Raw genomic sequence first — 72,089 nt, 5'->3', positions numbered from 1 at the left:
CTCGTTTTACCGCCTGTTCAGATCTCAGCCAATCCCCCCATTTTTCTGCTTCCACCTCTCCTCTTAGTGAATCATCTAAATGTCTGCTGCAATTTCATATCTCATGTCCCAAGAACTTGCAATAATTGCAAAAGATTTCAATCCGTTCATAGCGAATTAAGACCTCCATAGTCCTCCTATTTGAGCCTTCAATTTTGATGATTCTTCGGAGTGTCTTAGTAACATCCAGGTTGATAACCACGTTAACAATCCTACATTCTTTGCCTCTCACTTGAAAGATGTCAACGTCTAGGACGTCTCCTATTACTCTTTCGATTTTTTCACCTAACTCATTTGTTTTGTAATGTTTTAGTAATCCCCAAAGTTGAATCCACACTGAAACTTGAGAGAATTCTGCATCATTAAGTGTCTCCTCTCCCATCCACCACTTTATATTTAGGAAATTTTTGAAAAGTCATATCCTGGTTCGATTCGTATAAGCTCTTTTTCATCAGAGAAGAAGTACTGGAAGGGGTTTCATTCACGATCCACCACCCTAAATCCCTTTGGTTGCCTCTAAATAGCCTGCATTGCTACCTCTATCGTCCCTCCTGAGAAAGCCCGATCATCCAGCAACCTACCTACCAAATTCCTTGAGCATCTCTCTATCCCTGCACGAATTACTTCCTCGCCAAACGCAACGGCTTCCTCCTCTTCCTCCCAACTCTTTCTTCCTCTGCCTTGATTATGAGCAGCCGATGCTATCATTAGGATCTCAGTGACGCTTTTAAAATTTAGATGAATTCAAGTTGTAAATTAGAATTTCTCTCGCTTAAACCCTAGCAGAACACTATAATTAGGATTTCTCCCCTCCCTTAATATAAATTGACTTCTTTTTTTTACCGAAGATAGTCAAATTATATTATAGTTAACAATTAGCAAATTTCTCTTTTATATATTCTTATCATTAACTATATTACCATATTGTCTCCTAATTCTAATTTTAACTATCACTTATAATCGCAAATCAATTCTTATCCCAAAATCTTTAGGGTGTATGTGATTCAAAAATTAATTTTTATTACTAAGAATATCATTTCTAAGAATATAATACTTAGGAATAAGATTACTCGGTATATATATAAAATTCTTATGTTTGGTTATAAAATTTAATATTTTAAAATATTATGTAATAATACTAGGGATGAATAAATTTTTGTTTGGTTGAGTTTAAATTTCTTAGTCATATTATGTAATATGTCAAAATTATCCTTACTCATTTAAATTAAAAGATTAATGACTAAATTTAATAAATATATACAAAAATTTACATATAAATATATTTCAAGATAAATTTAATATAATCAATCAGTTTTAGATAAAAATATTTATTTTTATTTCCAAAAATACTTCTAATATTAAATTTTTTTAAAAAAGGTTAAACATCAAACTAATCGAATATATTTTATTTTATTTAATTTTTTTAATTATTTACAAAAAATACCTCTAATAATAAATTTACTAGAACATTATCATAATTAAAATACTTCTAATAATAAATATTTTTAATTAAAATTAACATTATCACAATTAAAATTAACTAGAACCGTAAATATACTAACCTTGGCAGTTGGCAATCACATCAAATCCAGAGCATGAGTTATGAAGAAGCCGATATATCCTCTATTTACCTAAACAATAATCATATATGGCAACTATAATCAATACATAATACATATTCTCTCTTAACAAATCTTCATCTCTATTCATTATTTATAAATGTAGCCAAGTACAACATCTTTTTTGATAGAACTGAAACTGAAAAAACATTCTAATTCTAAACAAATTAAAAAAAATGTAAGATAACAATTTTAATTCTAAACAAATTAAAAACTGAAATCACATTTTAATTCTAAATACATACATAAGATTAACAACTCTGTTTTATAACCTTATCATTTAACTTTTGATTAACAGTAATTTAGACTTACATTTAATATAACCACATATTCTATTCAGTATCACAAACTAATTAACAATAAGATTAACAGTGCTAACAGTCTAAAATCCTTACCTGAAGAAGATTCTGTGTTTGAAAAAGATGAACAAAATTACAGAAGATAAATTAAACTCTTTTTAATAGTTATTGCTGAGACGAAAAGGGAGAGAGACGAGAGAGACAACACGAACAGAAAGCACAACTCGAACAGACGCGAAGACGAGAGACGCGCGAACAACCAAGCTCAGACGGAAGAGAGTGGCTAGACGCGACCACATAACGCAAATGATCCGAACAGAGTCGTGACGATGGCGACGAAAATGCAGTGGCAGTGAACCGAGGTGAACTATACGAGTGTATGATGAACACGAACGCAAACGATTTCCTTCTACAATAAGGAGCGTGGTGGTCGTGCAAATCCAAATCGGCGGTGAGACAGCGTCGACACTGGTGAAACCTCCATGAATTTGAGGAAAAAACTTGCTAGGATTTGGTTTTTTGAAAGAGGGCTCTGCTAAGGTTTCTTTTTTGTTAAATGAGTTGGGAAAAAAAACTGAAAAAAGGGTTAAGAGTTAAATTAGCAAAAGTATTTTTAGTCTTTTTATTTTGTTATACACATTCTATTTTCATTAAAATTAAAGATGATGACCAGATACTCCTATCTAAATATCCCTGAAAATACTCTAATATTTTCTCAACTACACATACCTTAAAGATCAGAGTTGTGCTTTTGATGCAGAGGGACTTACGCGGTTATTTTAACAGGTTAAAAGATAAACTGATAAATTTAAATACCAAAACAAAGGGCTTGTTTGGATGAGCTTTTAAGAAAGGTCTTTTTTCAAGTTATCTTTTTTTAAAAGATCTTATAGAAAAGTAAAAGTAATTTTATATTTGGATATCTCATGTAAAAAAGTCTTTTTATCTATCAATTATGTTTGGGTATAACAATATAAAAGTTCTTTTTTGTTTATTTATTACATGACAAACATCTTTTTTTAAGAAAAAAAGATCTTTTAAAAAAAGATATAAATTACAACTTCTCAAAAAAGATCTTTTTTTTTATTTTACTAGTACTTTTATTTTTACTATTAGAAATTTGCCAAACACATTAAAAAATAAAAAAAAAATCTTTTTTTATTGAAAAAAGATCTTTTTTTAACAAAATAATAGCGCCCATACACAAAGAATATCTTAGTAAACAAAAGAAGTTCAAAGAAAATAATAATAATAATAATAATAATAATAATAGTAGTAGCTTGACGGAGAAACAATTCTTAATAGATACTACTGACTCAAAATATACTACTAACAAATTCGTTAATCACGACCGGGCGAAACTTAGATTCCACCATAAGTATTTGTGACAGATATTCTTTGTGGTGATGGTGTCAAAGTATTTGCATATATTATATTTTCTCGCCGTCTAACAAATTAGGTGTATTTTTTCTCTCTGAAGAAAGCCATGACAAGTCTTGAGTTACTTGTCAAAACATTTATTATATAACCAAGCTAAAAACCTAAAGCAGACTTGAGGATCCAGAAATGAACAACTAGATTCATACATGGAATATTAGTGTCTGCTTCCCACGTACCTATATTAACTAGTAATTATATTGGTACAACAATAGATCTATATTAACAATAACACAACCATAACATGCGCCAGGGTGCAGAGGGTAGGCCCTATTTGCCCAAACACAAACCACCCTAACATCATGTCACGCCTTGTCTTCAACCTATACTTATTATTGTTTTATGTCTTTCCAAACTAAATAAATCGAACAATGGCTTAAACCTTAAGGTGCTTCAGCTGCAGACCTTGCTGCTCTTCATCATCACCTTAACATTGGAACCACCAAAGTCAACAACACTATTACTATTAGCTGTAGTAGTAGTCTTCTTCATCTCCTTTGCAGGAGGCCCACCAAAGCCCATTGGGCCTTCTCGCTCTCTCTTGTGGTTGTTGTTAGGCTTCTCCTCTTTCAACCAAACACCAAACAATTTCAAAGTGCTGGGTCCAGCGGCCTCACCAACTTGTTTTTCGTCATCATCAACTAGAGTGTCATCAGATTGCACCGGATCACGGGTGGACCCGCATTTTCCTTGCCTCATGATGCGGTTGATCTGATCAGGACACACCTTAAGGCAGTCCCTCAAGAAAGCCACCAACTCATCGCACTGCTTCTTCGCACGTGCCAGCTCGCAATTTAGCGTCTCGTTGTCCTTCTTCAATTTCTCGTTCTCGCTCGATAAATTCGCGCACTGATGAGGAGGAGGAGTTGTTGTTGTTGTTATCGTTGTTGTTTCCACAGATCCTGGGTTCTTCGAATCAGGTGAAGAGGTGGAGGACGATCCCATGTCGTCGCCGCCTGAGTTCAACAGAGAGTTACCGTCGCCACCGGATTTTTCGGTCCCCGATGGCGGCGGCGCAGGGTGCGCCGACTTGCGGCGTTTGATCTCCGTGAGAAGTTCTTTTTGGCCTCGCTTAAAATGTTCGTTGGCAAATTCCCATTTGTCTGGCACAATCTTTCGAAAACCCTAAAAATTCCAACCACCCCCAAAAATATTTGTTAGCTGAGCACTGCATTCATGATTTGATCGACTTAGTTTATGTCATTTTGCCGAAATAATTGAATTGATATTTGAAGACTATTTAGGCAATAGGATTGAAATGGTGCTAAAAGACAAATTAGAGACCTACAGACGTGGAAAAAAATGTTCCCGTAAAAACACAAAGCATATACAAATGTACGTAGTCCTTTTTATATCTATTTTCTTACTACGGAGACGGAATTTGTACCGTACTAGTTTATTTTTTCTTGCTTTCAGACGAAAACCCATATTGTTTGATTTTATTGAAAATGAGGGGATGAAAATAAAAGAAAAATAGATAAAAGTCGATAAAATTACAAATTTATTGTTTGATTAATTAAAAAAATATATTTAAAAATATTAATATACTTTTATATTATTCTAATTTTTTATCTTACTTTTTTTTCTATCTAAATAATTTTTTTGTTTAATTTTTCTTCAACCAAACAACACACAAATACCTCCATCTTTTTTCTATTTTCTTCATTTTCATTTTCTTTTGAATATCCAAGCAAAGTCTAAATCGTGGATTATTATTGCCTTTGCTAGTTGGTGTGGTAGGAGAGTGGGGTCCATATCCAATTACAATTTCTAGAAGACATCACAACCAATTTTGGCTCCAGCACCTTCTAGATTATAATCGAAAACATATTATCTTGATTCTGCTAAATAAGAGATTGGAAGGCAAGGAATTTAATCTACATGACTGTTAAGAATGCATGCAAAGAGATGAATATGATGAGAATTTAGAGAACATACATAGGTGTTGAGCTGGCGAACAAAGCTGGAGAAGTTGTTGTGCTTGAAATAATTGGGAAGCAAATCCTTAGCGAAATCGGCATGCTTCCACACCACAAAAGTGTTGCCACTCTCACTCCACGAAATCACGTCGTCCGTTGCACGATCATCCACCAACTCATACGTCTTCGTCAAGAACGGCGCCGGCACCGATCTCTGTGACATCTCTCCGCCTACCTCACAAATAATCTACTCTTAATTATTCCTAATCTCTCTCTCTCTCTCTAGTAATAGCTAATAGCTAAGAAATCAACAAAAAGAATAATATATTATTGAGAAGAAGAACAACTAAAAAGGAGGAGAGCGGTCAAGAATTCCCAATCCCAGCAATAGAATCCAGAGAGGAAGAAGCGGGAGTGAACTAAGTTTCTATGACGATCAGAATCCATGGATCTTAACCACAACAGCGGCTTCTTCAAATGGCACAATAAATACCATAACTCCGTTTCCCAACGCCAAAGGGAAAGAAAGAAAAATGAAAATTAAAAGTGTGATATGATATTCTTCCCTTAAATAATGATTCTTCGGCCTTGTACTCTTTTATAACTGCACGGAACCAAACAAAACAATTTCAATTCTAAGTTCCAACCCAACCTGACGTGGGTTCTAGAAATTTTAAGAAGCACTGTATACAATTTAACTTTATAAACAAATATAATATATTCCCTAACCAATACTACTTTTTAGAATTTATCTGATATTTAAATTAATATTTTATTTGACATATATTGTTTTTTTTTTTAATATTTGTTTGAGAGAAAGAAAGAATTTGAGGGTGGACCAAACTCGAAACTGAAAAAGCCTGAAACCGAATTCATACGTGCACATTTACATAGGCACCATTATTACTAGTTACGACTTACGACTACTTTACTTTAGTCATTTCTAGGAAGGTCAGAAATAAACATTGGGACAAGGGGAGGTTAGATAATTACAACACGCTTTTCTCGCAAAGAAAGGGCTCTCTTTTTGTGCCTTCTTTCTTCTTCTTCTTTTTATTTATTTTTTTCGCTCTTTCCATGACGAAGCTTCTATTATATTTCACATTGGAAAAACTTTCCTTTGCTTTTCTTCTTCTTGTTTTATATTTTAACGATTTGAGAGCAGTGTGTTTTATTTTTTAATCATCAATGGAAGCGTGGGCTTAGTATTCTTTGCGGTTTACTTTTCTAATAAAATAGTGGGATTAAAGAGTAGAAAATCAACTCATTGCTTCAGTCATTAATTTATTAGTCTAGTCTACTTAAATAATTATCAAATACAATTTATAACAAATTAGACCTTATTATATCAAATTAAAAGATACCATAACAAAGAAATAAATAAATAGAGAATATAACTATTGAATATAAAAAAATTAAAGTATGTTTAGTTTAGGTGTTATTTTTTATTTTATTTTTATTTCTATTTTCGCAAAACATTTAAATAAAAAGTAAAAATACAAATTCAAGGTACCCTTAATTAATTATTCATTTTCTATTATTATTGTAACAAAATTGGCACAGTATTAACTAAGCAATAAATAGGTTGTGAAAATTAGTAAAATAATATTTATATCCTGTGTATTAATTAATTGAAGATAACAATAAAAAAATCTATCGGCGCAAAATAAAAACTTTCCAAAATAGCATGAGATGTCGACACAAACTTCTCTTTTGAATAGGGGGAGAAGAACCAATGAGTTAGAAGCTTGGGCAAGTGGGTAAGGGGGCCTTTTCTTTGATCTCACCTAACACACTCCATTTCTCAATTGCTTCTAGTCATCGTTATCGCAGCTTACTTGATTATTATTATTATTATATTATATTTTTTATTTTATATATTTATATACATACATAGTATTATTAATTCATTATTGTTATGCGCCTTGTCATTTTTCTTCAATTGGTCGCCCTCTTTAGATGTCCCTTTAATTTTTTCATTTCTTTTCCATAGACCTTTCTGGCTCTTATGACCGCCCAACAATAATATTTAAGAATATGTGGACAATAGGAGCGAAATTAAAGAAAGAACAATGCAATGCAATTGCGAAAATGCCCATACATGACTTTTATATGTCTTGTCATTGAAAATTCTTGGATTCTTGTTGTAGATATCTCCTATCATACCCCAAAACCTTATATGTTTTGACAATTAGAGTAAGAAGGTTGAAAAGATATTCATATTCACGTAGGGTTCAGTTATTCAATTGTTTTCAGGTGTAACTAGCTAGCTAATAGAACCCACATATGGGTTGTTGCCGGTAGATCAAGCAACTTCACCTTAATTACAACACTCTACAAGAATATACATAATTAATCTTAATTAAATAAATAAATACCTTTGTAGCTAAGTTATACACTTGCATGTGATTAATACAGCCGCCTTATTAATCAACACCATATAAAGAAAGAAGTTAATTAGTCCGTTGGAAAAAAAAAATTATACTTGTTGCAAGATTCAGATCGTTTCACGTTCGTCCACTAATATGATCGAGAGTATTATTATATTTCATAACAAAATTATAAAATTAAAATGTTTTATATATAATTGAACACTATATAAAGATAAGAACTATGCCGACCAAAAAAGGAAAAAGAAAAAAAATAGAAAGAAAGAAAGAAAGAAAATGGCATGGTGCATTTTGCTTGCAACGGTGCAAGAAGGAAAGAACATTATGACCAGCCACGTTTACCTTTAATTAGTACATTATGTGACAATATTTCCAATATTTGTCTACCTCGAAGTCAAAGCCTATATGGGAAAGTAACGTAGACAATATGCGTATTGAATATATGGAAGTCATTGTCATGTTTGGAAATGGAGACTAGATAATTTTGAATCAACTATATTCCTGTAGATTACTACTTCTAGAATTTTCAGAGGCTTATTATAGCGCAGCCAAAATGTTTATTTCATGTATTTCAGAATAATTCAAGACCCAATAAGTAACTAACTTATATATATCCTAAATCTTAAATTCTGAACAAGGACAATATAAAAAAAATGCTGAATAGCGAGCGTTGAATTTAGAACAATTTACGTAATTAAATAAATTTGTTGAATTCTTTATTTATATACACAAAACACAAATTTATTATGTATATGTGTAATTTAGATTATTAGATAAACCGTGAGAGTCAACCACGATTTTTACTATCCACATAAATCATAGTTATTAGGTACGGATTATGCATGGAAAACAATAACTATAAATTGTGGCTGAGTCCCACGGATTAAAAAGGAAAATTAATGGATATAAATCGTGGGTGCCTACCACGGTTTATGAAGAGGAGGCAATGAACGTAAATTCTCCTTGCCTCCCACGGTTTATGTTTGTAGTAGTATAAATACATAATTCGTTGATACTAAGGACGGATCATTTGGGAGGAAACAAAAATTTTGAAGCTTGTTCGTGGTTGAGAGAGTTTGAGAGAGAGGGTTGTAAGTTTGGTAAGGTTTGAGTGGTGGAATTATGGAAGATGAAGCTCGCTTGTACCGACTAAATGGCGTTGCTCACGTGGCTGGATCCATCGATGATGAGGTTAGTTATTATTATTATTATTTGTATAAGTATTATTATTTTATAATTGTTATTGTAGTCAAGTTATTTTATTAATTTTATTTTCATTATTATTATGAGTTGATAGTAGTGGTAGTATCATTGTTACTATTATTATTTTTTGTTATTATTATGATAATGGTAGTTATCATTATTACTTTTATTTTTATTAGTAATGGAAGCTGTTAGTATTATAAATATTGTTATTGTTAGTAGAGTTATTTTTGTTGGTATTGTTATTATTCCTATTGCTTCGTGTTTGTTGTAACTATCATTAAAGAAAATAGAAAACCAATGTCGGTATCTAATTATTTTTTCTAAATTATGTTTGATGTTATTAGTATTGGTCGTATGTTGAGAGAATTTGTTACCGACATTTTGCAGCCTACTAGGGTTATTAGTAGCGTGAGGAGACAACAGAATATGCCTTTACACGAGTGGATCATACCGTATCTGGAGACCGCGGGGTTGTATCATTTGGCTAGGCTGAACAGTCATTGGTTCTGGGTTGACGAGCCTCTACTTAGCGCATTTATTTAGCGGTGGCGTTCTGAGACCCACACCTTTCACATGCCCTTTGGTGAGTGCACTATCACTTTGCAAGATGTGACATATCAGCTTGGTTTGTCGATCGATGAGGAGCCTGTTAGTGGGTGTCTGACTGACTTTGAGAGTCTGATGGAACATGGAAGAACGGCATGGTCTAGTTTCGCGAGTTATTTGGGAAGTTACCTCCGCAGAATAAAGTAAAGTAGATGACAGTGTGCTACACATGGTTCCACGATAGGTTCCGGGTTCTCCCAACAGATGCTAGTGAGGAGACCGTGTGTATATACGCACGTCCTTATATTGTGATGTTGTTGTCCTCTCAGCTGTTTACTGACAAGAACGCAAACTGGGTCCACCTTCACTGGTTGCCTTATTTGGCATTGTTGGACGAGTTGGGGAGATATAGCTGGGGCTCGGCGGCACTGGCCTGGTTGTCTAGATGCCTCTGTCGTGGGACAAATAGAAATATTGTTAACTTGGCAGGGCCACTACAGCTTCTACATTCTTGAATTTTCTGGAGGTTTCCCACTCTGAGGCCTAGTGGGTTTCATGGATCCGGGTTTTCGCTTGCATCCAGGTATCGTTTAATATTTTAGTTTCATAACTTGTTCAACATCATGTGTTCTTCTTTGTTAGGATATGACTTCAATTAAAATTGTAGGTGGGCTACATATGTACCGAGAAACGATGCAGTGGGTCAAAGAGTCATCTCTGCATGCCTTTTGTTGGATCGATTGCGTGTTCACGATGTGAGTCATTTAGTTATTGCTCTTACTTGGATTGGTTTAGATTGTATTTTATGGTTTGACTTAAGTGTCATTTTTTCGATACAGTTTGTGTGGGAGCCTTATTTCTCTGCCAAGGTTGTTGCTGTTATTCATCCGGAGATACTAGTTGACGAGCACCGTAGGCTATGGACGGCGGCCATTACTAGCCTGATATATTTTGCTGCGATTGAGTGGCATCAGGTGGATAGGGTGCTACCTCAGTTCGGCGGTGTTCAGCATCTTCCCCAGCCGGCTCTGAACATAGATTGACCTCAACGAGCCTGCAGCATCTCCTTTTGACCCATGGTTCGCGTTAGGAGGGACACCGGCTTCAGCATTCAGCGCCGTTCCCCGAGAGACAGCAACACCAGAGGCGGACCAGAGACCAAGGAGGGTGAGGCATCCTCCTTTGTGTGGCACCGGAGGTCACCTGCTTGGTCATTTCGATGATGATGACAGTGACACCATTGAGGATTCTGATTAGTTATGTCTTATATTCAGTCCCCTCATTCCATGTTGTTTTATGTACTTAGAATGATATTTAGGGTTATATGTATCGGAATTGTGTGAAATATTATTTGCTATTTATTTGATATTTATATACGTTTGAGCTTCTATGGTTACGACCTATTTCGTCACAAGTACCACGCGTGATGTAAATCATACCAAAGTGATTCAAATAAACATGTAAAAGAAACGGACTTATGATTATGAATTTAGTACACTAAACAAACATTTTGACATTCATTCACTCCTCATAAACTGTTGCAACTCACAAAGGTTTATGGCCATTCGAACTCCTACATAAACCGTGGCTGGTAGCAAGGTTTTATGTATATTTTCCTGCCTTAATAAACCGTGGTAGGCAGCCACAGTTTATGATGATTCTCGTTCGCATGTAATCCGTCCCTGCCAGCCACAGTTTATGTGGATAGTAGAAACCGTGGTTGGCTCCCACAGTTTACCTAATAATCTAAATTACACATGCATGTACAAGTTTGTGTTTTGTGTATATGGGTAAAGGATTCAACAGATTTATTTAATTACGTAAATTGCCCTTGAATTTATCAACAAATTTATTTAACGGTATAAACAGTACCAAAAAATAGTTATCGGTAGATTTTGCATCAAAAATTAAAATTAATATGATAAAAATAAGTGATTGATTATTGTCAAATTTTTTCGACAATAACTTTGGCACCATATTATGTTTTATAGTGTTAATTTACCGTCGGATTATTCCGCCATAGTAAATTTGACGGTATATAATTTTTTTTACACAATTAACGCACAACTAAAAGTCAAATTAAAATTTTTGTTTACAAAATAATAACACAAATTCTAAATAACAAATCAACTAATAATTTTATTAAATATCAAGAGTCTGAATATAATAAAAAATCAACGAAATAAAATACAATAAAATAAAAATAAAATAAATTAAATATCTAAACTCTACGGATTGAGACTATTGAGTTTATTGAATTGTTTGCTAGCAACCAATATTTATACTCCTCTAACAGGAATCCTGTGAACTCTGAAACTCCTCAGAAAAGAGGCGTGTTGGAAGTAGATGCTATTAATGCTCTTCTTGCTCAGAACAAGCTGATGTCTCAGCAAATAAATCTACTTACTCAACAGATGGGTGGCATGCAAGTCTCAGCTATCAACACCCAAAATCCCCCACAGGAAGTCTCCTATGACATGGCAGGTAATTTTGTGCAAAATGATAATTATGATTATGCTTAACCTTCTTTTGAACAGGTGAATTACATGGGGAGTGGTCCTAGAAATCCCAACAATGACCCATATTCTAAGACATACAACCAGGGATGGAGAAATTACCCAAATTTTGGATGGAGGGATCAACCTCAGAGACCTCAGAACTTCAACAATAATTCTCAGGGCGGTTTCCAACAGAACAATGATTTGGAAGCAATATTGACAGGTTTTAGATAGAAAACCAGAGCATCCATCAAGAACCTGGAGATTCAAATGGGTCAAGTAGCCACCAGAGTTAATGAAATTGATCAGAGAACCACTAATAGCCTTCCTAGTAACACAATTCCAAATCCAAGAGAGGAATGCAAGGCTATCACTATGATAAGTGGACAAGTGGCAAGTGCAGAAGCACAAGTTATGCAAGAAACCAGAGCCTCCATTAGAAATTTAGAGGTGCTAGTAGACCAACTGAGCAAGCAAATACTTGAGAGTTCTGCAAGTGCATTTCAAGGTGACACAGTGGTGAACCCAGGAGAAGATTGCAAGGTTATTCAATTGAGAAGTGGTAAAGTAGCTGGTTCTGAGACCAATGTCAATGAAGAGCCAGTTGAAAAGGATGCTCCAGAGGAGAAGAAGGAAGAAGTAAAGCACGCTCCTCCAAAGCGTGCAGACAACCCATTCCCAGACTCTCTTGACACTTATCCTACTCTACCAAAGGCTCCTAAGTATAAGCCTAAGATGCCATATCCTCAGAGACTTCAAAAGGAGACCAAAGACAAGTAGTTCTCAAAGTTCTTGGAAATCTTCAGAAAGTTACAAATCAATATTCCTTTTGCTGAGGTTTTGGAGCAAATGCCTATCTATGCCAAATTCATGAAGGAGCTGTTGTCAAAGAAAAAGCGTTTAAAGGGAGATGAGACAGTAGTCCTGACTAAGGAATGTAGTGCTATAATTCAGAATAACTTGCCAAAGAAAATGCCAGATCCAGGGAGCTTTCAAATTCCATGCACCATTGGGAGCACAACCTTTGAGAAAGCCCTATGTGATCTTGGGGCAAGCATAAATCTAATGCTCTTATCTGTGATGAAAAAGCTGCAAATCCAAGAGGCACAACCCACAAAAATAGCATTGCAGATGGCAGATAAATCTATGAAGCCTGCATACGGATTAGTGGAGAATATCTTGGTCAAAGTGGGTAAGTTCTTCCTCCCAGCAGACTTTGTGATTCTGGACACAGGGGAGGATGAGAATGCCTCTATAATTCTAGGAAGACCATTCCTAGCCACTGGAAGAGCTCTGATTGATGTAGAAGTGGGTGAATTAGTGCTTAGAGTACATAATGAGCAACTGGTCTTTCATGTCTTCAAAGATATACATCCAACAGGTGAAGAAGAGAGGTGCATGCAGGCTGAGCTTATTGATCCAAATCTTCAAAAACCGCCTGATGATACACAGCAGAATCTGCAACTCAAACCTCCCTTGGTAACAATCAATAAAATTCCTCCTGACATCAAATCTAAGTTTGGTGTTGGGAATGCATCATCTACCAAGGAAGAGGTTCCCAAAAAGAAGAAAGTACCCAGAGGATGGAGAAACAAAAAGATCCCCACTGAAGGTTTCTCCCCAGGAATGAAGGTAGTATTGACCAGCAATCCAGCATGGGTTTATACAGTAATCAGAATCCTCTCTCTGAAGCATATTGAGCTATGTTATGGAGATACAGGAAAAAAGTTCAAAGTAAGGGGTGAAGAGCTGGGCCCCTATGATCCTCCTCCTTAGAGGAGCTGACCTTCAAGCTAGTGACGATAAAGAAGCGCTTGTCGGGAGGCAACCCGATAATTTCGTATCCTTCACTATTTTTTGTAGTAGTTTTTCTTAGTTATTTTATTTTTATTGAGTTCTTACTAATTTTCTGATCATGCAGCTATGTTCTCCCAAGAACCGAACACCTCAAGCTATAAAAAAAATGCCACGCGACGCGACTGCATCAGCGACGCGTCCGCGTCGCAAGGAGAGGGGAGAGAATAAAAACGAACAGAGAGTCACGCTGGAGCGTGGCTGGAGGCGTGCCAGTGGCACAAATCGCCCCACGCAATCGCATCGCCGATGCGTCCGGGTCATGTGGGAATATTAGCCTCTCACGCAACCGCGTGACCCACGCGGCCGCGTGCCCTGATTTTCGACGTAAAAAGCGTGCACAACCAAATATTGTGCTGGAGTGGTGCTGGCTTGGTGCTAGACGCATAATCCCTATATCGCGAATGCGTCACCGACGCGTCCGCGTCATTCCCTTCTGAAGCCACTCACGCGATCGCATGCCCCACGCGATCGCGTCACCCCAGATTTGGCAAATATTTAAATTCGAACAGAGAGTTGTGCAGGCGTGAGGCTGCACTCACGCTCAAAGCATAACATGGGTCACGCGACCGCATGATCGACGCGACCGCGTTAACTAACTAAAACGCAATCACGCGAACGCGTGCCCCACGCGGCCGCGTCACTTGCGCCACCCAGATTTCTTTCTCTCTCTCTCCCAATCCTAATTCTCTCTTATTCTTTTCTCCTCTTATTTTTCTCTCCTCTTAATAATTTTTTCTTCTATTTTCAATACTTTTTTGCTTAAGGATAAGAAAACCTTTAAGTTTGGTGTTGACGCTACGCGTATTGGTTTTCTGGCACCAAAAGGGAGGCGAATCATCTTCACAGAGGAGCACAACCTGAAAAATAAAGCGACCGCTAGGATAACTAAGGTGGTTGAGTTCCTTTCATTTTTATTCCTCCTTTATTTTTCTATGTTATGTTCCGGTTTTCTGGTATTTTACTTTGTTTGTTGCATGATCTTTTATTAGTTAGAATTCTAGGACTAGTTTTTTTTTATTTTCTTTAGTGCTGAAAAGATGTTTCATGTACCACTCACTGAACTTGAATCTAAAAAGAAAAGAAAAAGAAGTGATGTATTGCATGAGAAATTGAGTCTAATTTTAAGAATAGTCTCATTTACTTAAATGTGGTGGTATTTTCTGTGATTTTTGAATGCATGATATGAATAGTGCATATTTGAATTTGAATCAAGGGATGTTGATGTATAAGGAACAGAAATTTAGAGAATTATTATGACTTCTCTGAAATAAACAAAAATTTAATCCTTGAAGTAAAAGAAACAGCGAAAAAAATAGATAAAATAAAAACAAGGTCCAAGGCTCTGAGCATCAATGACTAGGGAGGTCAGACATGATTAAAAACTCAAAGAGTTGTTTCCTGGTGTACGAAATTGCAATCACGCTTTTGCAATCCCGCACAACTAACCAACAAGTGCACTGGGTCGTCCAAGTAATACCTTACGTGAATAAGGGTCAATCCCACGGAGATTGTCGGCTTGAAGCAAGTTATGGTTATCTTGTAACTTTTAGTCAGGATATCAATAATTCTCAGGTTTAATTGTGAAAAGTAAAAGAACATGAAATAGATACTTGTTTTGCAGTAATGGAGAATAGGTTGAGGTTTTGGAGATGCTCTATCTTCTGAACCTCTGTTTTCCTATTATCTTCTTCTTCATGCACGCAAGGCTCCTTCCAAGGCAAGTTGTATGTAGGGTTTCACTGTTGTCAATGACTACCTCCCATCCTCTCAGTGAAAATGTTCAACGCGCTCTGTCACAGCACGGCTAATCATCTGTCGGTTCTCAATCAGGTTGGAATAGAATCCAGTGATTCTTTTGCGTCTGTCACTAACGCCTAGCCTTCAGGAGTTTGAAGCTCGTCACAGTCATTCAATACTCGAATCCTACTCAGAATACCACAGACAAGGTTTAGATCTTCTGGATTCTCTTGAATGCCGCCATCAATTCTAGCTTATACCACGAAGATTCTGATTAAGGAATCTAAGAGATATCCACTCAATCTAAGGTAGAACGGAGGTGGTTGTCAGGCACACATTCATAGGTGAGAATGATGATGAGTGTCACGGATCATCACATTCATCAAGTTGAGGAACAAGTGATATCTTAGAATGGAAGCAAGCGTGATTGAATGAAAAACAGTAGTAATTGCATTAATCCATCAAGACACAGCAGAGCTCCTCACCCCCAACCATGGAGTTTAGAGACTCATGCCGTAGAAGGTACAATATGAAACGTGTAAATTGTCATGAGGTACAGATACAATAGCAAAAAGTCCTATTTATGGTGAACTAGTGACCTAGGGTTTACAAGAATGAGTAAATGACGTAAAAATCCACTTCCGGGGTCCACTTGGTGTGTGTTTGGGCTGAGCATTGAAGCTTTCATGTGTAGAGACTTTTCCTGGAGTTAAACACCAGCTTTTGTGCCAGTTAAATGCCGGAACTGGCACAAAAATGGGAGTTAAACACCAGCTTTTGTGCCAGTTTGGGCGTTTAACTCCCATTTTTGTGCCAGTTCCGGCGTTTAACACCGAGAATTCTGAAGCTGATTTGAAATGACGGTTTGGGCCATCAATTCTTGGGCAAAGTATGGACTATTATATATTTCTGGAAAGCCCAGGATGTCTACTTTCTAACAAAATTGAGAGCGCGCCAATTGGGCTTCTGTAGCTTCAGAAAATCCACTTCGAGTCCAGGGAGGTCAGAATCCAACAGCATCTGCAGTCCTTTTCAGCCTCTAAATCAAATTTTTGCTCAGGTTCCTCAATTTCAACCAGAAAATAACTGAAATCACAAAAAAACACACAAACTCATAGTAAAGCCTAGAAAAGTGAATTTTAAATAAAAACTAATTAAAACATACTAAAAATAATGCTAAAAAGCGTATAAATTATCCGCTCATCACAACACCAAACTTAAATTGTTGCTTGTCCCCAAGCAACTGAAAATCAAATAGGATAAAAAGAAGAGAATATACTATAGACTCCAAAATATCAATGAAACTTAGCTCCAATTAGATGAGCGGGACTAGTAGCTTTTTGCCTCTGAATAGTTTTGGCATCTCACTTTATCCTTTGGAGTTCAGAATGATTGGCTTCTATAGGAACTCAGAATCCAGATAGTGTTATTGATTCTCCTAGTTAAGTGTATTAATTCTTGAACATAGCTACTTCATGAGTCTTGGCCGTGGCCCAAAGCACTCTGTTTTCCAGTATTACCTCCGGATACATACATGCCACAGACACATAACTGGGTGAACCTTTTCAGATTGTGACTCAGCTTTGCTAGAGTCCCCAATTAGAGGTGTCCAGGGTTCTTAAGCACACTCTTTTTTCTCTGGATCATGACTTTAACCGCTCAATCTCAAGTTTTCACTTGACACCTTTACGCTACAAGCACATGGTTAGGGACAGCTTGGTTCAGCCGCTTAGGCCAGGATTTTATTCCTGGGGGTCCTCCTATCCACTGATGCTCAAAGCCTTGGATCCTTTTTATTTCACCCTTGCCTTTTGGTTTAAAAAGGGCTATTGGCTTTTCTGCTTGCTTTTTTTTCTTTTTTTTTGTATTCACTGCTTTTTCTTGCTTCAAGAATCAATTTGATGATTTTTCAGATCCTCAATAACATTTCTCCTTTTCCATCATTCTTTCAAGAGCCAACAATTTTAACATTCTTAAAACAACAAATTCAAAATACATATGTACTGTTCAAGCATTCATTCAGAAAACAAAAAGTATTGTCACCACATCAAACTAATTCAACTAGTTTCAAAGATGAATTCGAAATCCTGTACTTCTTGTTCTTTTGTGATTAAAAACATTTTTCATCTAAGAAAGGTGATGGATTCATAGGAAATTTATAACTTTAAGGCATAGACACTAAGACACTAATGATCATGTAATAAAGACACAAACATAGATAAACATAAAGCATAAAAATTTGAAAAACAGAAAATAAAGAACAAGGAAATTAAAGAACGGGTCCACCTTAGTGATGGCGGCTTGTTCTTCCTCTTGAAGATCTTATGGAGTGCTTTTGAGCTTGTCTATGTCTCTTCCTTGTCTTTGTTGCTCTTCCCTCATAGCTTTTTGATCTTTTCTAATCTCATGGTGGATGATGGAATGCTTTTGGTGCTCCATCCTTACTTGTCCCATGTTAGAGCTTAATTTTCCTAGGGAGGTGTTGATTTGCTCCCAATAGTTTTGTGGAGGGAAGTGCATCCCTTGAGGCATCTCAGGGATTTTATGATGAGGAATTTGCTCAATCTCTTGTTTGCTCCATCCTTTTCTTAGTGATGAGCTTTTGAGATGAATCTCTCCATCTCCCAGACTCAGAGGTGGAAGCTTTTGCCTTCCCTTTCCTCTTTCTAGAGGTTTCTTTGGCCTTAAGTGTCATACATGGTTATGGAAAAACAAAAAGTAATGCTTTTACCACACCAAACTTAGAAGGTTTGCTCGTCCCCGAGCAAAAGAAGAGAAGAGAGAGTAGAAGAAGAAGAAAATAGATGAGATGAAGAGGTGAGGTAGGTGGGATCCTGTGGGGTCCACAGATCATGAGGTGTCAAGGATTTCTCATCCCTGCACCATGTGGCATGCAAAACGCCCCTTGCTGCCAATCCTGGCATTAAACGCCAGGCTGCTGCCCATTTCTGGCGTTTAACGCCAGCTTCTTGCCCTTTTCTGGCGTTAAACGCCAGTCTGGTGCCCATTTCTGGCGTTAAACGCCCAGAATGGTGCCAGACTGGCCGTTTAACGCCCATTCTGCTACCCTTACTGGCGTTTAAACGCCAGCAAGTTTCTCCTCCAGGGTGTGCTATTTTTCATTCTGTTTTTCATTCTGTTCCTACTTTTTCAATTATTTTAGTGACTTCACATGATCATCAACCTAAAGAAAACATAAAATAACAATGGAAATAAATAGATATAATAAAATTGGATTGCCTCCCAACAAGCGCTTCTTTAATGTCAATAGCTTGACAGTGTGCTCTCTTGGAGCCTCACAGATAATCAGAGCAGGGTTGGGGCCTTTCAACACCAAACTTAGAGTTTGGTTGTGGCCTCTCAACACCAAACTTAGAGTTTGATTGTGGCCTCCCAACACCAAACTTAGAGTTTGAATGTGGGGGTTTTGTTTGACTCTGTATTGAGAGAAGCTTTTCATGCTTCCTCTCCATGGTGGTAGAAGGAAAACCTTGAGTCTTATAGTTTGCAATGTCTGCAAGCAACAGAGTTTTCTGAATAGCAAACAATTGCTCATCCGGAAAGGTTTCAGAGATCTCAGTAGGAGGGAGGGATGCTCCTACTACTGGTTCTATCCGGGACAGGTGATCAGCTACTTGATTCTCTGTCCCTTTCCTGTCTCTTATTTCTATATCAAACTCTTGCAGAAGCAACACCCATCTTATGAGCCTGGGTTTTGAATCCTGTTTTGTGAGTAGATATTTAAGAGCAGCATGGTCAGTGTACCCAATCACTTTTGATCCTACTAAATAAGATCTGAACTTGTCAATGGCATAAACCACTGCAAGTAACTCCTTTTCTGTGGTTGTGTATTTCTTCTGTGCATCATTTAGAATACGGCTGCCATAATAAATGACGTGCAAAAGCTTATCATGCATTTGTCCCAATACTGCACCAATGGCATGGTCACTGGCATCACACATTAGTTCAAATAGTAATGTCCAGTCTGGTGCAGAGATGACTGGTGCTGTGACCAGCTTAGCTTTCAGAGTCTCAAACGCCTGCAGACACTCCTTATCAAAGATAAATGGCGTGTCAGCAGCTAGCAGATTACTCAGAGGTTTTGCAATTTTTGAAAAATCCTTTATAAACCTTCTGTAGAATTATGTATGCCCCAGAAAGCATCTGATTGCCTTAACATTGGCAGGTGGTGGTAATTTTTCAATTACTTCAACTTTAGCTTAATCCACCTCTATTCCCTTGTTTGAATCCCTTCAGTCACCATAAAGTGACATTTTTCCCAGTTTAGAACTAGGTTGGTCTCTTGGCATCTTTTCAGAACAAGTGCTAGATGGTGAAGGCAGGAGTTGAATGAGTCTCCTAATACTGAAAAGTCATCCATGAAGACTTCTAGAAATTTCTCTACCATATCTGAGAAAATAGAGAGCATGCACCTCTGAAAGGTTGCAGGTGCCTTACACAGACCAAAAGGCATCCTTCTGTAGGCAAACACTCCACAAGGACATGTGAATGCTGTTTTCTCTTGGTCCTGAGGATCTACTGCAATTTGGTTGTAACCTGAATAGCCATCCAAAAAGCAGTAGTATTCATGACCTGCTAGTCTCTCTAGCATCTGGTCTATAAATGGTAAAGGAAAATGATCCTTTCTGGTGGCTGTATTGAGCCTTCTGTAGTCAATACACATACACCACCCTGTAACTGTTCTTGTAGGAACCAGTTCATTCTTTTCATTATGAACCACTGTCATGCCTCCCTTTTTGGGGACAACATGGACAGGGCTCACCCAGGGACTATCAGAAATAGGATAAAAAATTCCAGCCTCTAGTAACTTAGTGACCTCTTTCTGCACCACCTCCTTCATGGCTGGATTTAGCCGCCTCTGTGGTTGAACCACTGGCTTAGCATCATCCTCCAATAGGATCTTGTGCATGCATCTTGCTGGGCTAATGCCCTTAAGATCACTTATGGACCACCCAAGAGCTGTCTTGTGTGTCCTTAGCACTTGAATTAGTGCTTCCTCTTCTTGTAGATTTAAAGCAGAGCTTATGATCACTGGAAAAGTGTCACCTTCTCCCAGAAATGCATATTTCAGGGATGGTGGTAGTGGTTTGAGCTCGGGTTTAGGAGGCTTATCCTCTTCTTGAGGAATTTTCATAATTTCTTTTATTTCCTTTAGTTCTTCCAGATCAGGCTGAACATCTTTAAAGATGTCCTCTAGCTCTGATTCGAGACTTTCAGTCATATTGACCTCCTCTACCAAAGAGTCAATAATATCAGTGCTCATGCAGTCATTTGATGTGTCTGGATGCTGCATAGTTTTGACAACATTCAACTTGAACTCATCCTCATGACTCTCAGGGTTAATTCCCCTTTTTGGACATCAATGAGGGTTCGTCCAGTTGCTAGGAAAGGTCTTCCTAGAATGAGAGTTGCACTATTGTGCTCCTCCATTTCCAACACTACAAAGTCAGTGGGAAAGGCAAATGGCCCAACTTTGACAATCATGTCCTCAATTATGCCTGATGGATATTTAATGGAGCCATCAGCAAGTTGGAGGCATAGTCGGGTTGGTTTGACTTCTTCAGTCAAGCCAAGCTTTCTGATAGTGGATGCAGGTATTAGGTTGATATTTGTCCCAAGATCACATAGAGCTTTCTTGTTACAAGTACCCTCTAATGTGCATGGTATCATAAAGCTTCCAGGATCTTTAAGCTTCTCTGGTAAGCTCTTTAAAATGACTGCACTGCATTCTTCAATGAGAAAAACTTTTTCAGTTTCTCTCCAATCCTTCTTATGACTTAAGATCTCTTTCATGAACTTAGCATAAGAAGGTATTTGCTCAAGTGCCTCTGCAAACGAAATCTTTATTTCAAGAGTCCTAAGATAGTCTGCAAAGCGGGCAAATTGCTTATCCTGTTCCGCTTGGCAGAGTTTCTGAGGATAAGGCATCTTGGCTTTATACTCTTCAACCTTAGTTGATGCGGGTTTATTTCCTACAGAAGTGGTTGGAGAAGCCTGCTTAAGGGGGTTGTTATCAGCACTTGTAATTGTCAGACCCCTTTGTGGCGTTTGAACGCCAGGATTGGGTGCTTTTTGGGCGTTTAACGCCAGATTGCAACCCTTTTCTAGCGTTTGAACGCCAGAGTTGGCTACCCATTGGGTGTTTAACGCCACTTTCTTACCCTTTTCTGGCGTTTGAACGCCAGAATCATTCCTCTCTGGGCTCTTACTGTCCTCAGAGGGATTTTGGGTAGTTGGTTGGTCATCCTCTGTCAGTTGTTCCTTTCTTAGCTTTCTGCTGCTTTAAGTTGATACATTCAATGTCTTCCCACTCCTTAATTTAACAGCTTGGCATTCTTCTGTTATCTGTTTAGATAGTTGCTGTCTTGTCTGATTCAATTGTGCTTCCATATTCTTGTTAGCATTTTTAGTATCTTGGAGCATCTCTTTAAATTCTGCTAATTGTTTTGTCATAAGGAGTAATTGTTGATTAAGCTCAATAATCTCTTCTTGAGGATTAGGATCAGTAATTACTGCCCTGGCCTCTTCCTTTATGTAGGACTCACTGCTAGAGTACAAATGTTGATTTCTAGCAACAATATCTATGAGTTCTTGAGCCTCTTTAATCGTCTTTCTCATGTGTATAGATCCACCAGCTGAGTGGTCTAAAGACATCTGAGCTTTTTCTGTAAGCCCATAGTAGAAGATGTCTAACTGTACCCACTCTGAAAATATTTCAGAGGGGCATTTCCTTAGCATACCTCTGTACCTCTCCCAGGCATTATAAAGGGATTCATTATCCTCTTGTTTAAAGCCCTGGATGTCCAGCCTTAGCTGTGTCACCCTTTTTGTAGGGTAAAATTGATTCAGGAATTTGTCTGATAACTCTCTTCATATTTTTATGCTTGCTGTGGGTTGGTTATTCAACCACCTCTTAGCTTGATCTTTTACAGCAAATGGAAACAGTAACAATCTGTAGACATCCTGATCCACTTCTTTATCATGTACTGTGTCAGCAATTTGTAAGAACTGTGCCAGAAACTCAGTAGGTTCTTCCTGTAGAAGACCGGAATACTGACAATTTTGCTGCACTATGATAATGAGTTGAGGATTTAGCTCAAAGCTGCTTGCTTTAATGGGAGGTATACAGATGCTACTCCCATATGCAGCTGTGATGGGGTTAGCATATGACCCCAGAGTCCTTCTGGACTGCTCAATTCCACTTAGGTCCATGATGAAAAAAGGGAGATGATGTGGATATTATATATATATTTATATTATTATTATTATTATTTTATTAAAAGTAACCGAAAATAATAAAATAAAATAAACGGAAAATAAAATAAAAATTAGAAAACCAAAAGAAAATAAAATCAAAGCAAATTGAAAACTAATTTAATTAATTAATTAAAAAGATTCTGGAATTAGAAATTAAGAAGATATGATTGAAAATTATTTTGAAAAAGATATGATTGCAATAAAAAGATATGATTGAAGAAATTAAAAAGATTTTATTTTTTAAAAAGATTTGAAGAAAAATCAATTTTTAAAATTAGAATTTTGACTTGACTAAAAAAGATATGATTTTGAAAATATTTGACTAATTTAAAGCAAAATTTCAAAATTTATGAGTAAAATAAGAAAAGTATATTTTTTATTTTTGAATTTTAGTGAGGAAAGAGAAAAACAACAAAATGACACTAAACTTAGAAATTTTAGATCAAAACAAAAGGAACATGCAAATTCGAAAAATTAAAAGAAAATAAAAGCATGCAATTGACACCAAACTTAAAATATGAAACTAAACTCAAATAAAAGACTCTAAACCAACAAAAATAAAATATTCCTAATCTAAGCAACAAGATAGACCGTCAGTTGTCCAAACTCGAACAATCCCCGGCAACGGCGCCAAAAACTTGGTGCACGAAATTGCAATCACGCTTTTGCAATCCCGCAATACTAACCAGCAAGTGCACTGTGTCGTCCAAGTAATACCTTACGTGAGTAAGGGTCGATCCCACGGAGATTGTCGGCTTGAAGCAAGCTATGGTTATCTTGTAACTCTTAGTCAGGATATCAATAATTCTCAGGTTTAATTGTGAAAAGTAAAAGAACATGTAATAGATACTTGTTTTGCAGTAATGGAGAACAGGTTGAGATTTTGGAGATGCTCTATCTTCTGACCCTCTGCTTTCCTATTGTCTTCTTCTTCATGCACGCAAGGCTCCTTCCATGGCAAGCTGTATGTAGGGTTTCACCGTTGTCAATGGCTACCTCCCATCCTCTCAGTGAAAATGTTCAACGCGCTCTGTCACAGCACGGCTAATCATCTGTCGGTTCTCAATCAGGTTGGAATAGAATACAGTGATTCTTTTGCGTCTGTCACTAACGCCCAACCTTCAGGAGTTTGAAGCTCGTCACAGTCATTCAATCCTCGAATCCTACTCAGAATACCACAGACAAGGTTTAGACCTTCCGGATTCTCTTGAATGCCGCCATCAATTCTAGCTTATACCACGAAGATTCTGATTAAGGAATCTAAGAGATATCCACTCAATCTAAGGTAGAACAGAGGTGGTTGTCAGGCACACGTTCATAGGTGAGAATGATGATGAGTGTCACGGATCATCACATTCATCAAGTTGAGGAACAAGTGATATCTTAGAATGGAAGCAAGCGTGATTGAATGAAAAACAGTAGTAATTGCATTAATCCATCAAGACACAGCAGAGCTCCTCACCCCCAACCATGGGGTTTAGAGACTCATGCCGTAGAAGGTACAGTATGAAACGTGTAAAGTGTCATGAGGTACAGATATAATAGCAAAAAGTCCTATTTATGGTGAACTAGTGACCTAGGGTTTACAAGAATGAGTAAATGACGTAAAAATCCACTTCCGGAGTCCACTTGGTGTGTGCTTGGGCTGAGCATTGAAGCTTTCATGTGTAGAGACTTTTTCTGGAGTTAAACGCCAGCTTTTGTGCCAGTTTGGGTGTTTAACTCCCATTTTTCTGCCAGTTTCGGCGTTTAACACCGGGAATTCTGAAGCTGATTTGAAACGCCAGTTTGGGCCATCAATTATTGGGTAAAGTATGGACTATTATATATTGCTGGAAAGCCCAGGATGTCTACTTTCCAACGCAATTAAGAGCACGCCAATTGGGCTTCTGTAGCTCCAGAAACTCTACTTCGAGTGCAGGGAGGTCAGAATCCAATAGCATCTGCAGTCCTTTTCAGCCTCTGAATCAGATTTTTGCTCAGGTCCCTCAATTTCAACCAGAAAATACCTGAAATCACAAAAAAACACACAAACTCATAGTAAAGGCTAGAAAAGTGAATTTTAAATAAAAACTAATAAAAATATAATAAAAACTAATTAAAACATACTAAAAACATACTAAAAACAATGCCAAAAAGCGTATAAATTATCCGCTCATCATTTTCCTAGTCATATGCTTGTGGTGTGATTGTGTCAAGTAATCCTTGAGACAGAACACTTAGAGTCGAGATTAATTATATTTAACAGAGTATGCCAAAGGCTTTGAGCACCACTATCTGGAATAATTAAAAGAAAAATCAGAACTCAAAGAGAGTTCCTCAGTTAAGTGCTTGTGGTGTTTCTGTGTCAAGTAAAGCTTGAAGACAAAACATTTAAAGTCACGGCTAGGCTCAAGATGCAAAGCACCAAAGAAAAATAAATTAAAGTAAATTTTGCTGTGTTCAAGGATTAAACAGAAATATAAAGATAAGAGAATTCATAATATTATCCGGATTCTAATTCCGAACGACAATAACATTCTTGATTCAAAGGAGAGTGAGATGTCAAACTTATTCAGGATTATAATTATAAACCCCACTATAAAAAGAGACATGAGCTTAATCAAACTCTCATTCTCATGCAAATTCACATCATAAGCTTATATTAGTTTTGATTGCTTGAGGACAAGCAACACTTTAAGTTTGGTGTTGTGATGCTTGAGCATCTTATCTATCTTTTCCTAGTGAATTTGTATCTAATTTGTTGAGTTTAATTAAGAATTAATTATATTTTAGACACTATGGATGCTATTTTGAGTTTTGTGCAATTTTATTTATTTTAGATAGCATTCGGAGGGATTTGATGAAGTTTTTGCAGAGAAACAGAAGAAACCAAAGAGATGACCAGCGAAGACCGACGCGGACGCATGGCTCACGCGACCGCGGAATGGAGAAATCGCAATGACGCGATCGCGTGCCTGACACGAACACGTGGACTGGAATCTGCACAAATGACGCGAGCGCGTGGACGACGCGGACGCGTCACATGCACGATCTGTAATAATTTAGAAAACGCTGGTTACGATTTCTGGGCTATTTTTGATTTATGTTTAAAGCCCAGAAAACACATATTAGAAGCTGCAGAATGGACAAATCAAGTGGTCCCCACCCATAAACTAAAGATCTGTTAATTAATTCGAATTTAAATTCAAATCTTATCTTTTGGAAAAAGATATGATTTTTAATTTTTGATTTTTAAACCTATTAGGATTAGTAATAAATAGAAACTCTGTACATTTAGACAGGTACCAGATTGTTACGAGAACCGTTATTTTTTCTTCTCTGAACTATGAGCAACTAATCCTTCACTGTTAAGGTTAGGAGCTCTGTCTATTTGTAATGGATTAATTCGTTTGATCTTTCTAATTTATTCATGTTTTGATTTATATTTTAATAATTGTTTTCGCTCTTAATTTTATGAATATTGGGTGGAACGGAAGTATGACCCATGTTCTAATTGAGTTCTTGTAAAACTTGGAAAAGCTCTTTACTTAAACAATAGCTTGAAAACAAATTATACTGAATTTCTAATTGTTTGTATTTAATGGGATACATGACATATAATCCCTTTATTTGTGGATAATTAGGATTCTTTTGGCATATAAACTAGAAATTGATCATCACCCCCTAATTGGAATTAATTGACCAAGGAATTGGCAGTTAATGAATTTTAGAGGAGACTAGGAATGTCTAAGGAATTAGGGTCTAGTCACATATAGTTTGCCATGAAATTATATATTGCATGATTAAATTAGTTAGTAATAAAAGTTAATCTGGAAAATAGATAACTCTGAAACCTTAACTGCTTTCTCAACATTTTATTCCCAACTTAGTTATTTGTCTATCCTTTTAATATTCAGAGTTCGAATTTAAACCTTTTGAACATCTCAAAACAAATTTTTGCTTGCCTAACTAATCCAATCAATCAATCATTGTTGCTTGATCCATCAATCCTCGTGGGATCAACCCTTACTCACGTAAGGTATTACTTGGTACGACCCGGTGCACTTGCCGGTTAGTAAGTGTGGGTTATAAATTCCGCACCAGGACTCACTCAACCCCACTTGTCCATACCATAGTTTCATCACAAAACCAAAAGGGAGGGTTTCACCCCTATAATCACGAAATTATAACTATCATAATTTATGAGGTATTTATAACATCTTTTTAGGTTAAAATAAAAAAAATCATAGACCTATAACATAAAGTCCAATTTAGTAAATTATTAAACAAAACTAAAATACATCAAACTAAACTGAACATTCTAAAAATATAACCTAGTAACCTCTAAATAATACTTTATTATTTCATATTATGAACATTTGAAGTACGTATTAACACTAGTTAGTCGAAATAAAATACAGTTAATTCAACAACATTGGATTCTTATCGCCTACTTCTGAAACCACCGCTCTCTGGTCTCAGTAGCTATTTTTGTGTAGTTCGACCATGGGTTGTCGTACATAGACTTAATCACATTGGAGATCAGCTATGTATATGCATTGTTGTTTGGTGCAAACCTATCAATGAAAAACTTAAGATTATCAAACACATAAAAACACATAAAACTTAACAAATTCGAAATAGATTGCAGATAAAAGACATTAGAATAGTACTCATACCTGCATACCATCATGTCAAATCCTCATCGTATGATGGGGGGTGATGGAGGGGCATCTGCCTGAAATGCATTAAAGAAATCACCCACTACGGTCTCTATCGTTGGAGTTGGAGGGGGCGTAGCAAAAGGAGACACGTAGTTGGGGTTCGGAACCATGATGAACTGCTGTTTTGGTGGGGTAGAGGGCGATAACTGAGAAGTCTTTGGGGGTATTAGTGAAAACCCTCCTTCTACCTGTCGTCATTTTTGCAATGAGAATACCAATTAACACTAATTTGTATATATACACCACAAATCCTTTAACATTAAAAATTTTGACATAATATCTCCTAAAATTAGACATATATCCACTTTTACGATTCTCACAAATCCAACCAATCTCAATCCACAACCTCACTCATGCAAAACTCAATTAAATTCACAACATGTCAAGCAGAATATATTAATTTATTTATATTATTATATAAATTTATAAAGGCATCATATATATTGATATTTAAATCTCATTATATGCAACATTAATCATTATACATTTATTTAAAAATATAGAAAATTAAGTTAAATTTCATTGAGATTTAAAAATTGAGTATTAATGGTTGCCTTAAAATAAATGATTTCTTCAATAACTATCATATGAATTAGAATAATTCTACAAAATAATGCACTAATATTGACATAGTAAATTCGTACAACCTAATATTTTAAATCTAACCTATCTTAACAACTTAAATTCTCTAGTTAAAACTAAAACACAAATTAGGCTAGAGGCATATAATCAAGTACTTGGTGTGCAAAAGTATCAAACAACAAGAAATAGTACAACCAAGTATTCTTTCAACATTAATTCATACAAATCAACATCAATGATACAATAATCAGCAACACATTACAGAAATTCAACAGAAAATCAATCAATCCAGTCCAAACAAATTCAAATTCAAATTCAAAAAACATAACAACATGTTGAACTATATATAAACTAAAAGTAGTTCTAATAAAAAAAATCCTAATTCTAATCTAAATCAACTAACCAGCAGAAAATAATGATAATTAATTCCATTTACTAACTAAAAATTAACATATAATTAAATCCTAAATTAACTTAAACAAAGAAAAAGAATGATCATGAAATCTGAGCTTCGAATAGAGGAAGAAGAACTCAGGACATGGAGATGTAGTGGCAGCGATAGCCGCTGCTGGTGGAGCGTCGTGGCGTTGCTGGACGGTGAGACGAACACAGACGGAGAGAAGGAGTCACGGCTGGCGCTGGATTACGAAGGGAAGAGAATGAAAGAAGGGGCTGGTTTCAGTGAGGGGGATAGGAAGCGCCAAAAGGAGGTTGCAGAGGCTTTACCATTGGCAGCAGGGTTGACGGAGCAGCGGGGAGAGAGAGAGAGAGAGAGAGAGAGAGAGAGAGAGAGAGAGAGGAATTCGAAATGAAGGGCGAGATAGTTTGCGCTTCGAATTTTAGGGCTCGTTACCGTCAGATTTACTGGCGGATAAATCCGACGGTAATGTATTGCAGGTCACAAAAATGCAGCATTTCGCTAATTGAGTTTATCGGTGGAATTTTTTACTAATAAATCCCACACTACATTTCACGCTTATTTTTTTTCTTTTTTTTTTCTAATTATTACTGGCAAATTAGCAAATTTACTGTTGGAAACAGAAATTCGTCAATAATAATTTGACCTGACGAATTTGACACCTAAATCGTTAATAAATTTATCGGTAAAATTAACACTAATATACATGCTAAATCCACCAATAAATTCAATAATATTCAATTTTTTTTTTATAGTGACAGTTAGTGTAAAGAAAAATATTTATACACCTATCTAGGTACTGATAATAATACCTTACTTTTAAGTGGCAAAATATCAAATTATTTTAATTACTTTCAATTATCAATATTAGAGTAGTTTGCATAAATAAAGATCGGATTTGATTACTCTTTGCAATCTAAGCAAGGTTGTAGATCACTTAAAGTCAAAGTTGAATTTGTTGTTCTTATTTCCCGCATTGTATATTGAATATTTTTAGTTTAGGTGGTTATTATTAAGAAAAGTATTATTGTAAAAGCTCAAAATTGATGTATAACATGCATGAGTTGATGTATAATTAATATTACAAAGTCTTGAAAATGTCCAAAATGATGCTTATTCCATATTGTTTACTAGAGAGTATTAAAATGGGATAAGTCCATCAGATTAATTCGTGTATCTCTATTTAAATGAGTATATTTTATTTTTAACATTAAGTCTGTTTAAATTTTGGATTAAATATGTTAAATCTGACTAATTTCAAAAAAATAATGGGTTAAGTAGGTTAATTTTGCATACTAAACAGTTGTTTAATTTTTTATATTTAAAAAAACAATAATGTTAGGGAACCAACTCTATATAAGGCAAGAATCAGCCAATTGGTAAACCAGAGATACCGGTGACTTTAACCGGATGTTGCTACTGATAGACACACGGATGTTTCTTTTTTCTTGTAAATTGGATGGTTTTGGATATGATTTCTATGTTTCATGTGTTACGCATTAATAAAACATAATTAATTATATGAAACCAACTAATGAATGATCAAAGCATCTGTTCCGTGATTTTCTCCTAACACTAGCGTATCTTCCCTCATGTTTTGAACGTGGTCAACAATAATTTAACAAACAAATTAAATTATAAATTAATAAAACTAATTATAATTAATTATGTTGTTCCATTCTTGACTGATTATTAGTTGGTTCCATATACTTTTCCTTAAAAAAATATTTTTTGACCTAATAATGTAGACTAAATAACTCAAAAATTTAACCCATCAACAAACAAAATAATATTTGCGCCGAAAAAGGCGAGTTTAAATTTATTTTTAAAGAAAGTATTGAATTTTTTTATTATTGTTTTTATAAGATCGGAAAAATTAATTTTATGTTTGATAGGAAATATAAAAAGTAAATATTCCTCTAATAGATATTTGAAAAAATTGTACCCAAATACATATATAATTATATAAAAAATATTTTATGTATATTTGTTCCAAAATATTATTAAAATAGATGGTGTTTTGAGCTTGAATTTATCCAAATGTTTTTTGGTAAGGATTCTGACTCTTTTGTCAAGACTTTTTTTTAACGTTTTTATTTACACAGTGATAAAAATACCTGTAAAGAACTATAATATTTAAGCTAATAAAAATTTTACAGACTTAAAACAATTTTTTTTTTTCAAAATAGCAATCCAAACAAACCTTTTAGTTATGAGATAGTTACGTGTTGACATTGTCTAACCTCCTTTAAATTTGTGAATATAGAATATAGTTTCATAAATCTTTCCTTTTCTTGTTAAATTGTTACGAACTTTCGGTTGCTTTCTTATTTTTCTTTAAAAATATAAAATTTATTTATTTTGTATCTTAAAAATATATAAATTAAAAATTTCTTTATTAAAAATACATAAAATTTAAATTTTTAATATATTTATTTTATATTTATTAAATAAAAATTTTTTAAATTTGTTTACTAATAATAAATTTATTATGTGTCGGATACATACGTATAAACCCAAAACTATATCCTATTTTCGAATGTGTTCCGGGACATTCCAATTAGCTAGGTTGTAGCACTGAAAACTTTTTAATCCATAAATGGACCGTAGCTGCGTTACTAAAAGAAAGTCAGCTAGAAATTCTGATACAGTCTTCTAAAATATACTTTATTATATATAATCTATAAAAAATATTTTATTAACTTCGAGAGTTAAACTCATAATTTTTTTTATTGTAATGTAACATAATTATCATCTTATCTAATATCGTATTTGTTATTATTATTATTCATATTTATTTAAAAAAGTAAATTTTATTATTATTATTATTATTATTATTATTATTAAAAAAATAAATTGATAGACACGTTGGTCGTTGGTGTCTATTAATGCATTAGTAATTTAGTATATATGAAGATATTTTAAGACAAAAGAATGATTCACCAAATTAAACTCTTTCCAGTCCTAGTAGATTTTGATGGAGACATAGTGGAGTAAATATCGATCCACCATTTATCTTCAAGAATCCATATCCTTACACTTGGAAAAACTCTAGTACCGTATGCAATGTAACGAAAGAAAAATCAATGCAACACTAGGAAACCCAAATCCATCGAAACCGTTTAATTTTCCATTCTTCTGATGCCACCACATGCTATTCATATATCATTTATCATGGTACATATTCAACGTGAGTAATAATTAGGAGTTTATTTTTATTATTTTTTTAATATTTAACTGAGTAAAATTTTAAATATGCATGTTATATTTAGAAAATCAAAAGAATAAAAAATAAAAAAATTCTTTTATTTGATAATTAAGAAATAATTAGAAAAATAAATCAGAATTCTAATTTTTTCATTCAAATATTTGTTTTGACACAGTCATTGGTCATTGGTCGTCATTACTCACTAGTCATAATTACTAGCAAGCTAGATCGTAAACCACTCGCAGATTACAATGGGGACACTGTATGCTGTTCTCATTTGTTCTACATCCTTAATTAAAAGAATTTGACTTCACAAATGTTTTATTTTATTAATTGCACTCTGGATGTATTAAATTGGTGGTCGATGGAGCAAGTCACTACCTAAATATAATTAAAGTTGACTTATTTTAAAAATGTAAGAGACATTTTCAATGTACAGAGAGCGTTTGTCAACTATTAATTTGTGAATTTAACTAATATATGTGCCTTTAATTAACTATAAAAATTTGCTAGTTAAGTCGTGTTTGAATTGAAAGGAGAGAAGAATTGAATTGTGTGTGAAGAGTGATAGTGGTGGTGATGGAAGAGTGGATAGAGGGTTTTTTTATTTTTATTAGGGGGTTAATTTTTTTATTTGTTTTATTAGGGATAATTTGATCTAAAAATTAAAAAGGATAATTTTAATACTAAGTTTAACATTAAGAATGATATTAATAAAAAAAAATGTTCCAGACGATTTTGATTTTGATTCAAGAATTTAAGAATGAAAAAAGTACTTAACTTCTATATTTTCAAAAGTTAATTTTGTAATTTTTTTAGTTTTTAATATTTTTTAATTTTATAGACTAAGGAATAATGATGGCATTGTCAATGAGTTATAATTCAAAAGGCCTCATACTTATTTAAGAGGTGGTGAATTCGAATCTCTCTAGTTTTGGTAAAAAAAAAAATCATAACATCAAGTTGGTTTGATTTCGTGATTTTAAGTTAACGTATAGTGCGGCCCAAATCGAAGAATCAAATAAATGTGGCCCAATTTGAGGGAGGCAGAGCCCAATCAGCAATATGTTTTGTTTTGTCGTTTATACAATAGTGTTATTCATTCGTGAACCCTCTGAGGCTCTAACCACTGACCCAAAACAAAAAGCTCCAACCAAAATTTAAAAATGAACGGCCCGGAACAGATAGCAAGAGTCAGCCGGTAAGACCAAAACCGAAAAGTGCAAAGCCCCTCAAATATGGGGAAAGTTGGAACGAGAAAGAAAAAACGGAAGGGAGAGGACAAAAAGTCAAAAACGGATGAGTGGGTAGGTTATAGGTCGTTGACCTTTGTTCTAACTTCTAACCATAAAGAGAAGCTATGATGATAACAAAGATATATAATGATTAATAAACGTGATGAAATTATATGGATTTTATACATAAATAAATTAAAAAAATTTAAATTACCAAAATCTCCTAAAACAGAATTAATTACACAAATATTCTTTTTCTAATATTATATAAATCCTCCCAAATTTATATATAAATAATTAAAAAAAAATAGTTTATGAGTTAAATTAAAATTTCAAATCGTTTAACACATAAATCATCTTAAAATATAATTATTTAGAATTGTATATAAATAGTCCAAAAGTGTCATAATTTATGTACTAAATTTTTAATTTATTTTACACGTGCCTTAGAATATAACTATTTATATTCGAACATAAATAGTTATAAGTTGCCATAATTTATGTATTAAAATTTTTAAACTCATTTATTTTGATATATAACAAAAAATAAAAAAAAAAGATCGTGATTACTTTTTTACATATCTCATTATCTTTATTTTTTCATATTTTTTTTAATTTTATTTAATTTTAATTTAAATTTTTAATGAAAATTAAAAATAAATTAAAGATGATAACTTGATTTTTTTTTTTTTAGATGCTATCAAAATTATACTGCATTTCATATAAAAAATAACATACGTAAAAATGATGATTCTTATTCATACTCTAATCCAAATGATAAATTAGGTCCAAATTAAACTAAAAGACCTTAAGGAGTAGATATAACAAATTTGCAATTGTTGAGGTTTTCTCTTCGTACACACACCTACGTTTTCGCTCTGCACCACCGCCATGAGAGGGGGTTATGTCCGTGGGGGATATTCTCGGGCACATGAACCTAGACAACCGCATCGAATCGAGCAAGATCAGATGCAGCGACTCATGAAGAAAGTGTGCAAGGAAGGAGAGGGTCAAGTTTTCACAGGAGAAGTAACACTGGTACCTAGGGAAGAAGACTGGATGATAGGAGCAGAGGAGGAACACGAACGGGCAGGTACTGGGTACAAAACTTTCAGTGAGGCAGTGAAAGGAGGAAAGACCCCGATGGGAGAGATGGAAGATGATGAGTTCTCAGAGTCTGAGGAAAATTCAGAAGATGAGGATGAAGTTATGGAAATTGCTCCATCACAAGCACTCGGAAACCGAAAAATTGATAAACAGCAAGAGCCAGATATCAGAGTAGAGAAGGTGAACGGGATGTATAATTTTGTCATCAATGAAGCTGGTTTAAAAAAGCTTAGACATCCCTGGTGGGATACTCTTATAGTAAAACTTTTGGGAAGGAGGATCTCCCTTCTGGTTCTAAGCAGGAGGCTTGAATCCATGTGGAGCAAACAGGGATCCATTGAAGTAATAGATTTGGGGAACGATTACTTTATAGTCAAATTTTTCTCTCAGGAGGATTTGGACTTTGCTTTAACTGGAGGACCCTGGAGAATTTTTGATCATTATCTAGCCCTAAGACCATGGAAGCCAAATTTCAATCCGGTTGAAGCCACCATAGACTATATTGCAGCATGGGTGAGACTCCCGGGTCTAGCCATTGAGTATTACGAAGAGGAGATGCTAAAGAAGATTGGAAATATTCTTGGAAGAACTTTGAAGGTGGACACAAACACGGCGGATAAATGTCGCGGTAAGTTCGCTCGGCTCTGTGTAGAGTTAGATTTGACAGAACCTCTAGTTTCTCAATATTCCATTAATGGAGTAAGATACACTGTCGAGTATGAGGGCTTGCACAATATTTGTTTTGGGTGTGGCATGGTTGGTCATGATAAATCCAACTGCCCAAAATCAAAGATGCAGGAAAAGCCTGGAAATGGAATTGATTTAAATGATAAGAGGAAGGGAGATGAAGAAGGTGATCAGTCTGCTCAAAAGGAAGAAGGAGGAAGAACTCAATCGGCCCAGAATGGTGGAATGAAGGAGGACAGTAACGATAATTCCAAAAATAAGGGTAAAAGTGTAATTCAAGATGATGGAGGTGATTATGGTCCTTGGATGGTAGTCAAAAGGACAAATCGTGGAAAGAGAGCAACAAAAGTGAATAGTGGAGCAGAAGGTGGAGGTATGAATGTGGATGGTACTAGGAATCCTCAAAGCAACGAAGGTACGAGATTTGCCATTCTGAGAGAGAATGAGGAAGTGAATAATCATGCTGAGACAGCCACTGGCTTGAAACCTACATTTTTTGAAGAAATTCCAAGTAAAGTCCCAAGTCCCTCTTCCCAGCCTATAAATCTTGTGCCCCATAACCAAACCCACAAAAAAGCCCAAAAACAAGCACAAAAAACGAACACACAAAAACCCACAAAAAAGAACCCTAACTTTGAGCCCTCTACATCCAAGCCTGATTTGACCTCATACATGACTATTCAAGCCAATAACCCCTTGACCCAACACAAGACTCTTCTACAGCAAAATACAACCATTGAACTTACCCTTAGCCTGATTAACCAACAGAACAACTTGACCCCTGTACAGACAACCTCTCCTGTCCCAATCACTAATAATGTTCATCTACTAGAGTCTCCCACAAAGCAAAATATTGAGGATTCACCCCAACAGACAAGTATGATTGAAGAGTTTGTCCCCGAGACGATTCAAGAGGATGAGAACATGGAGGACCATCAAGGACCAGCTCCTGCACCTCCTGATCTGAATTCGATAGGAACAGACGTTATGTTGGAGGCTATCAGAAAATATGAGGAAACAAGGCCCAACTCGCCCCAGCGTTCAGAGCCAATTATGCTTAATGCAGAGAATGGAGTATCATTGGGGATCCAGCATGGGTTTGCTCGAGAGGGAGACGAAGACATGCCTATGGTAGAATAGGTTGGTGTTATTCCTACCTTCCTATTATTTTCCAATGATAGTTATGTGCTGGAACTGTAGGGGTGCTGCTAGTGAGTCCTTTAGTCACACCTTTTTGGAAATTGTAAGGATTAATAAACCTGATATAGTCATTCTGTTGGAAACAAGATGTAGCGGTGAGAAAGCTAGGAAGATCATTAGTAAGTCTGGATTTGATTTTTATCATATTGAGGAAGCTGTTGGTTTTAGCGGGGGCATATGGGTGATGTGGAAGGATCCAAATATTGTTATAAGTATTTTGAAATCCAAAACGCAATATGTTCATATGAATGTTAAGAAGGATTTTGATGAGGATTGGTTCCTAACTGCCGTGTACGCAAGTCCTCGAGAGGTGAATAGGAGAGAGCTCTGGAATGATATCAAGATGATCAAGAATGGGATCAGAGGTCCTTGGTTAGTGGTAGGCGACTTTAATGAAATAGCAGATCCTTCGGAGAAGAAAGGTGGAGGTCGAACAGATGTTGGAGCTTGCAAGAGGTTCAAAAGATGGATCGAAGACTGTATGTTGATTGACCGTGGATCAGTGGGGCCAAAGTTCACTTGGAGGGGACCGCAATGGGAGAATCTTGAAAGAGTTTTCAAGAGGCTAGATCGAGCTCTAGCTAATGCAGACTGGAGAATAAAATTTCATGAGGCGAGAGTTGAAGTTCTAGCGCGGGTTAAGTCAGATCATCACCCCCTCTTAATAACTATGAAGCCCAAAGATAACCTTGCAAACAATAAACCTTTTAGGTTTGAAGCAATGTGGAGTAGGCACCCTGATTTCAAGCAGTTTGTAGAAAGTCATTGGAGTGGAGCTCAACATTGGGGGAGATCTTTATTGGCACTTGCTGAAAATTTGATGGTTTGGAACAAAGAGGTTTTTGGCCATATTGGCAGACAAAAAAGATCACTTATGAGGAGAATTGGAGGAATTCAAAAAGCATCATCTTATGGAAGAAACCCTTTTTTGGAAGAGCTGGAGAGAAATCTGACGAATGAACTTGAAGAAATTCTGGATAGAGAAGAAATTATGTGGATGCAAAAATCGAGAGATACTTGGGTAGTAGAGGGAGATCGAAACACCAAATATTATCATACAAAAACAATCATTAGAAGAAGAAGAAATAGAATTTTAAAGCTTATGAACTCACACGGTGATTGGATTGAAGATCAAGAGGAACTCCGCCAACATGTAGTGGAATTTTTTAATGTCTTTAGAGGCATGATAACTCTCTTTCTCCGGTTCTAATTACCACAAGATCCTATCCCATGCTGGAAGAGGATATTAAAAGAAGCTTCAATTTAAAACCAACAGAAAAAGAAATTCAAGATGCACTGTTTGGTATAGGCTCCTTCAAGGCACCGGGTCCGGATGGCTTTCCAGCCCTTTTTTTCAAGGAGAATTGGAGCATAATTAAAGGGAGCATTGGGCAACTAATCCACCTTCTCTGGAGCATGCCGAGTATGGTAGAAACTGTCAATCAAACATTAATTACACTCATCCCTAAGGTGAAGTTACCAAAGACCATCAACCAATTTAGGCCCATTTCATTATGTAATGTGAGTTATAAGTGTCTATCAAAGATCATCGTGAATAGGCTGAAGCCTGCGCTAAAGGACCGAATCTCCCCCTTTCAATCTAGCTTTGTGCCTGGCAGAATAATACATGACAACATCTTGATAGCTAAAGAATTAACCCACACCATGAAGAAGATGAAAGGGCGCAAAGGATTTATGGCGATCAAATTTGATTTTGAGAAAGCATACGATCGGCTTCGTTGGGATTTTCTTAAAGAGTGTCTGGTAGACTTCAGATTAGAAGAGCAACTGTTAAAGGTTATAATGAATTGTATTTCTACTGCCTCGTACAATGCTCTTTGGAATGGGGGGAAGACGGATTTTTTCAAACCTTCTCGAGGTATTAGACAAGGAGACCCAATATCTCCTTACCTTTTTGTCATAGCTATTGATAGATTATCTCATCTCATTGAAGATCTTGTGGAGAAAGGCGTTTGGAATCCAATCACTGTGGGTAGACAAGGCCCTCCCATATCCCACCTCCTCTTTGTAGACGATTTGCTAGTTTTTGGAGAAGCTACCGAGAAACAAATGAAAGTGATTCTTGAATCTATAAAAGCTTTCTGTGTAGCTTCAGGGCTGAAAGTAAGCGATACTAAAACTTCTATAACTTTCTCCAACAATGTTAGAGGGACAGACAGAAAAGCTATTATTGACTTATGCCATTACAAAGAAAATAAATATTTGGGGAGGTATTTGGGAGCACACATCACCAATCACAGGAAAGGGAAGGACAAGTTTAAGAATGTTTTGGAAAGAATGCAAAGCAAGTTAAAGGGGTGGAAGTCTCATTGTTTGTCGTTAGCCGGGAGAATAACCCTCTCCAAGTCGATCTTAAATCCCATTGCTAATTTTGACATGCAGCATATGAGGATTCCAAAAGGTATTTGCCAGAAAATGGAGAAAATGCAAAGGAGATTCATATGGGGTGACACTCCAAATCAGAAACGAATGCACCATGTTAATTGGCAAACTCTCTGCTTACCCAAAAATCAAGGAGGAATGGGACTTAGGAGACTCAACCTTGTTAATGATGTTTTCCTAATGAAATTGGTTTGGAGATTGTTGACTGAACCCAATAATTTGTGGGCTCAGGTTTTTTATCATAAGTATATCCATAGCAGAGAGAATTCAGGTATCAATTTTAAAGCTTCTGACTCCCCCAATTGGAAAGAACTGGTTAAAGTGTGGCATATAGTGGAGAATAATTGTATAAGAGTTGTTGGAGACGGAACAAGCATATCTTTCTGGAATGATAAATGGATACCGAATGAAGACTGTCTTGCTAGAGCTGCCATCAATCCAATTCCAATGGAAAGAGAAGAAGATTTGGTTGCAAATTATATAGACAATCAAGGAGATTGGAAATTGGATAACTTATATACTCTCATCTCTCCTTCTATCATTGATAAAATCAGAGCTATTCCTCCCCCCAAAAGTAATTTGAAAGACTCTTTGTGCTGGACTAAGTCCTCGAGTGGACAATTCACAATCGCTTCGGCTTATAAAATGCTTGCTGAGTGGGATGTGAATGATAATGTAGACAGATGGATGAGAATTTGGAAATGGAAGGGGCCAGAGAGAATAAAGGTTTTCATATGGCAACTGTTACATGGTAAAATTCTAACAGCCAGCAGAAGAGCATCTATGATGGGAACTAATCCTAATTGCCATCATTGTAAGCATGAACCTGAAACTATCTTGCATGTGATAAGAGATTGTCCAAGAGCTGTGACTATTTGGGTGAAGCTCATCAACCCCGCTGCTGTAGCCCTATTTTTTAACATCAACTTCCAAGGATGGATTGAATTAAATTTGCAAAATTCCATTGGTAAGTCACCATCTGAGTGGATAGATGAGTTTTATGTTGCTTGTTGGATGATATGGAAGTGGAGAAATCTTGAGGTCTTCTCTCCTCCTTATGTAAGACCCAAGAATGCTGTTGAAGTGATTAGGAATTCCCTCAATAATTACAGGAAAGCTTATGAAAGGAGAACTCAGAAATGCACAATAAATGAAACCAAAAGCCAGGAAGGCATATGAATGCCCCCTCCTATTGGGTGGATAAAATTGAATACTGATGGAGCAGTTTCAAAAGTAAAAAATATGGCTGGGTGTGGCGGTTTAATCTGAACGTGGAATGGGGAGTGGGTTGCAGGCTTCCAAGCAAAGATAGGCAATACTCATGTTTTTCAAGCGGAAATATGGGAAATTTTTTATGGTTTACAAACAGTTTGGGACTTGGGAATAAGAAAAATTATTGTTGAAACAGATGCTCTAGAAGTTTGCCAACAGATTACAAAAGGAGAATCTCATAATCAATACAATTCTCTCCTTAAAAAAGTCCAAAACCAGCTCGCGAAACCTTGGGAAGTTAGAGTTCTGCATATTCACAGGGAAGGCAACACCTGACTGGATGGCTAAGCATAGTTTGAATAAATCATTTGGATATAGTTTCATTGATAAACCTGAGCCAAAATTAGAAATCCTCATGGAGCAAGATTGGAAGGTCTCTAGACCCACTAGTCAAATTAGTTAGTTTGCTTTTGTTGGGCTTAAACCCCATTACTTTACCAAAAAAAAAAGACTAAAAGGCCCAATCTAAAAGATTGGTTTTTACCGTCTATCCGACCTCCAAAAAGAGGTCGGGTTCAACGCCAGTAGGCATTTAGCACTTATCTAAGTGAATAACCGCCTCAGTAAATCTCTCACCCATAAGAGACGGTTATCCACCACCAATAGTAGTAGAACTAATTCACCGGTAATTATTGACTCATTACCTATATAAATACACTGACACCTCTCAGGTATATTTAAATTCCAATATTCTAAACCTGCTTAATTTCTTGCTGACTTAAACATCGGAGTGTCTTGCAGGTGCCACCCCCACCTATTCAAGCATATAAACAACTCGAAAGGCAGCTCACAGACATAGACCAGTTGGAGACCACCTCTTTTAAACGTTTGGGCCACACATTTAAGTTCAATAAGTCCGATTTCAGATAGTTCCCTAAATAATCTTAATGTTGTATTTTTGAACAAAATTAATAAAAAAATATATATTATAATTAGTCGCAGTATTTTTAATATTAAATAAAATAATAAGTTCATACAACTTTTAGAATGTATGAATATGTATAATAACAGTAAAAAATAATTCAGTCAAATTTAAAATAATAATGTTTTACTCAATTTTTTGATCCATTGTTAACAATAAATAAATAAAAAAATTTTGAGTTTTGTTTCACAATCTTAATTTAAGGAGCGGAAACGACTCTTTTTATGGGTGTCTCAAAGTCTCAATTGTAGTTTCAAAAGTAAAACTAAAAATGAAAAGAAAACATGCAAGGTGCCGGAGGCAAAGTAAAATGCAGAAATTAAAACAAACAGAAAATTAAAAAGAAGATGAAGGAAGAAACATGAACGTAAAAGAAAAAAGACGTAAAAGTAGAGGAATTTTATTAATAAAAACTGAAAGAAAGCGAAGTACAAGTGTTTGAGTTCAGAGGAATTACTTAAGATTCCCAATTTTACTCTGTGATGCCAAGGGGTTGAGAGCATTTTTGGGTTTCTAAGTGTTTTCCAAAAAGAACTGAACTGCTTACAATATTTTTCTAAAGCTCTATTTATAGACTAGCCTAATATCAATTAACAGTTACCATTTGTATACCACTTGCAGAAAATTTGAATTTCTTGTAACTGTTCCTGCACTTCTTACTTGATGTTAATTTCAAAATTTAAATAAATAATCAACTATTAAATGATCTAATTTAATTTAAAATAAATATAAATATTATATATAGGAACATTACTAAATAACTAATTATTTCTTTTTATAAATTTCTTATAAAAATAATATTTTGTCTAACATAATGCTCCCCAAAATTTTCACTTGAAGTCATACGGGGATTGAAAGTGAAAAAATTTTGTTGTTTATAATAATAAGAGCAGTATATTCAATCGTATGTTTATTTATTTATTTATTTATTTATTATATATATATTTTTTTAAATATATATAAATGATAACAATAAGTGTTGATAAGAATGAAATTTTGAGACATCACATAGAAAGCACATAAGAGTATTGTATTCTTTCTCATTTTCTTTATTATTTTGTTTATTTATTTATTTATTTTTAAATTGACTAAACAAAAGTAAAATAACTCAGTACTCTTATCTTCTTGTAATACATGTGAGAAAGAATACGTTAGTGTTAAGCTTCTTCTTCAACTCGGTGCCTCTCACTCTCTCCAATTTCATCTACTATGGTGGGCTTCCTCTGTTCACAAGGATTTGATTATACTTAATTCTTCTAATATTTCAGGCAAGAACTTCTTCCATTCCTCTATCTTCATTCCAGAAAATCAATTTTTGATGTAAAGTGGATGGAATAGCACCCATTCCATGAATCCAGTCACGTTCCAAAAGCAAGTTAAAACCAGCCTTTGAAGGAACCACAATAAATAGAGTCGGCCTATTGACAGAACCAACCTAAATTGACAGCAGAATCACACCTCTAACAGAAGAAGTCCTTCCATTAAAATCTGTTACCCCAATGCTACTTTTACTCAGATCTTTTTCAGTCTTTCCAAGCCTTTCCATCATTCTTTCAGGAATGAGATTAACAACAGCTCCCCCGTCAACCAAAATCTTATTGACTATCCTTCCATCAACACGAGCCTTAATATGCAGTGGACGTAAGTGTTCCTTATCATTTTTAGTAGGCTTCTCAAATAATCATCCACCACACATATTGTCATCTAGCAATAAGCATTCGCTTTCAGGGAAGACATCATAACAATCATCTTCTAATGACTCTACTTCCTGGACTTGACTATACTCCTCAGGCAGTATTGACACCACAGCTATAGGTTGCTTAACACCAAATATTGCTTCTAAACTGTCATCAAAACCAGTGTCAAAATTATCAGTAATTAAATCTTCATCCTTTTCTCCCTTGTTTTCAACCATTACCTTCTTCCCAACAAGATTCTTCTTTACATTTTTATTGCATTTAGGGTGATTAGAAGAATTTCCTGTTTTTGCAGACTTGGCCATGGTCGACAAAGGAGGAAAATCTACTCCGTGTCTCTTGTATATATCCAAAGGAACATACTCAGGTATATTCTCTTTCTGCTCAAAAGTTGTAAAAGGAGAATATTTTGGAATATTTTGTCAATTTGGCCAAGGAGAATAATTAGGAACCTGCTGCATGTCAGGATTATAACAAGAATAAATTGGCTTTGAGGGAATAGACACATTTTTTGGAATATATATACTACCTCTTTCTTGTGCATGATTCATGTTTCATAACTGAGACTCATAGTATCTGGACTTAAAAGGTCTAGACTTCACCCATTTATTTTTTCCTCTTGCAAAAGTAGTAGGTTGATTCTGCACATTTCTCACATTCTGAACCCATTTATTGTTTAAAATTTTGGTTGGAGGAACTCTTGTCTTTTGAGAAAATTCATCAGGTTTTCCATCAATCATGACTACAGTATTCATCTTCTGGTTGACGGGTTGTACCCCAGTATTGTTGACGCACTTGTTCAAAGGAGTTTGACCGCCCAACTTTTATTTTCCCTCGGCTATTTTCCGCTTTAGCTCGTTAGTTTCATTTTCTTTTTCAGCAATCTTCTTTCTCAACTCAGCCTTTTCTTTCTCTTCAACTTTGTACTTTTCAAACTCTTTTGCAACTTCCTTGTCAAAAATAGCATTGCACTTTGGGCACATGGCGATGGTGCTGTCAGATTCTTTAATTCTCAACAAAAAAGTCTAACGAATCCTCACCAGGACGAGGATAAACTGGCCTCTTATCTTGTTCAAAGACTCTTAGGTCTTTATTTTCATCTTTAGCACTAACCATTGTGGCATCAACTTCTACCATGTTGATTGATAAATTGAATGGCTCAACATAATTTGAATCAGCAGCAAATGGTTTAGTGTCCACCTTCATAGTAGTTTTATCCTCAAACTTTAATCCTCCCTCCTCAATTGCTTTTTGTATCAAGTCCCTGAAACAAACGCAATTGTTAGCGGTATCCGAAAATACCTGATGAAACTTACAAATTTTCTTATTCTTTATTTCATCAGTTGTAGGCATCTTTTTCCTCCAGGTAAAATAAGCTGCTTATCTTTTAATAAAACCTCAAATATTTGATCTGCCTTAGAAATATCAAAAGAATAAGTCTTATTTTCAACTTTAGAATAAGAAGAAACTTTTTCTTTTCCTTTAACAGGCTTCAAAGATTTGCATACATAAGGAGGACCCTACGTAATTCAGCAATATAAATCTCTTTCTCATCTGAGTCACTACTATCGGAAAAACAATCAACATATGCAACCTTTTTTGAACCCTTTTTAAAATTTTCTTTTTCTTTCTTAATTTGTTCTATCTGTCTTACTCTCTCAACTAATTGGAAAAGATCTAAAGTATGTTGATTAACAAGCTTCTTCCTAACTCCAAATTCTAGCCCATTAGTAGCCATTTTGACAACTTCAGATTCTGGAATCGGAGTAAAATATTTATTCCTCATGTTTCTAAATCGCGCTAAATAAGTATCAATGGATTCTCCTTCTGCACGTTTGACAGAGAATAAATCCGTAAGACTAACTTTCAATTCACCTCGAAAAAACTGATCATGAAAATTTCTTTCTAACTGCGCCCAAGAATGAATAGAATTTGGTCTCAAGTTGGAGAACCATGTAAATGCATTTTTTGTTAAAGAAGAAGAAAAGTATCTCATCTTGAGATATTCATTAGAAGCTGCTTCCCCAATTTCAACAGTATATCGAGCAATATGCTCTACTGTAAAACTTATTTTCTTCTCCAGAAAATTTTGTAAGGGATTTTGGAATTTTCCAACCCCTTGGGAGCTCTGCTTGTTGGACATATTCAGGAAAAGCAGACACAAAATATGGCCTATTTAAGCAACCAACATTAAATCCCAAACAGTTTAACACTTGTTCAACATTTCTTGCTAGATTACCCCCTAAGTTGTTTTGCCTAAGTCTTTCTAACATATCATTAGTATTTTGACCATGTCTAGGCATATGGACATCATAATTAGGAATTGCTCCACCATTTTGATTGACATTATCAAATCTTAAACCCTGGTTATCATTTTCTTCTAAATTTACCACAGTAGCAATCCTATTGACTTGCCTATTTAATTGTTCAATTCTAGTGTTTGTGTTTTCTAAAAGAGGATTTAAAACTGTCACCATTTGATGAGTTAACATGTTTACTAGATCATGGTGGCTTTCATCCATCTGTTGCCTAATATTTGCTAAAGATCCCACAGTTTGACTAGGTTGATTAACAGGCATTGCTCTTGACATGTCAGGAAATACAGGTCTAGAATTTTCTACCCTAGTGACCGTGGATGTAGTAGAATTAAATGCACTGTTATTTCCTGTATTAATAGAATGTGAAAAATTTTGTTGTGATGCGTGTGAACCTGACGCCCCAGAAATAGGTACATTTGACATGCCATATGGATTTTTTGGTAAATAAGATTTTGAAAAGTTGAGTAGAGAGGCACAGGCAATCCTTGTGTCACCATGGAGGGGACATACCCCGGTGGCAAGCCATATGGCGGCCACCCCACGGTATTTATGTGAGTTGTATTTAACCCTGTATGGCATGGTCAACGCCATCATGCCTCACTGACATCAAGGTAGGCTCTGTGTTTGAAATCACAGGAGAATTCCCGGATTCATTTCCTCTAATCTCATCACTAGAAGTAGAAGAAGATGCTACAGAAGTATTTGACATGTCAACTGACGCTGATTTCCTTGGCTCTGGACGCACGAACTTACCACTGTGCAACCACATGCAAATTCAAAACTCTTGATTTTTCTTTTGACAAACTACAATCTATTGACAATGTCCCACCGGGCGTGCCAATTTATTTTACTCAAATTTTTGTTCCATTGTTAACAACAAATAAATCAACAATTTTCGAATTTTGTTTCACAATCTCAATTTAAGGAGCGAAAACGACTCCTTTTGTGGGTGTCTTAAGGTCTCAATTGTAGTTTCGAAAGTAAAATTAAAAATGAAAATAAAACCTGCAAGGTGCCGGAAGCAAAGTAAAATGCAGAAATTAAAACAAACAGGAAATTAAAAAGAAGATGAAGGAAGAAACATGAACGTAAAAGAGAAAAAGACGTAAAAGTAGAGAAATTTTATTAATAAAAACTGAAAGAAAGAGAAGTACAAGTGTTTGAGTTCAGAGGAATTACTTAAGATTTCCAATTTTATTCTGTGATGCCAAGGGGCTGAGAGCGTTTTTTGGTTTCTAAGTGTTTTCCAAGAAAAACTGAACTGATTACAATATTTTCCTAAAACTCTATTTATAGACTAGTCTAATATCAGTTAACAGTTACCATTTATACACCACTTGCAGAAAATTTGAATTTCTTGTAACTGTTTCCGCACTTCTTGCTTGATGTTAATTTCAAAATTTAAATAAATAACCAACTATCAAATGATCTAATTTAATTTAAAATAGATATAAATATTATATATAAAAAGATTATCAAATAACTAATTATTTCTTTTTATAATTTTCTTATAAAAATAATATTTTTTTCTAACAAATAATAACAAGTTATGACTTAATTATAAATTTTAAATTGTACATTTTTTTTTAAATTTAAAATTTTGATGAAATATAAAGTAATTTAATTTGATCTAATCATTTAAAACTTTTGACATATATGCTAAAATATTGTTTTATACTACTATATTTCAAGACAAGTGAACGAAACGAAAAAACAAGAAAATTTTCTAATACTTGTTATTTTCTTGAAACGATAATTTTTTAGTACGTTACATTTTACTAGTGTCGTAAAGCCATATGCCACAGACACATGCTCTCTCCTTATTTAAACCATTTCAATTTTAGATACACAAATTAGATGCACAAATCGTGGTGGGTGTTCAAAGGAGCTTTTTCTTCATTAATCATCTCAAGTTGATTAAATTATATTTATACATGATTAACTTATATTTTTACATATTTATATCCCGCCTACTATTTAGCCAAACTTAAAATAAATAAATTTCAATCAATAGATATTAGCTAGACCAATATCTATCCGATTTTATAGAAGTCCAATACAACGACGCTATTCTAGTCCTACTTATCTAAATTAGTAACTAATTTTTATAATCTTTTTTATTCATTTAGGAATGAGATCTTAACAACTTTTCGATCAAAACAGAATAACAAATCCACCTTAAAAATGAGACTATTCAAAAGATGATTATTAGCTTTAACTATTTATAAATATCGTGACACTCTTAGATATTCAATTTTTGAACTCCAATCTACTAAAAACTTAAACATTAGAGTCATCCAACTTCAGCCTACTAAAAATTTACGTAAAATTTTTGTTAATTTAAATATGGGAGTCTCGAATTCGGACAACTTCATCTTTACAGGAGAAGATATCAGATCTTTCACCTAATAAAAGCATTTGAACTTCACGTTCAGACCCAAATCATCCTAATTTTAGGTAAGTCCCGAAACAATACATAAGTTGTGTTAGTATGATGTATTTAAATATTTACACATAATTAGTCCTAGGCTATTAAATTTTAACATTTTACACATAAATAGTCCTAGTCTATGTAAGTAAAATACCCACACTTAATTGGCCCTAGGATCACTCACTCATATAAACGACGCTATCATATTTTTCATCTCTCAAACTCACTAACACTCATAATAATAAGGAGAGAATTTTTTTGAAACAAACACTAAGTATTTTGATTCATGGAGAGATAATTAACAACATACATATGAAGCCTTTATATAGGCAAACCTTCATAATAAAATAGTAATTTTTATAACAACTAAGCACTAGTTGTAATGATTCAAGAAACAAGTAGAAATTTTACTAGTCAAATTCCTTGTTCAATTTTGTTTCAAATTCTTAGTCATCAATCTTGAAGCTTCCAATTCATGATTCATCATTCTTCTAGTATGGAGGTGATGAGTACAACTTGTTCATGATTCTTCCAACTTGATTTGTAGCCTTCAATTTTGACTAGGAGATAAAGTTTGACTTGTGATTCTTCTAGCTTCTAATTTCATCACTTATAATTCTTGTAACTTCTAATTTCATGATAGTTCTAGTATGGTATAGTTGTACTACTCTCTTAGATATTCTTGATTTAATTATCTAACATTGCCTCCCTTAAATCAAGCTTGCATTCCAAGCATCTTCTTCAACTTGTTAAATAATTCTGTTTTCAACGGTTTTGTAAAGATATCTACAACTTGGTCTTCAGTGGGACAGTACTCAATCAAAACTTCTTTCTCATTCACCAATTCTCTAATTTTGTGAAATCGAATATCAATATGCTTCGATCTTCCATGGAATACTGGATTTTTGCAAAGTGCAATAGTTGACTTGTTATTACAAAATATTGTTGTTGGAGTATTTTGTTTCTCGTTTAACTCCTCAAGAATTCTTCTTAGCCAAACTGCTTGTGTTGCACAACTTGCTGCTGCTATATATTCTGCTTCTGCTGTAGATAGTGCTACTACTGGTTGTTTCTTTGACGACCATGAAATTGCACCAGAACCAAGATGAAATACAAACCCTGAAGTACTTTTTCTTGTTTCTATATCTCCGGCCCAATCACTATCAGTGTAGCCAACAAGATTTACTTCATTAGTATTCTCATAATAAATTTCATAATTTAAAGTACCTTTAATATATCGAAGAATTCTCTTTGCCGCTTGTAAATGGTTGATACAAGGCTCCTCCATAAATCTGCTAAGAAAACCAACTCCAAACACAATATCTGGTCTAGTCGCAGTCAAGTATCTCAGACTTCCAATCAAGCTTTTGTAGTATGTGGGATTTACTGCTCTTCCTTTATCTTCTCTCAACAATTTGAACTTCTCTTCGACTGGAGTAGAAACTGGTTTTGAGTGCTCCACCTGAAATTTCTTCAAAATATTATTTGCATATTTCTTTTGAGAAATGAAAATTTCACCATCTTTTTGAACTACTTCAATGCCAAGAAAGTAAGACATCAAGCCCATATCTGTCATTTCAAAGTGCTTTATCATAGCCTCCCTGAATTCTGCAATTATCTTCAAATTGTTCCCAGTAAAGATCAAATCATCAACATAAAGACACACGATCAAGATATCTCTATTTTCAACGAACTTGATATAAAGAGTATGCTCAAATGGACATCTTCTGAAACCATTCTCAATGAAATAAGAATCAATCTTCTTGTACCATGCTCTTGGTGCTTGCTTTAATCCGTACAAAGCTTTCTTCAATTTATAAACTTTATCTTCTTTTCCAAGAACTTCATATCCTACAGGTTGCTCAACATACACTTCTTCTTCTAAAGTGCCATTTAGAAATGCAGACTTAACATCCATTTGATGTATCTTCCACTTATTTTGAGCCGAGAGTGAAATAATCATACGAATAGTATCTAATCTAGCAACAAGAGCAAATACTTCAAAGTAGTCGATACTTGGTTTTTGTTTGTATCCTTTTGCAACTAATCTTGCTTTGAAACGATCAACTTCACCACTAGGTTTGTACTTAGTCTTGTAAACCCACTTTACTCCAATCGGCTTCTTATCTGCTGGTAAATCTGTCAGCTCTCATGTGTCATTCTTCTCAATGGCATGAATCTCCTCATCCATTGCTTTCTTCCAATTGTTGTCTTTAAAGGCTTCTTCAAAGTTCAACGGCTCACAATCTGAAAATAGAGCAAAGTTTATGATTTCTTCATCGGATGGATCGTTGTCATTGCCAACTTCATAATCTGCTAATCTAGCAGGTAGTCTCCTCTCTCTTTAAGGTCTTCTAGATGATTCTGGTTGTTCGGTTGTGTCTGGTTGTCTTTCTTCATTATCATCACATGTATTTGAAATTACAATCGACTGCTTTTCTGTCTTTGTGTTCCAGTCCCACATGGCTTTCTCGTCAAACGTCACGTCTCTGCTGATGATCACTTTCTTTGTTTTTGGATTGTACAATTTGTATGCTTTTGAGTCTGTGCTATAGCCAATAAAGATACACTTCTCGCCTTTGTCATCTAACTTCTTCCTTAATTGATCTGGTACGTGGGCATAAGCGATACACCCAAAGACTCTGAAATGATGAATGGAAGGCCGCTTTCCACTCCAAGCTTCCTCTGGAGTTTTATCACGAACACTTTTTGTTGGACACCTGTTTAAAATATGAACTGCCGTTGCGACTACTTCTGCCCAAAACTCTTTAGGCATTTGTTTTGACTTGAGCATGCATTTGACCATATCCATGATGGTTCTATTCTTTCTTTCAGCAACTCCATTTTGTTGAGGAGTGTATCTAGTTGTTAGTTGGTGTTGAATTCCGTGTTGCTTAAAGTATTCTGAACATGTAAGATATTCTGTTCCTCTGTCTGTTCTGAGAATTTTGATTTTACAGCCACTTTGTTTTTCGACAAACGCCTTGAATGTCTTAAAGACATCACATGCTTCTGATTTTTACTTCAGAAAATATACCCATGTATATCTACTAAAATCATCAATAAAAGTGATAAAGTACCTACCACCACCATTACTTGGAACTTCTACAGAACAAAGATCTGTATGCACAATTTCAAGTAATCTTCTAGCTCTCCAAGACTTTCCTGTAGGGAATGGATCTCTGTGCTTCTTTTCCAGTTGACAAATCTCACAAACACAATTGGGAATATGAATCCGTGGTGGACCAGAAACAAGTCCTTTTCTTGACAGGTAGTTTAGGCCAGAAAAATGAAAGTGCCCAAACCGCATATGCCACAACTAGTTATCATCAAGTATCATAGAACTCATGCAAGAGGGATTAATATGTTAAATTTTTAACGGAAACATTCTGTTTGAAGTCATCTTTGCTTTATCAATGAACCTTCCATTGTTGTCAAATACAGTGCAATATCCACGATAAGTTATGATCTTATATCCCTTCTCAGATAATTGCCCCATACTCAGTAAATTGTAATCAAGTTCAGGAGCATAGAAAACATCAGAAATATAACTCAGAGAACCATCTTTCAATCTAATTGGTATGTACCCTTTTCCTTCAATAGGGATCTTTGTACTATTACCAAACTTCAATAATAGTTTAACTGAATCATCTATTGAAGAAAATAACTCCTTTCTACCAGACATATGATTACTGCAAGCATTATCCAAGTACCATATATTTTCATCTTCAGCACATGAATTACTTGTAAAAAATAAAGTCTGAGTACCCGAATTATCATCAGTGTTTTGATGCTGATTTTCTGCAACGTGTGCTTGATTGTTATTCACCATTTTGAATCTGCAATCTGCTACTTTGTGTCCATACTTTCCACAATGAAAACAGTTGAAATTGGTTCTTTCTTGATAAAAATTGCCTCGACCTCTTCCTCGGTTGACAGGTCTGAAATTTGTTCCACCTCTTCCTTGATTAGGTGGTGTAAAATTGTTGTAACTTCCTTGGTTGTAATTGCCACGACCTCTACCTCTAAAACTTCCTCTGCCTCTACTGTGAAAATTAAAACCACGACCTCGTCCTTCTTGTGTACGGCTTGATTCTGCAACGTTGCTGAAATTCACTCGACTTTTCAGGGCTTCCTCGGTTGATTTTTCTGACTTCTCCAGTATTCTACTGATGTGACTTTCCATGGTTCCTTGCAACTCCGCAATCGTCATAGTATCCATATCGTGGGACTCTAGTATCGTAGTCACCACATGGTCATACTTCATCGGCATGGTGCGAAGAATTTTCTCCACCACTTTGCTATCGGGCATATCTTCTCCATAGACTCTCATCTTATTGACAAGATCTGTAACACGAGTAAAATATTGCTCAACGGTTTCTGAGCTAGACATCTCGTACCTTTCATATTCTCTTCTTAAAGACTGTAGCTTTGCTTTCTGAGCTTTATCTACGCCTTTGTATGACAGCTTCAACGTGTTCCATGCTTCCTTTGCACTTTTGGCGTTTGCTATTTTGCCAAATACCGTATAATCTACTCCTTGATGAATTTGAGATAGCGCCAATTGATCTATCCTTTATTGGGCAGCATCTGCTCCTTCTTGCAAACCTGGTTTAATGAAATTCCACAGGTTCTGGGCCTTCAAATAGGTGGACATCAAAGTCTCCCAATAACTATAATCAAGTTTTCCATCTAACTTGGGACCGGACCACACAATATTGAAAGTGTTTGCCATACTGACTCTATGAATAAACAACTATGTGAGAACTCTCTCACACCTCACAAACTCTCAAACACCAGGCGCTGGATTAACCAGCTCTGATACCAATTATAAGTAAAATACCCACACTTAATTGGCCCTAGGATCACTCACTCATATAAACGACGCTATCATATTTTTCATCTCTCAAACTCACTAACACTCATAATAATAAGGAGAGAATTTTTTTGAAACAAACACTAAGTATTTTGATTCATGGAGAGATAATTAACAACATACATATGAAGCCTTTATATAGGCAAACCTTCATAATAAAATAGTAATTTTTATAACAACTAAGCACTAGTTGTAATGATTCAAGAAACAAGTAGATATTTTACTAGTCAAATTCCTTATTCAATTTTGTTTCAAATTCTTAGTCATCAATCTTGAAGCTTCCAATTCATGATTCATTATTCTTCTAGTATGGAGGTGATGAGTACAACTTGTTCATGATTCTTCCAACTTGATTTGTAGCCTTCAATTTTAACTAGGAGATAAAATTTGACTTGTGATTCTTCTAGCTTCTAATTTCATCACTTATAATTCTTGTAACTTCTAATTTTATGATAGTTCTAGTATGGTATAGTTATACTACTCTCTTAGATATTCTTGATTTAATTATCTAACAGTCTATGATGATCTATATTTTTTTATAAGACACACTATCCTAGACGATTAACTTATATATCTAGATATTAAATATAACATAAATCATCCCAGAATATGATGATTTATACTTTAAAGTTTAAATGTTTAAAGTTAGGTGTCCTGAAACGATTTATATAAATAATGAAAGAGAAGATTTGTGTCTATGCAGATTTTATTTAGGAAATTCATATAGTTTTAAGGACTCTTTATCGGGGAGCGGGTGATGGATGGGTAGAGGGTAGAGGGTAGTGGGTAGTGGGTAGTGGGTAGTGGGGTTCACACTTCACATACACTACGCTGAGGATTCATTTAACAACTAATAAGATTATTCCTAGTCCTTGAACTATCATAAAGCAACCATGTTATCACTCGTTCCAGAACTATATAATATGAACATTCAGTTTGAAAATGGTGTAATAAAGAGAAGTTTCTTCTATTTAAATCCCTTATCTCCCCCGAAAAGGAAGATTTTAGCTCTTGAACCACGAGGTCAATTCCGAATAATGGATGAGTATGAAGTGGTTGGGTTTGTCTTTTGTTGCTCTTTCTAGTCTCCACATGTTCATGCTGCAGGGATATTCAGATAGCTGATGACTCGCACTTGTGTTTTCGTTTTCCAAAATGTTGATTTCATGCGTTCGATGTTTACACTATATATAAAGAAAGGTGGATACTACAATGAAGATGGCAAAAATATCTTCTCATGAAGATGCTTTGGTTAAAAGTGTGGTTTATTTATTTAGCCACACTTTAAACAAAAACAACACTTTTATAAATATCAAAATCTAACCATACAATCCATCATCCAAAGGTCAAAAAGAAATATACTCATATGAAGACAATTATGCCATCTTCATTGTAGTATCCACCGATAAATGTATTATACAATTGGTGACGCCTGCTTGTAATAAATTATGAAAGTTGTATAGCCTTAAAAGTAGATTCTTATTGACAGGTGTCAACCTAACTCATCTAAAAATAGAATACAAGAATTGAAATCCTAAACACGAACCGGGATGTAACAGAAACAGAATCTCTGTTTGGGTCTATCAATAATTGGCTTCAAGAGCATTGAGACGCCATGTTAGAACAAAGTTGAAAGTCAACACGTCCCATTACGCCTCCTCCTGCTATCTCGGGAAATTTGGTAATGACAGCCTAGAAACTACGACTTATCACAAAGCCAACAAGCAAATAAGGTTCTCTTCATTCCAAGACCCAAGTTGAAACCCCAAGTTTCAGCGAGCTCACTACTTTCCACGCAAAGGCCCCATGTTAGAATAATGAACACAAGCTGTACCCCGTCCCTTTTTGTTTGTTGTTTTTGTCAGAGTATTACAAGGTTGTCACTTGTCACATTCTTCTTTCTTCCAATTCCAAGCACCAAGCCCAACAAGCTAAGGCAATATATATATACAGTACATTACAATTACACACGTTTTGACCAATATTTTCACACGGGAATTGGTTCTGACACAATTAAAACAAACCTATAGTAATTAACTAGCACTATCAGCTAGCTAGCATATCCATAACAAAAAAAGTAATTTAAATGTGAACAAAGCAGGATAGTATATATAATGGACATAGATCTAGCCTTAATTAAGTGATGAAAATGGAGAAGCACAATACAAAAGGGGGAGCTGCCGACAGCAACATTATAATAATAGCCAAGGAACTAACAAGTTTGGTTCCGAGACAATTGGGGTTTGGTTAATAGGGGGTCCCCGGGGGTATTTAGTAGGGTTCGTCAATTCGGTGGTGAATCCCTGTCATCGTCATATTAATAATAATTTCGCACACGTCACACTGTGTGGTTAACTTTGCTAACCCTGGTTTAGTTCCTGGGTTAATCGCCAATTAACGGAACAAGCAATCATCATCATCATCGTTAATTCTTCTTCTCAGCCTGAGTTTTGCCGCACCGCACAAGCCACAACCTGAGCCCACTGCCTTAGCCTTGTCTTCACCGTCTGCGGATTATCACCTTCACAACAATACTCACAAATTAACATTAACATCTAACACCAAATTATACATCTCAAGACAAAAAAAAATCTCTTTAATAAATAGTTAAATACATTAATGCAAAAAAGTAAAATATTTTTCATCCACACAAAATTTGAGACACCGTATTTAGCGGATAAGTTTGGTATTTTAGATTGATCCCGTGCATTAAAATAGTTCTAGATTCTAATTAAACTAATTATGTATACGAAATTGACAAAAATATATCATTTTAGTCCTTCACACTTATCTGCCAAAAGAAATCTCAAAAGACCGGTTTCGAATTTAAGTCCTGTATAAATTAGGTTGCGAGAATTTGAATAATTACCGGTGGTGAAGATGGTGTGGGGACTGCCATGGGAAGAAGACGTGCTCTCGCAGTCGTCGGAGGCAGCGGAAGAATACGGCGGCGTTGAGGAGGCGGTGACAGTGACGGGGGCAGGGGGCCTGGAGAGGAGAGAATTGTTGTAGCTCTTGTTGACGGCGTAGTAGAGCTCTAGCGCCGGTAATGTATCGGAGAGGCGCTGATCAGGTTCCACCTCCGGCGAAGACTCGAATCCAAAGCCTAACTCGATGCAGGCCTTGAGCTCGTTGACGTCCTCGTCCGTCACGCTACGGCTGCGGCGGTTCTTCCAGTTGCCTTTGCGGCGGAGCCACGCCTCGTCGCGGTACGCATCCGGCGACCAGGAACGCTGCTTGTAAAGCGGCGCCATGGCGGTAGCAGGCTGCAGCAGGGGCGGGCGGTGGAAAAGGAAAGCCGGCGGAGGAGAGGAGGGCGGGGCGTCGAATTCGTTGTCTTCGGGGAGAGTGGTGGCGGTGGGGGAGCGTGGCCCCTCCTCCTCGTCCTCCATGGTGGCTAATTAGGTTTTGAATGTTAATTTGTAATGAATGGGGGGTGTGTGTGGTGTGGACAGAAGCTTTGGCTTTAAGGGTCTTGGGTGAGCTGGTGGATCAACTCCCAGTTATGACCTCTCTTTCATTGGTCCACGCAATCATGACCTGTCTTTTATCTTTTCCTCTTTCTTTATTTATTACTAGTATCCTCTTTAATCAGGAATCATTCTAAACGAATCTAATCAACTAAGGAAGCCCACTAAAATAGGTCAAGTATCCCTTCCAATTTTTGGATCATTGGTTCTTTCTTTTCTGTTTTCAATTGGTTTCACTCAGTTTAAATTAAACAAAGAAACAATATATTGTTTACCAAATCAACAAGATTTTTTATATAATAATTATGTTATAATTACTAATCGGCAATTGTCATTATTATATTGTTATAAATAAATTTAGTTATTTCTTTATTACAAATTTTATTATGATATATTTGATTTTTTTAGTAATTTATTATTTAATTAAAAGATATATCAAATATAAATATATAATAATTAATTTGATGACTAATTATTAGTATATATGAAATATTTTTATTTACGCAATAGATGACTTCTACAACATCAAAAGATAAATCTATAAGAGATTATTTGGGTCAATAATAATTTTTAAAAATTAATTTTATCAAAATTTTAAACAGATAATTAAAATACTAATTACCTGAAGTATGATTTGATAAAGTTCTTATTTTTTAAAATAATGTATCAAATTAATTTTTGAAAGATTTTTTTTAAGTTATAGCATTTACGTTTAGTAAATTAAATTAAAAATAATTTTTAATAAAAATAAATTATAATATTTAATAAAATAATTTTTTAAATTTAAAAATATCATAATAAATATAAATATATATAAATAAATTTAATATTTATTAATATACAAAACTATATTAATTTTTTAAATTTTAATAAACAAAATGAATTCTTAAAAATATTTTAAATATTTTTAAAAACACTCCTATTAAAAAAAAAAAGTAAATATAAGCATATTTGTCAAATACAAAACAAGATACTTTATGCTTTTGAAAAACACAATAACCTATCTAAAAAATACAATATGTTTCTTTCATTTTTGTGAAGAAGAAAAAAGCAAATTATTGACTACATATTTAACAAACAACTGATAATCATGATTGAGTTTCTCATGGAAAATGCATTTGCAAGAAAGTTTAATTTTATCTTGTTTGGCTGCTTGCTTGGCTTGGAAACATTCGTATCTTCTTATTTTATTAGCAACTTGTATAGGCCAGCCAATTGGAGTCTCTCTCACGTATGAAAATCTGCATTAAGTTATATGATTTACCTTGTCCACCAGGAGTACCATATAAGAACTTATATTTGTCTTGTGCATGAAGCTAATCAGATGTACTTATTCATAAGGTCTTAAGAAAAAGTCGTTTAAATATTTTAGTCCTACTATATATTTAAGTATTTTTTGAATTAAGTCTAACTAATTAAGTTAATCTAAATTTAATAAAAACTGTTTACACATTTACATATAAATCATACTTCTTTCTTTTTATGTAAAAAAATAATACTAAAATTTTTTAGTCATAACATAAGAATTTTGTAACTTTCACATATATTTTCTTTAAGATTCTGACCTTAATGTTGCAGTTTTTTTTTTCCTTATTATTGTTCTTCTTCCTTTTTATAATTTTTTGTTTTTATTTATAAAATTATAATTTTTTTATTTTTGTGTTTATTATCAAAAAGATAAATAAAAAATTATATAATTTTTTTATTTTATTTTTTATTTTATTCTCTTTTTTATTTTTATTTTTATTTTTTTAAATATAAAATAAAAAAATTGATGAGAATATAAAATAAAAAGAACGATAAAAATAAAAATAAAAGAAGAGGAGCTATTTGAAAAAAAAAAACATAACCAAAATTTTTTAATTACAATATATTTTTTTTTAACTTTGATATCGAAAATTTTTAACTAAAAATTTTTAAAATTCTAGACTTCATGTAACAATTTTTAACAATAACTTATTTAATTTCTTTTTATTCTTGTTTTTTATTTTTTGTTATGTATTTTTTATTTTTGTTTTTGTTTTTTTTTTTTTGAGAGAGAAATAAAAAACTAAATAAAAAAAAGATAATGATGATATTGATGAAGCAGGAAGAAGAGAAAGAAAAAAAAAGAAAAAACTTAAAAAAAGAGAAAAAAAAGAAAAAAATACAGAGTATATACAAACTACAAAGTAGTGAATTCGTAGTTTTTACCTCGACTCGTTAAACTAATTCAAAATCGTAATTCGTTGAATCATAAGATGGAACGTAAATATGACTCGTAAATTATAAAAATTTAGAAAAATTTAATAGCAAAAACTAATTTTACAGAAAATAAAATAAATTTCAAATAAACTAAATTATCCATAGACAGAGAGGCAGAGTCAAAGAATCTCGCAAGTTGCAATCGCAAAGTGATACTCACGGCCTCACGCAGTCCAACCACCACCAGTCCGAGTCGATAACACCAGCGACAAACCTCACGGCGAGTCGGCGATGTTCCAAATTGGAATTTTCAGTCGTGTGAAATTTAAATTTCAGATGAAAAGAGAGATAAAGTTAGAGATTGAGACTTCAGAGAGGTGAAAATTTGAAATTTTGGCCATAGAGAATTGGAGATAAACTGTAAAAGTGAGAGAGATTAAAAGATTAGAGACTGTTACTCTACTAGGGCTCCTCTTCTATGGTCTTCTATTTAGATTAGGCCACTGGGTTGGATTAGACTGCAATCAAAGGCTCAGGGCCAAGAAAAATAACTTCTTCAACCTAAAACGCAACCACGTAGTAAAAGTGATGATTTCGACGACTCTGCGATTTTCAACGGCGATTTCACACAAAGCAGCCTGATTCTGGATGAAAAGCAGAAGCGCAATAGAAAGATAAAGTAAAAGCGTATAATCGTGCGTTTCCACGAGTTTATACACGATTCTAACTACCTTTAATATATATATATATATATTATACACGTAGATCTGAGAAATATTATTTCAACTTAATTAACCTTTTAGATAAGTAAAAAATTTGGATGTATTGCTATAAATATTTATAAACGACATCTAATTAAAAAATTAAGATAACCAAAAATTTTATTATTTAAAAGAGTATTAGGATTCAAGAACTTATACAATATATATGTGTTCAAGTTTTAATTATTTTATTTGTTTAAACAAATAAATGTCATGAATCATAAAAAAATCGTCATTCACATAAAAATATTTTTATATAAAATTCATAATTAAATATATCAAATTATATAATAATTTTTAGCTATATTCATATAAAAGGAATGTCATTAAAAAATGCTCATAAATTAAATCAATTTAGGTTTGTCTAATGATTAATTTATTAGTCCTCTTAAATAAATATCAGGAATTTAAATCAACCTTATCTCATGTTAGCCAAAATTATATTAAAATTCGAAATTACTAAAAAAAAAGTGAAAGTTCAAGACTAAGTGACTAATATATTATTTTTTAATTAAAAAAAGATCAAAATAAATAATTAAGATCTTATCACTATTTTAATATAATTTTAAAAAGAAAGTCATTTAGGTAAAGACGTCTAAAATATCTTTTTTTTAAAGATATTTTTTAATAATTAAAATTTAATATATATAATCGATTAAACCGTGTTATTTTTATCAAAATTAGGCCAGACAAATTAATTTGACAAAAAAATAGTGAATCAAATCTTAAACTGGTCTAAATTAATATTATTTTTTACAAAAAATAACTACAATACCTTTATTATAAAAAATGACTAAAATATTCCTATTATATATATTAATTTTGAGAATTCTAAATTCTAACTCTTTATTTCTTTATCCTCGTAGGGTTAGGATTTAAAGTAGTTTTCAAAATATATATATATATATATATATATATATATATATAATAGAAATATTTTAGTCATTTTCTATAATAAGAGTATTGTAGTCATTTTTAATAAAATAATATTAATTTAGATCGATTCAAGATTTAATTTACTAATTTTTCGATCAAATTAATTTATTTTGTCTAATTTTTAAAAAAATAACACGATTTAATTAATTATATATATTAAATTTTAATTATTAAAAAATATTTTAAAAAAAACATTTTAAACATTTTTATCTTAGTGGTTCCTTAGAAAAAAGTAACAAATTATTGCTTTAACCAAAAATACCTTTAAAACAAAACTCAATCCACATTGAAATAACCAAATATTATCTAAACACAATTGCATTCATTATTTATTTGAGTCGATCTATCTTTTTTTGTTTCCTACGGTATCTTTCAATCCGGCAGGTCAAGGACTAATTCACTGCGGTAGTGAGCTCTATTTAAGGGTTTGTCGCTGGCCAATAGGTTGCTGTATGCACAAGGCGGGATTCGAACTCCTGACACTTACTTAAACGGACTAGTGAGTTAACCACTAGACCAACCCAACTTGGTTGAGTCAATCTATCTTAACTTATGTTAGGGAATGACCAACGACAAATTAAATCAAACACACATAATATTTACCTATTTGGTTAAGACTCGGAGATATAGTGAGAAACCACAACTGTCATGAATCACGAGGAGTTTCCTCTCCTTAATCATAATAATAGCATAAATGTATATTAAGGTAAAAACTTAGGTGAAGTTAAATTCGCGTAAAGTTGATAAATGAAACTCGTTAGATAAAAATTTAGTTAAATCAGTCAAATTATTTAACGGCTCTCAACTATCAACTTTACATGAAGTTCACTGCACCTAAATTTTTACCGTATATTAAACAACGATTCATTAATTAATTTGATAAGATTGGACTAGTAAAACCTTTAAATTTGTAATTGTTATAACAACTTTGACATACGGTAATAGTTTTCGTGACTTATGCTCATTTTCGTTCATAAATTCGTACATGAATTATAATTAATTAAAACACGCCTATTAATATTATTCTTTATCTTATCGCGATTTAATTTGAGAAATAAGTAACGTAATTTAAAAAGATATCTTGTAAATATATTACATAAAAAATTAAAATTTAATAAAAGAATAAAAGATCACTTAGATATGTTAATATTACGTGGACTCTAATTAGGTTTTGTGGTGTGCAGCGTGGTAGGTTAAGAGGAACATCACAAAATTATGAAGACACTTGAAATCATCTGGATTTGGACCTACATGCACAATCTTTTTCCTTCTACTAGTACTGATTAATTAAGCATATACGTACGGATATGCTGTATAGATGCCATGCCAAAAACATTATACGTTTATTTAATTTCAGCTACATATATATATATATAGTACCCAGTTATGCATGCAAAACCCATTAATTTTTTTAGTGGGGGCAATTATTATACGTACATACTCCTTTCAAAATATGCAAGATAAGTTGATTAAGTTCGCTGCACAATATTTTAAATAATTCAATGATTAGAAAGTAAACATTTTCATGGGATTACGCGTAAGCAACTCTTAATATAAAACAATAAAAACAATGACATAGGACCTGGTGAATGGTGGTGGCACCTCTATGTATAAAATATAAAACAAGTTGTCAAGTAAAGTAACAAAAAGGGATCGATGTTCTGCTTATTATGAGGCCAAAATAATAAGCCTAGGGAATATTATACTGGCAAGCAAAATTTCGAGGGATTATTATTATAAAGGATAGGATAATACATATACACTTGTATAATTTGCATTGATTGTTCGTAATTGCTATTTCTGGACTTAGCTAGCAAGTTAAATGGGTCGGCCAACAAATAATTCATTTTCAAAATCAATAGTTTAATTTTAATTCATCATAGTCTATATGTCTTTCTGATTAATTAAGAGGTGAGAGTGCAATTGACCCGTGCATAGGTTTCCCTGTACCATGAACTAAATTTTTGTATTATTTGTTATTACATATATTAGCTTATGTATTAAATTTGTTTATACAGAGATTTCACACTACTTTTAAAGTTTCCAAAAGATTATTATATACTCCGAATTAAAAAATCTTAAACGTTTTGGTGGATGTCTATTTAATCCTACTAATTGAACGTAGCGTATTCATAGTTTTATACATATTGTTAGAAAAAAAAGACTAAACTAGAGAAAAGATTTGTGTATTATTGACTGTATTCAAATTGTCTACTCAAGTTGTCTAGAATGATACAATATGAAAGGATATTTATAGGTACTAAGAGAATCGTAATAATAAGGAAGTAATCTCCTATAATAAATATTCAGATGTACTAAATAATACTAATTGATCCTAATTGATCCTAATAATATTTTAACACATATAAATATGTATTAATGTATATTATTTATTTATTTAATTTATATATATATACATACCCATGGACTTTTGGAAATTGAATTTAGTTTGATCATTAGAAAAATGAATCGAAAATTGATATAATATATAAGAATATTTTTAAAAAAAAGTTATAATTTATTATTTTTGGTCACATTTTTAGTTATTAGTCTAATTTTTTTAATCTATTAATTTAATAATATATTTTTAGTACGTATATACTTTTAAATATTATTAAATAATTATTAGTCGAAAATAATAAATTCTATTGGAACTATAGTATTTCTTTTTTTTTTAATTGAGGTAAATGGAATAGAATATTGTAATGGATGTCATCGTCACTAGCTAGTTAATGCATGGAGTTTGTATTGTTTTAGCAATTAGATCAAAAGAAATATATATTAAAAATAAGATATACGTCACACAATGAATAGCAAAGTTGTTTTGACAAGTTACACTATAATATTAAGTGAAAATTGCCTGGATTTTGTTAGAGAACTAATTTGGTGTGTAGTCAATTATAGTCAATTCGCTGAAAAATAAACTAGTCATATAAAAAAATAAAACAACTTCTCACGATCTTAATTTTTAAAATTTTAAAATTAAAAACAAAAAAGAGTTAACCGAGTTGTTTATTATGCTATATTTGGTTCCAATAATTTCTCAAATTACCTTTCAGACCAGTCAACAGTGTTCACGAAAATTAAAATACCTAGGTCCCAAAGGAGTAAAATGAACAAATTAAATTAAAATATCCTGCCCTAGCTAGATGATTATGCCTTAGGGCACATGCAACCCACCTCACCAGACTTGAGTGGTAGCAAATAGCAGTGCATCATCAACCCCTCATGATGATGGAAATATATAACCACCATCAACTTTGTGGACCAGATAACATCTCTCATACAGATATTTTTCTTAAAAAACATATGTACATATATCTGAATTCAATTGCCTTACATTGATATTGATATATAAGATGATGACTATTATTGCTGAAACTGCGATAAAGTTAATAATATCTAGAAAACTACACATTGGTCTAGTTGTCCATGGTATATTTTATGACAAACAAATCACTAATTCGTTGCAAACCGTAGCTCTAAGAGTTTGAAGTTAGCTAATAGATTGCTGTATATAGTAAGCAGAATTTAAACTCTTAAAATTTACTTTAGCGAGTGAAGTAATCCCTTAATCAATCTAAGTCTATTAGTAAGTATTTTAATTATTAGTGCAACTAGGTATCTTTTAAATATTGTACTTTATTCAACCTTTTAAAAGAGAGAGAAAATAAAAAACAAGTAACTCTCCTTATTTTTTAAACAACTAATACATAAAAGTGAGTATTTAAATTAATTAAATAATAATAAATTCTTAAAAATACCGACTGATATTTCTGTTCAACTAAAGGCTGAGAGATAATGGACACTAATATTTCTGTTCATCTATCTTTCATTTTCATCACATTTTTATTTGAATACTCACTTTTTTTTTTGTAAATATCATTTTTGTTGGTTAACAACAAAAAATGGGGAAGACATTAGTTTTTTTTTAACATGAAAAGACATTAGGTTTATATACGAATAAAAACTTGGCTGTTTGGTCTTGATGGGCTCAGGCCCAAGAAGACTCCTACGCCGTATAAAACGAGTTTGAATGGGTTGGGCCTGAAGAAATAGAAGGAGGGAGGTGGGGTTAGGGAGGAAGCGCCACGTAGAAGGAGGGAGGGAAGAAGGAAGAAGGGAGAAGCATGTGGAATTGGGAATCAACATTCTTCTCCCAATCAAAAGCCTGAATTCATTTCTGGTGAGTGGTGACTGGTGTGTAATAATTCAAGCAAATTAGGGTTTGCAGTTGGGACTCTCGCTCCCATTATTTGGCGCCAAAGATGTGGCACGAGGCTCGGAGGTCGGAGAAGAAGGTGCACGACATGATGGACGCCGCTCGAAAGAGGGCGCAGAGGCGAGCCGTTTACCTTGCCAAGCGGCGCGGCGATCCTCACCAATCCATTCAGCTCCTTGGATTTCGCTGCCGAACCTATCGAGACGACGCTCTTTACCAAGCCACCCAGGATCAACAGGGCCTGTTAGTTTTCACTTTCCCCCCATTCCTTCTCTTTCATTCAAATTAAAACTCATTTTCATTATACATTAATCGCTGTTATGTTGTTCATCCCTATTAGCTGTATTTGGGTTTTGTAAATTGTAATATGAAAGCTGGAGCTTGAGCCATTTAAGATCACGGCAGAATTTATGGTGTTCATTGATTTGAATGTTGTAATTTACATGTCTACCTTACTAGGTGGGATCATTCTCCATTGGGCCACGTTTATTTTATCAGAACAACACTCTTGCATATCGAATAATGTTATTATTTCCAATTCTGCATTTTTCAGAATCTTCTCCAAATGGTATACAACTATTTAAAATATAATGTTGTCAGTATAAACACAATGTTCTTCCTAATTAAGTGCAAACACAAACCTTCCTCATGATTGTCTGTTTATATTTACTGAGTTTATTTTTTGTAGATCATTTACTGTTGTGCGCTGATTGATTATTTAATTTTGTCTCAGGATACCTTGGAATGGGAAACAGGATGTTTTGATTGACAGGTGAACAATTTCTCTACCCACCTTGATGGTTTCGAAGCTTTGATTGTAAGTGCATTTCTGTATATTTACAACGTGGGATTGACTGCGGTCGCTTGTCTTCACAGATTCGATGGGCGTGCTCTCCTTGATTTCATCCGTGATACTGGACATAGGCGTATCCAGGAAAAGTCCGAAGAAGAAGAAGAATTAGAAGAGTTTGTTAATTTTGAGCGTTATCGGGATTTAATAAAGCATCGGCGTAGAGGATGTCGGTACTTTTTTATTTCTCGATGATGTGTTTGCTTCTAATGACCTTTAATAGTACATTTTTTGTTGTCGTTTTCTGTAACTTTTCTATTCCTTCAACATTCTTTATTCATGATAAAGAAATACAAGATAAAAGGTTTATTTTTTCATATGTGAAGCTGATTTGACTTATAGGGATCAATTTTGTAGTTGAATTTACAAACTAGGTTTTAATTTTGATAGATACTGATGAGGAGGCTCTGCAACATGTAAATCAAGAGATGGAGGCCAAGGCTGCTGCTCCATTTGCATCAGACAGGTCAAAAGAGATTCCTTTTGTTCTATATAATTTGTTCTTTCCTTGTTTCGATGCTCATCAAACAGAAGCTTTAGGCATTTATCCATAGAAATTGTTTCTAAACATGTAAAGCTAATTCTTTGTGGTTACTAACAGCATTTATCTGCAACATTGTTCTGTTATTGTTGTATTTCATCACGGTTGATCTTCTTTATTTATATTCATGCAAACTTGTAGAGCTAACACGTCACAGCCTGCTGCAAACAAGGGATCGTACTCTCAGGTGGGATTTTCTTATGAAGGGAATGGAAAGGATGAATCCCAGATTTCAGATGATGAGGATGATAATGAGGAGGATGAAGATGATGAGGATGATGAGGATTTTAACAGTGATGATAGCAATGATGAAGGAATGGAAGTAATAGCTAAAGAATATGGGGTTAAAAGGTATGGTTGGCTTGTTTACATGGATAAGAAAGCTAAGGAGGAAGAAAAAAGGCAAAAAGAGGTGATCAAAGGTGACCCTGCAATTGTAAGTAAAAATCTGCATGTGATTATAAATGTTATTTGGTTGTGTATGTTTCAAGATGAATGTATTGATATTGTTGTATATATTATGAAATTTGTAGAGGAAGCTGAGTCGTAAGGAAAGGAGGAAAGCTTCTCAGATTGAAAGGGAGAGAGAAAGAGAAGCAATGCGGATATCTGGAACGCGTGTGCAGCATCACGACCCATACCGGTATAAAATATTGATATTTTTGTTTTTCAGAATGAGCAAAGAGAATATGAACTCCTGCTCAACAGATTGCTCATGTATACCTGTCTTAGTGTTGCATTCAATATTTACATGCAGGGAATCTAGACAAAGTCCCACATATGAAGCTTATTCTCGATCTAGGAGGTATGTCTCTGTTTTCATACATGTGTTTGAGTGATATAATTTACGTTCGTTTTCTATCTCACTAGTACTCATCAAGCAAATCTTACTGGAGTGATGTTGTCTTTTGTCCTTTTAAAGGTCAAGGTCTAGATCACGGTCCTACTCTCCATCGTACTCAAGGCGCTACTCCCGTAGTGGTCATGCTGATGATATCCACCGAAGCAAACCGCGAACACCTAAAATAGAATACATTACTGAATTTGGGGGCTCTGGAGAAGCAAATGAACCCAGGCGGGAAGGATTTTCTCCACCACGATCTCCTCCATCTCAAGTTGATTCGTTAAACCGGTCGGAGCACTGGACCTTTAATTCTTGCCAAGATAGATTGGGCAGTCTTTTCTCTGCTGCAGCATATCACCGTATTATTGCCTGAGGCAATTTTTTATGGTTTAGAATAGATCAGGGCTAGGATTGTCGGGGTAACTGCCAAGAGGAGGAGGGCGGAGGCTTCCTATATGAAGCTCATTGTTCCCTAAAATGAATTTTGCATAACTACTTGTCAGTTGCCTGAAAATATTGCAGTTGTTTTATCTGATACCTAAACTGTCTTGCAGGTCATCTTCTGGTTTCATACTGGAGGCTTTGCATGTTGATCCTGCTTCTGGTGTCTCTGTTGAAAAGGATAAGGGTGCTAAAGTCTCAAAGCCATCTGTAAGGTATGACATACCCTGCAATGTGTATCCCCCCCCATCCCCCTCCCAACCACAAAAAATAGCACACACACACAAATAAATAAATATATGTGTGAAGGGAGATATATGATATGCTCTGTTATGGTTCTTGACCTGCTGGCTAAGGATACTGCAGAAAGTTTTTTCTAACTATACTTTTGTTTCTTCACCGTTGACGCCTCCTCTTTTCTTTTAAATGAGTTATGTGGATCTCTGTTCATTTTGTTATTGTTATTCTCTTCTCCACAGCACATCTTCAGCGCTAGCAAAATTGAAGGCAAGTGGTTCTGGAGGGTCTTTAAAACAACAAGGGGAGAAGAAAGAAACTCCACAAGAAAGGCTTAAAAGGATCATGAACAGACAACTGAACAAACAAAGTATGGTGGTTTGAGTGATTTGCTTTGTTTGTACAAATGAAGAAATCTTCAACATCTGTGATATGGTGTATTCTTATTCATTTGCAGTCTCTAATAATTCTCAGAAAAATGAGTCTAGCATTAGATTTGTGTAAATCTGAAGCAGTTCCTAATGTGTGTTTGTATGTGCAGTTAAAAAGGATACAGCTGCAGAACTAGCTAAGAAAAGGGAGCAGGAGCGGCAGAGGCAGGAAAAGCTTGCTGAAACAAGCCGATTGAATCGCTATAGGCGGCGCAGCCGCAGCAGAAGTTATAGCCGCTCTCCTCCAAGGTAGTCTTTGTACATGTAATGCATATGTGTACTTAATGGAATCACAGGTTAAACAGTAAACTTTGATTTACTACTGTGGTTTTGCATTAAACTTTGATCAATATAACCCAAGTTTGGTCTAGTTGAAATTCCTTGAGGAACATTAGTCTTTTATAGCCAAAGGCTTTTGTAATTGGTGTAACATTAGCATAAGATAATTAACGATAACTTTTGGGATTAATGACCATTTGAATAGGCTCTAGTTAATAAAATCATTGTTATTTCAGCAAATAAAGTCTCTGCTATTTTCAACCCTTTGGTTAAACACTATTATGCGAATAACTGCAGAAGATACAGGCGTAGTAGAAGTCGTAGTAGGAGCAGCAGGGGTTCTAGGAGATATTATTCTGGTTCTCGCTCCAGGTCTCGGTCCCATTCTCGCACCAGATCACGTTCGCGGTCCCGTTCCCGCTCTCGCTCTCCTTCATATTCCCGCTCACCCAGGTACTGCTTTTATTTTTACTTGCCCGTGCCTTGAAATTTATGCCGCTGCATACTGGCATCATCTCAATCATGAAAGACTGACACAGAAAGTTGACATTTCAGGATGAGAAACCGATCAAGGCACTGATGGATGAATGCTATGTGCATGTAGAAAGTCGGAGGGAGATTTGTGTGCAATTTTTTTGTATATGATTTTCCTGCTCCCAAGTGTTTTATCGATGTGGTTAGTTGAGTTGTGCTGTTATTGTTAGGCAATATTTCTAAATCTGACAGTTAAACCTGTTTGTTAATGTATATTCAACAATTGATAACTTGTACGTTTATTTCCCTAGTCGTATAGGCACAAATTTATCATCGGCGAGAATCTCCATTCAACTTAAAAATTAAAATTTAGAACTTGGTTTTATCAAACGAAACATGTTCGACTCTGGTTTTTCAATTAGTAGATTAGTAGAAGTGAAACGTTTAATGGTAAGTCATGAGCTAATCAAAATATTATCCTGTAACTGGTAAGCCATGAACTCTGATCTTGGCAACCATTCATGCAAACCACACGGGTCATCCAGGCGCCTCTTTGGGCCTTGTCAATGGTCACACTATATATAGAAATCTGTCAATTTTGGTGGACGTGAATGTGAGAATGCTTGATATTGATATTGCAGTTTGGAATTTTTATGCCTTTCCGGTTATCCCTTTTCAAGCAGCAAAATAATAATGAAAATGTATTTCAGTATTGTCTTAAGGCCCTTTTTATTTAAATGTATAATGGAGTATTACTATTTTATACGTGGAATATGCAGAATTGAACAACCTAAATCTTTTCACAGGACCAGTTTGACTATTAAACGACTTATAGTTAAGAAGAAAAATATTATCATAAATCTAAATAAGTCACGGATTTGAAGTTGTTGTGGAGCAGAGCCTATGCTATAATATAACCTTGGAAGTTCTAACTTTAAAAAATAGATGGAGGTGGGCAGAGTGAGACAGTGAGTGATGTGAATTATTATCAAGTGATAGAGTATGATGATAACGTGAAGACTCATATTTTGTGGGTGGGTTGACGGTTGACCCTCGCCGCCCACACATCAATAATGCAAGCACATTATTACCATTACCTTAATAAATGCTACCAAGATTTGCCTCCATGTGTTTCTCTGCTCTGTTACTACATACTACTATTATGTTTTCTAATCAAAGTTATTCTCAAAAGTAATAAACAAACAAAACTACCACTTAAAAGGAACCAAAATTCATGAGATTTCTCTGATGCCCTCAAAACAAGGCAAGTTAGTACTTATCCCTAACAATATCTGTGATTTCAGTTTAGATTCCACTGCTCACTGCTACGCTTCAAATTTCTTATTAAGGAGTATATGCAGTTTGCTTGGAATATTGAACAATCTCAATCAAACTAAAAACTATTTTCTTATCTTATCTATATAGTAATTGATGTTATGATACTGAGAAGAAAACCAATTGCAGAGGAAATAAGTGGGTGCTTTATCTGTGAGGGTCCACCTTCAGGGATAAGAGAGGTGTCCTTTCCCTATATACCATGGCCTAATCAATTCAGTTTAATTCTCGATCTTTATTTTTCTCTCTACAAATTAATAGCTTATGCAATTTGATTTTGACTATATCTTTCATGGGACATGTTATGTGATTATGTAAGGAAGCACCCAACCCTATCATTATAATTTTTCTTTTGGTAGCTACAAATTAGTCGTTACACTATAGTCTCATTATTTCGAGCATAAAAAGAACAAGACAAGTTGTCATGGCGTATGTAACGGAGTACTAGTAAAGATATTCATATATATATATATATATATATATATATATATATATATATATATATATATATATATATTTGTTCCTCTTATTCTTATCTAAATAATATGGAAAATACTAAATGGATTACCGAAAGATAGGTGTGAGCGTGAAACACATAAGGTATGCAAATTGGCAATAAGGTACATGGCTTCTTTTCGTGACACCCTTGTTATCTTTTTGTCTTTTGCATTTCTTGAACAACACGGGATTTTTCTAGTAAAGCTATGCCATCAAACCTCACTTCTAAAACTTCACTTTATTCCATCTTTTTCGCACCGCACGCGTTCTTCTTCTTCTTCTGATCTTCACTTGTGAAAGTGACTCATTCATCACTCATCGCCATCCATCTTCGTTATTCTTAGCTTTACTTGATAGTTGATACCCTTAATCCCATAAAAGCATTCCTATTTGGAATATATAACAATATCTTTACACTCACACGAGGGGACCCTAACTAATATTCTTGTTTAACACTCAAATATGTAATCTAGTAACCTGTGATTTGACATCACATTTAGCTATCTAGCTCTAGGCAAGAATTAACAATTGGGTAGTAATTGGTACGCATTAGGCGACAATAATCTAAGTCCCTATGTCTATATCTCTCATTCTAGCTTTTAACGTTTTTGTTGGACTAGGTCTAGGAGATCCTTTTTTTTAAATATCATATTAATTGATGTGAGGTTCTATAAGATTTATTTATGTTAAGAATGGAAATGATAAATAGTAGGAATGAATTATGTTATTTATAAATCATTTCATACTAGCACTGCTGAATTCAAAAATATAATTTATATTTATTATGTCATTTTAATATTTTCATTTATTTGTATTCCTTTTCCCTTGTCCTAGCTAGCTAGTGTGTAGCTAAGGAAACTAGATATGGAATGTCCTAGTTCCTAATGCAAAAAGTTAATTGGAGATATGTCACTTAAGTTAAAATTAATGTACATATATATTTATCTCTTTATATTCTTTTATACCATGTCTAAGAATGTGCTTAATTATAGCATAAAATAATGCCAGCTATTATTATTTTTTTCCCTCCTTTTCCTTTCTTGCGGTTGAAATGATTAGGCCTCTTTTTGGGTTGTAGGTAAGCAACTAATCACAGTTCACTAATAGCTGAAATACTTTGAAATTGTGTTTCGTTTTGCAGACTTTTCGTTAGCTTGACCCACTTAATTAAAATAAGCTAGCTAGCCACAAAGTTATATATATATATAATAAAGTATAGCACATGGCGTGACATATCTTTTCTTGGACAACTTAATTAATCTATTTCTTACGTACCAATTAATATATAATGATATATATACATTATTAACAATAGTGATACTTATTATTAGTAGGCAAAGCTCGTTACCCTACATATAATTTATTTTCCTAGGCATGCATTATATCTCGCCTGCTATCACATGCATGTCCTAATAAATATAATCACATAAGTATGTAAACAATGCCAATTAGAACTGTCTATGCTTTCCCCTTTTATTTATTTGGTCTTTTTGGGGTGTTTATAAAGAGAGATTTCGGACCTCTCAAAATTTCAATTCTTTATTTCAAATCATGTCATCATCCTGTCATTTTTTTCCTCCTACTTTTGGTAATTTTGTATCATTTTAAAGAAAAAAATAGAAAAGTTCATATAGAGAAAATAATTTTATTATGGTGGCAAATTTGATGTTTAACGAGAAAATAGAGAAAATACTCGGTTTAGTCTCTGAAATTATACTTGAGCCTCAATTTAGTTCTTAAACTTTTGAATTGACTTTGTGACGGAAACTATCGCAGGACTAACATGGTTAAAATTTAAAAAGTTTAGAGATTAAATTGAAGCAATTGAAATTTTAAGGATTAAATTGAAGTTCAAGTGTAACTTTAGGGGACCAAACAGAAGATTTTTTCGAGAAAATAATGTATTTTAGTATTTCACAGATATATGGTTCAATGTAAAAATCATTCCTAACAATTTTATTTTGTCAAATTCTTTTTTGATAAACACAAACAATTTTTGTTTCTTAAATTTTTTTCACAAACTCAAATCGTCTATCTTTTTTGAAAAATAAAAAATCAATGAGCGGCAAGATGCTCTAGGGATTTGCAGTGCTTAACGAAAAAAATAATAAAAGAATTAAGGAATATGGAAAAAACTCCCGCCCTGATTTTGACTATTTTTTTTTTTAAATAAGAGATTGCCTTATCCATTTTACTATTTTATAATAAAGTATAATCATAAACTAATTATAATAGAATATTTTTTAATTTTGACTTGGTCAAAATCACTCTAATGTTAATCAAATGTCATTTTTTCCTTAATCAAATCATACGACAGTATATACGTGACAATATTGTTCTTGCCCTGATTCATGTGAATTAGCCTAGCCTCATTGTGAATAATGTGCGTGATTGAGACGTAGAACACTCAGCAAATGAAAAAACATACAGGTTTCAGAAGATATGGCCTATATATGTACAATTCAGAACTAGCTTATGAACATGAAGAACCATGCACCCCTTCGATCGACCACATACAAGGGTCTTGTCTCTCCGTTGCTGCTTAATTGCAAACCAAATCACACTCAGAAATAGTAACAATTAATTGTCTTTAATCAATAATGTCTCTTATTCTCCCGACCCAGCAATGTCCAATGTGGTTACATGTCACGGTTAATCAATCAAGTATCACGTACCGTATACCCTATATTTATATATAT

General features: G+C 34.4%; 4 protein-coding genes across 4 annotated transcripts; 2 read left to right on the top strand and 2 right to left on the bottom strand.

Moving 5' to 3' along the window:
• Positions 1–3,516: 3,516 nt before the first annotated feature.
• On the bottom strand, positions 3,517–6,215 carry LOC112800588 (heat shock factor protein HSF24). The gene is made up of 2 exons (XM_025842921.3): positions 5,333–6,215; positions 3,517–4,519 (listed from the first exon to the last, which is right to left on the bottom strand). The coding sequence occupies exons 1-2, from the start codon at positions 5,534–5,536 to the stop codon at positions 3,788–3,790; spliced, it is 936 nt and encodes a 311-aa protein (XP_025698706.1). The 5' UTR covers positions 5,537–6,215; the 3' UTR covers positions 3,517–3,787.
• Positions 6,216–35,951: 29,736 nt separating this feature from the next.
• LOC112803220 (uncharacterized) lies at positions 35,952–39,550 on the top strand. Its single transcript, XM_025846731.1, has 2 exons — positions 35,952–36,989; positions 37,514–39,550. Exons 1-2 carry the CDS (start codon positions 35,952–35,954, stop codon positions 39,548–39,550), a joined length of 3,075 nt encoding a protein of 1,024 aa, XP_025702516.1.
• A 13,776-nt stretch (positions 39,551–53,326) lies between these two features.
• LOC112800587 (uncharacterized) lies at positions 53,327–55,592 on the bottom strand. Its single transcript, XM_025842920.3, has 2 exons — positions 54,757–55,592; positions 53,327–54,408 (listed from the first exon to the last, which is right to left on the bottom strand). Exons 1-2 carry the CDS (start codon positions 55,277–55,279, stop codon positions 54,326–54,328), a joined length of 606 nt encoding a protein of 201 aa, XP_025698705.1. The 5' UTR covers positions 55,280–55,592; the 3' UTR covers positions 53,327–54,325.
• Positions 55,593–63,276: 7,684 nt separating this feature from the next.
• Positions 63,277–67,847, top strand: LOC112800585 (uncharacterized). Its single transcript, XM_025842919.3, has 13 exons — positions 63,277–63,703; positions 64,194–64,232; positions 64,337–64,479; positions 64,701–64,776; positions 64,993–65,287; positions 65,385–65,494; positions 65,609–65,656; positions 65,774–65,983; positions 66,250–66,351; positions 66,616–66,743; positions 66,915–67,053; positions 67,381–67,536; positions 67,639–67,847. Exons 1-13 carry the CDS (start codon positions 63,507–63,509, stop codon positions 67,661–67,663), a joined length of 1,668 nt encoding a protein of 555 aa, XP_025698704.1. The 5' UTR covers positions 63,277–63,506; the 3' UTR covers positions 67,664–67,847.
• The last annotated feature ends 4,242 nt before the right edge of the window (positions 67,848–72,089 follow it).

The sequence above is a fragment of the Arachis hypogaea genome, chromosome 5 (assembly GCF_003086295.3).
Source record: "Arachis hypogaea cultivar Tifrunner chromosome 5, arahy.Tifrunner.gnm2.J5K5, whole genome shotgun sequence".
NCBI lineage: Eukaryota > Viridiplantae > Streptophyta > Magnoliopsida > Fabales > Fabaceae > Arachis > Arachis hypogaea.
The sequence above is the reverse complement of the archived record's forward strand: the minus strand, read 5'-3'. Positions and strand labels throughout refer to the sequence as shown.

Excerpts from the sequence above, each read along its gene's own strand:
- LOC112800588 (XM_025842921.3), bottom strand. The coding sequence starts at position 5,536 with ATGTCACAGAGATCGGTGCCGGCGCCGTTCTTGACGAAGACGTATGAG. Across the intron at positions 4,520-5,332 it reads TTCGCCAGCTCAACACCTAT|GGTTTTCGAAAGATTGTGCC; the intron begins GTATGTTCTCTA and ends TGGAATTTTTAG.
- LOC112803220 (XM_025846731.1), top strand. The coding sequence starts at position 35,952 with ATGTGCTGGAACTGTAGGGGTGCTGCTAGTGAGTCCTTTAGTCACACC. Across the intron at positions 36,990-37,513 it reads AAAAATCGAGAGATACTTGG|ATCATCGTGAATAGGCTGAA; the intron begins GTAGTAGAGGGA and ends TGTCTATCAAAG.
- LOC112800587 (XM_025842920.3), bottom strand. The coding sequence starts at position 55,279 with ATGGAGGACGAGGAGGAGGGGCCACGCTCCCCCACCGCCACCACTCTC. Across the intron at positions 54,409-54,756 it reads CCACACCATCTTCACCACCG|GTGATAATCCGCAGACGGTG; the intron begins GTAATTATTCAA and ends ATTGTTGTGAAG.
- LOC112800585 (XM_025842919.3), top strand. The coding sequence starts at position 63,507 with ATGTGGCACGAGGCTCGGAGGTCGGAGAAGAAGGTGCACGACATGATG. Across the intron at positions 64,777-64,992 it reads GCTCCATTTGCATCAGACAG|AGCTAACACGTCACAGCCTG; the intron begins GTCAAAAGAGAT and ends GCAAACTTGTAG. Across the intron at positions 65,288-65,384 it reads TCAAAGGTGACCCTGCAATT|AGGAAGCTGAGTCGTAAGGA; the intron begins GTAAGTAAAAAT and ends TGAAATTTGTAG.